Raw genomic sequence first — 72,089 nt, forward strand, 5'->3', positions numbered from 1 at the left:
ACTGTTGACCATCTTTGACCTAATTTCTGATGATTACTTCAACTGCAAGCAACAAGGTTAGACAGACAATATTTTTGTACTTTTTGGTTAGTAAACATATGAAAGCAAAGATATACAAATGCAAAGTATGCTTGGTGATCAAGAAACAAACCTACAAGGCAATCTACCCACTAGGAGGTAACAAAGGCATGCAATGATCCTTGAGGTTATGATATGATATGATATGGGCCATGAGGGATCTTAGGGCCCAAAATTGGGGTCTTACACGTATGAGAATGCCCGAATCTATAAAGAAAGAACAAAAAATGGCATGACAATCGCATATTAAGGAAAGAGTTTAAGGAAGCCGACAAAGTACTCCTGTTTAACTCCCGCCTCAGACTCTTTCCTGTAAAACTTTGTTCTAGATGGTCTGGTCCCTTCGAAATTACCAATATCTTTCTGAATGGAGCAATAGAGATAAAAGGAAAAATGAGCGAACCATTCATAATAAACGACCAACATTTGAAACATTACCACAACATTGATAACAATGATTTCATTACAAATCTTAAGCTTGCAGAGCCTCGCGCTCATTCAAAAGAATAACGCCTATCCTATTTCTGTCGAGCTTATAACAATAAATAAAGCGCTTGGTGGGAGACAACCCACACTCTGTCTTTAGCTAATTAATTTCATCACAAATTTATAATTATTACTATTGCTTAATTTTCATTTCTTTGTTTTATTCTTTATTTATTTCTCATAAAGTTAATCGGTACATTTCTGTATTATTGACCATTACTAACTTAATGCTATTATCTACTTGATTTTATCTAGCTACTGACTATCACAATACAACAAGTAGATTACATGGATATAGTCTTCAGAGGCAGAGCTCAAAGGAGACATTTTGAGGCTCTAGCTCAGAGAGAAATGACACTAACCTTGTACCCAGATGGACGCATCATGACCAAGTTAGGTATAAGAGACAATGTTATGTTCCTAATTAACCAACTAGGCTGGGACACCTTTGATATCAAGAGAAAATTTAGTTCCTACAGTAGGTTGACTTTAGAATTCCTAAGCTCCCTAGTGCACATGCCAAACCATGGTATTGGACTTAACAAATGCCTAATCACCTTTAGGTTGTTTGATATTGATGAAGGTGAGAAAAACAAGAAAGGGGGGTTTGAATTGTTTTTGGAAAATAAGCGCTTTTTCAAAATAAAAACCACACAAGGAATTTATACTAGTTCGCTTATAACACAAAGTTACTCCAGTCCACCCGGCCAAGGTGATTTCGCCTTCAACAAGGACTTAATCCACTAATCTTGAAAGATTGTTTACAACCAACGTCTAAGAGAAAGATCTCTTAGTCCTCTCAAGTATACAGACTGCGCAGAGTCACTTGAGGAAATAAAACAATAGATAAAAGACTATGTAATCTAGAGTGCTTCTAAGATAAGCAAATATTACAACAGTAAGAACAAAAGTGTTTCACGTTCTAAGCAAAAGCTTTGTGAAATATTGAGAGAGATAGAGGATGTTTCACTGTATGCTTGCTTCAATAATACTTTCTCAAAGTTGATTGCTGTCTTTTATATAGGAGTGAAAGATCCGTTGAAATTGATAGCAGATAATTTGTCTTGAATAAGAATTAATGCCATAACATTTGTTGTTTCTTGCCAAAACAACTTTTTCTCCTCGAAAAACTTCTTTCCAAATATAGTTCCTTTCCATTTGAATTTGAAGTTAACGTTACTCTTTCTGTATTAGGAAATCCATTACCACATTGAATTTGAAGTTAACGTTACTCTTTCTGTATTTGGAAATCCATTACCAAAGTCTGCGTGACTCTGGGAATCTTGCTGTGTTGATTCGGAGCTTCTGATGATGTCTTCAGATGACGCTGAGAGCTTCTGGAATGATATACCGTTGTTCAGAGTCAGAACTTCTAGAGTGTACTTCTTCTTCAGATGCTACTGATATTTTGCTGTTTTGCTCAGAGTTAGAACTTCTTGAGCGTGTTTCTACTTCAGATGCTTCTGATCTTCTGATAATTTGTATCTGATATGATTCTGTATCTGATGACGTCATCAGATCTCTTCCTTCTTTCCTTAGAACCCTGCACACTTAGAAACTTTTTGTTAGGGTGCCATTTTTGGTTTCATCCTTTGTTATCATCAAAATCATGGAATCTGTTGTAGAACAATTTTTGTTCTTACAATCTCCCCCTTTTTGATGATGACAAAACAAACTTAAATAGCAGATGAAACATAACAAATATCAGATCAGATAGAAGAGGGCTCCCCCTGAGATAGGTTAGGGAGTTCAGAAGTTCTTACCAGAGCTTCCAAGCAATGAAGTTTCTCTTATACCTTCTGCAATTTCTTAAGTCCAGTGTTAGATGAATTTATTTTTAAGAAATAATATGTTGCAGAGGCTTAAGGTATTAGGCAATTTTCATCAGAGCTATATTGATTTCTCCCCTTTTTTGTCAGAATCAAAAAGACTTAAACAAATGAATCAAAAAGATGTTATATTCAGATAAAAGAGCAACAGATATAATGGCAAGAAAAACAATTAAACATCAGAAACAAGGAAAGCAAAGCAACAAGCAAAAAAAAATCCTAAGTTCCTAAGGGTTTGGAGGAGGAGGCATTCTCTGAAGCAGTTGAGCCAGCATGTTCTGAATGTTGTCGTTGACGGAGTCCTGTTTGTCCATTCTGGCTCTGAGTTTCTTCTGGTCTCTCTTAAGTTCTTCAAGTGTCTGGAGAACCATAGGGACAACAGTGGAGGACTCCCCCTGAGTCAGAGAACTCTGTGCTTCAGCAGCGGCCTTCGCTTCAGCTTCAGCAGCAGCTTGTGCTTCAGCTTCAGCAGCAGCAACAGCATCGGCCAGAGCTTTGGCTTCAGCTTCCTTTGCCCTTTGGAGTTCTGCTAGTCGAGCTCTTTCTTCTTCTTGTCTTCTTGCTTCTTCTTCAGCTTCTCTGGCAAGTTTTTCCTGTAGTCTTGCCTCAGCACCTCTGATGAAGTCGTTTCTGACTTGCTCAGAGATGTGCTTCAGTTTGAAGGCTTCAGAAGTCATCCAGCCAATGACTCTGTTCCAGTGTGTCCTTACAGAGTTAGGATCATCACTGATGCCAGAGTTAATGGTCAGAGACTTGACCTTCTGTACTGAAGCCCCTGCGAACAACATTATGGCTTCCTCAAGGGTAGGCATGGAATGTTCAGGTTCAGGTTCAGATGTTTGGGGTGGAGAGTTTGGAGGGTTTAAGTTTAATGTTAGAGGTTCAGGTTCAGCGGGAGTGGTGTGGGGGGTGATGTCAGAGGGTTGAGCTTCAGAAGGGTCATTGGTTGTTTGTTCTGGGGGTGGTGAAGTGACTTCAGTTTCAGGTGGAGGTTGTTGTGGTTGTTGTGAGTTTTGGTTTAGAGAGTAGAGGTGAGCTAAAGTGGGAGAAGCGGGATCAGAAGGTTCTGGGTCAGAGGAGAGGATAAGGTAGGGGGTGATTCTGGGTTTGAAGATGAAGAGGTGGTTTGATTGAGTTCTTCAGCTTCGGATAGAGGTAGTGATGTATGGGCAAGATTAAATTTATGTGGAGGTTGTGAGGTTCTGGTTGTAGAAGGTGGGGTTTCAGAGGTGGTGTATATAGGTGCTGGGAGAGGATTAGAGGAAGCCACAGGAGGTTCAGAGGGAATAGAGGGAGCAGACTTACCAGTAGATACTTGCAGAGGCGCTGGAGATCTTGTTTCAGAAGTTTCTCCTAGCCTTGCTTTCTTTGCCTTTGAAGACTTCTTTTCAGAGGGACCTCTTTTGAACTTGACGAAGTCTTCTGCAGAATCTAGACAATCTTCCAGTCTGAAGTCAGAGATGTCAACTCCTTCATCCTTCGGGCGCTGCATATAATGGAGGATTGCTTCTCTGGGTTCATTCTTGAAGAACCTTGCAAGACCATGTGGTAGCTTCCTCTGATCTTTTAAAGCGTCCCAGGAAGTGTCCAGCGTAGGCTTGACTCGAATCTCCTTCAGAATTCCCATGCTTTTCAGATTTCTGGAGTTAAGAGGCTTTCCAGTATCTATCGCCAGATCTTCCATAAGCTTGTTCTTCTCTAGATGATCTACAAGCCCATTTTCGATGAAAACATCAGACAGAAGTCTTCCCAGAGGGATGTAGGATCTGAGTTTCATGTTGTTTCTGGTCTCCCGTACAGAGTCTCTGAGATACTTGAAGAGTAGTGCTGGGAGGCAGAGCTTCAAACCCTTGTGAACGCAATACAGAATGCACTTCTGATCTGTATTGATGTAGTCAGAGGAGTTTGATGCTGGGCGGTGATGAATGGTTCCCAGAATGATCTTGAGCCATACTCTGAGGTTCTGATGAAGTTCATTGTTCTTTGATGGATTGCCTTCAGTGTTTTGTTTGAAGATGGTGGGATTGATTTCTTGAGCAATGTACCTTGATCTAGGGTTGATATCGTAGATTCTTCTTCCTCCAGTTTTCTCCATGTTCAGTAAAGAAGCAATTGACTTTTCAATAATCACTATCTTGACCCCCAACACGTAGGAGACGATGAAATGGTCATCAGCGTCAGCAAATCTCTAGAATTCTTTGATGAGGTATGGGTAAACAGGACCATAAAGACGTTGAAAGTAGTTTTCCCAACCTTGTTTACGAAGTTCTTCAGTAAGATCTACTCCATTTCTTTTCATGTTGTTGAAGTCTACCAGTGATTCACACAAAACTTCCAGTCCCTCAAAGGGAGTTGCCAGGTTGATATGAGGTTCACGATCAAGAACATGGGGTTCCTTGTACACTGGAGTAATGGATACGCCTGTAACTGTTGGAGTGAGAATGCTTGAACTTTGGGCAGTAGTGCTGGATTCCATTTGTTGAGAAAAGTTGAAAACTTGTTGTTGTTGAGCATCCATAGTTGATGAAGATGAGTTGAAGATGAACTGCTTGCAGAAATGCTTCAGAGAATAGGTTTGAGAGTGAGTGAGAGTGAAAAGTGTGTGAAGTGTGAGAGGAGTGTTTAAATACCCTAAACAAAAACACATGCAAAACGACACACAATTCAGCGTTAGCACACAAATCAAGTTAGCACGCTTGGGGGAGAAATGATTAAGGCTCATTAATGAATGTCTAATCCCAACAGTATGCACACTGCTCGAGGAGATCTCAAACGTCTGGCCTTTGAATTTCTTCTGGACAGCTGTCTAGAAGTGCTCCACGTGTTTTGATGTATCTGATCTCCAGGAATACCAAAGGATTAGTTCCTGGAGATTTCTAACTCAGATATCTTCTTAACTTGGTAGAAGTATCAGAGCCAGAGACAGAATGCTCATTTGTTTATGTCAGAGTCTCATTTTACAACTTCAGAGGCACAATTTATTCAGGGCAATTTTGAATGTTCAGATTTTCTAAGATAAAAAGAAATCTATCTTCAGCTAAAGGCTTAGTAAATATATCTGCCCATTGATGATCTGTATCAATGAACTTCAATGTTACTATCCCTTTCTGAACATAGTCTCTGATAAAATGATGTTTTATTTCAATGTGCTTAGCTCTGGAGTGTAGAATGGGATTCTTACTTAGACAAATGGCAGCAGTGTTATCACAGAAGATAGGAATGTTACTCTCGAAGATTTGCAGATCTTCTAACTGATTCTTCATCCAGAGCATCTGAGTTGTGCACAGTGATGCTGAGATGTATTCTGCTTCTGCAGTAGATATAGCGATAGTTGATTGTCTCTTGCTGGCCCAGGATATCAGATTGTTTCCAAGGAGCTGGCAATTTCCAGATGTGCTTTTTCGTTCCAGTCTATCTCCTGCATAATCTGCATCACAGTAACCCGAAAGTCTATACTCTGATGTTTTCTCGTACATCAGGCCCAGATTAGGAGTTCCTTTCAGATATTTGAGAATTCTCTTAACTGCTGTTAAGTGAGTTTCTCTAGGATCTGATTGGAATCTGGCACAGAGACAGACACTAAAGAGAATATCAGGGCGAGTAGCAGTTAGATAGAGAAGAGAGCCTATCATACCTCGATAGAGCTTCTGACAAACCTTTTTGCTTACTTCTTCCTTTTCAAGAATGCATGTTGGATGCATGGGAGTTTTTGCAGAGTTGCAGTCAACCATGTCAAATTTCTTCAGAACATCTTTAATGTATTTGCTTTGATAAACGTATGTAACTTCTGAAGTTTGATTAATTTGAATTCCCAGAAAGAACTTTAGTTCTTGCATTAAGCTCATTTCAAATTCTGCCTGCATTAACTCAGAGAATTCTTGACAAACAGAGGCGTTAGCTGAACCAAAAATAATATCATCAACGTATATCTGGCATATCATGAGATCATTGTTAAGGTTCTTACAGAAGAGTGTGGAGTCAACTTTCCCTCTGATAAAATTGTGTTCCAGAAGAAAATTGCTTAAACATTCATACCAAGCTCTGGGAGCTTGTTTTAGTCCATATAAAGATTTTTTAAGTTTAAAAACATGTTCTGGAAAATTTGGATTTTCAAAACCTGGAGGTTGATTGACATATATTTCCTCTGATATATAACCATTAAGGAATGCGCTCTTGACATCCATTTGATATAATTTGATAGAGTGGTTTATAGCAAAAGATACAAGAAGACGAATAGATTCTAACCTTGCGACTGGAGCAAAGGTTTCATTATAGTCAATACCTTCTTGTTGACTGTAACCTTGAGCTACCAGTCGAGCTTTGTTTCTGACGATTTCTCCTTTCTCATTCAGCTTGTTTCTGAATACCCATCTGGTTCCAATAACGTGAGTGTTTCTGGGCTTAGGAACAAGATCCCAGACATCATTCTTTGTGAATTGATCTAGTTCTTCTTGCATGGCTGAAACCCATTCGTTATCTTGAAGTGCTTCATCACAGGACGTAGGCTCTATCAGAGACACTAGTTCCAGAGGAGTATCTTCAGAAGTCCTGAAGGTAGATTTGGTTCTGACAGGTTCGTCCTTGTTGCCCAGAATCAAATCTTCAGATACGTTGATACGACTTTTAACTTTCTTTGGGATTTCTGGGGATTTAATTTCCTCAGAGTTCTGAGTGACAGTTGCTTCTGGAGTTTTATCAGATCCTGCAAGAGTGATTTCTAAATCTGCAAAATTTTCAACTAGCTTTGACTTTTCAGGGTCAAGCTTATCATCAAATCTGACATGAATTGATTCTTCTACAATTTTGGTTTCTGTGTTGTATACTCTGTAGCCTTTAGAGCGTTCTGAGTATCCTAACATAATACCTTTCTGTGCTTTGGAATCAAACTTGTTCAGATGTTCTTTAGTGTTTAAGATAAAGCAAGAACATCCAAAAGGATGAAAGTATGAAATGTTTGGTTTCCTTCCTTTACACAGTTCATAGGGAGTCATTTCCAGAATAGGTCTTATTGAGATTCTATTCTGAATGTAACACGCTGTATTTACAGCTTCTGCCCAAAAGTGTTTTGCCACATTAGTTTCATTGATCATAGTTCTGGCCATCTCTTGGAGTGTCCTATTCTTCCTCTCTACAACTCCATTTTGTTGTGGAGTTCTAGGGAAGGAGAAATCATGGGATATTCCATTAGAGTCAAATAATTCCTCAAAGGATTTATTTTCAAATTCCCCACCATGATCACTTCTGACTCTGATAATCTTAGAGTCAAATTCTTTTTGCACTTTGGAGCAGAAACTAGTGAATACAGAGTGAGACTCACTCTTGTGCTTTAGGAATTTCACCCATGTCCAGCGGCTGTAATCATTAACAATGACTAGTCCATACTTCTTTCCATTGACTGATGCTGTTTTCACAGGACCAAATAAGTCAATGTGGAGAAGTTCCAGAGGCTTAGAGGTAGAAACAACATTTTTCTTTTTGAAAGACGTTTTTGAAAATTTTCCTTTCTGACATGCCTCACATAGAGCATCTGAAGAGAACTTTAGTTTAGGTAGGCCTCTGACTAACTCGAGTTTATTTAGCTGAGAAAGTTTCCTCATGCTAATGTGGTCCAAGCGTCTATGCCATACCCATTGCTCTTCGTGAACAGACATCAGACATTTAACATTTTGTTCTTTCAAATCAGAAAGATTAATTTTATAAATATTGTTTTTCCTCTTGCCTGTGAATAGGACTGAACCATTGTTTTGATTTATAGCTTTACATGTTTTTTGATTAAAAATCACATCATAACCGTTATCACTTAATTGACTTATGGATAACAAGTTATGCATTAATCCTTCTACGTAAAGAACATCAGATATGGAGGGAAGAGTACCATTACCAATAGTTCCGGAGCCTCTGATCCTTCCTTTCTGATCTCCTCCGAAGCCTACGAATCCAACATCTTTAAGTTCCAGGCTTTGGAACATAGACTTTCTTCCCGTCATGTGTCGCGAGCATCCAGAGTCCAGGTACCATGACTGGTGTCTGAACTTTGCTGCATAGGATATCTGCAACATAAACAATCTTATCTTTTGGTACCCAGAATCTCTTGGGTCCTCTTTGATTAGTTTTCCCAGAGTTTCTTATAACTTTGGGTTTTCTAGCATTTTCAAATTTTTGTTCTTGTGTGTGCGTATAGTGATATGAAAACGGAGATTTAAGTTGGTCACCAGTAGAAGTTTTATCTTCCTTAGGATCATACCCAATTCCCTTTTTATTGTTCTGACTGACTCCATAAATCATGGATGCCATGACACTCCTTCCTATCCCATTTTTCAGAAATTCTTGAAAGGCTTCTTCGTATTTATAAATTATTGTATTTGAAGTCTGTGGAGTTTGAGATAACACTTCTTCCAGTTCTAAACGTTTTTTATTCGCTGTATCTCTTTGTAATGTTAAGGATCTGATTTCATCCTCTCGTTTTAGAATTGTCATCTCAAGTTTGCCACATTCTTCAAATTTTGCTTCAAGACAGCCTTTTATATTTTTAAACTTTTGTTTTAATTTCTGATATGAGCTAAGAGTTTCTGACAAGCATGATTCTAGATCAGACCGAGAGAGTTCAGAAAATACCTCTTCAGATTCTTCATCTGAGCTGCTTCTGGATGTGGTAGCCATAAATGCCACATTGGCCTGTTCATCAGAGTCAGATTCTGATGAACCAGATTCACTATCATCCCAGGTAGCCATTAGTCCTTTCTTTGTCCTGAAGGTATTTTTCTTGAAACTTTCTTTTCTGGGATTATCTTTCTTTAGCTTGGGGCATTCATTCCTGTAGTGACCTGTTTCTTTACATTCATAACAAGTAATGTCTTTGTTAGTTTTACCTTTTGAGGTTGATTCTGATCGATCCCCTCTGGGTCTTGGTCTTCTGAAGTTGTTGTTCCTATTTTTCCAGAGTTGTTTAACTCTTCTGGTCAGGAGGGACAATTCTTCTTCATCATCAGAATCTTCTGGTTCAGAGTCATCAGCATCTTCAGTTTCTGCCTGGAAAGCTTTGGTTCTGTCAGATTTGCGTCTTTCAGATCTGGACTTTAATGCTACAGACTTGTTCTTTTTCTGAGGCTCATCTTCCTCTAGTTCTATCTCATGGATTCTGAGGGAACTAACAAGCTCTTCAAGACTGATATTGTTCAGATCCTTTGATAGCTTCAGGGCAGTGACCATGGGTCTCCACTTCTTTGGCAAACTTCTGACTATCTTTTTGACGTGGTCTGCAGTTGTGTATCCTTTGTCTAGAACCTTGAGACCTGCAATAAGAGTTTGGAATCTAGAGAACATTACTTCTATGGCTTCGTCATCTTCCATTTTGAAAGCTTCATATTTCTGAATAAGCGCTAGAGCCTTTGTCTCTTTGACTTGGGAGTTTCCTTCATGAGACATCTTCAGAGAGTCAAGTATGTCTTTGGCTGTTTCTCTGTTGGTGATCTTTTCATACTCGTTGTAAGATATAGCATTGAGAAGTATGGTTCTGGCCTTGTGGTGATTTTTAAAGACACGCTTCTGATCTTCTGACATCTTACTTCTGGGAACTTCAGCTCCATCCTCTGTGACAGGAGGTTTGTATCCATCTGTGACAATGTCCCAGAGATCAGCATCATAGCCTAGAAAGAAACTTTCAATTCTATCTTTCCAGTAATCGAATTTCTCTCCATCAAAGACAGGAGGCTTAGCATTGTAACTATCTCTTTCATTTGTGTGGGCCATAGTTTTTCTCGTTCTGGATCTCTCTATACTGTTAAGTGTTTGATTAGAAAATCAATAACAGAGCCGAAGCTCTGATACCAATTGAAGGTGAGAAAAACAAGAAAGGGGGGTTTGAATTGTTTTTGGAAAATAAGCGCTTTTTCAAAATAAAAACCACACAAGGAATTTATACTGGTTCGCTTATAACACAAAGCTACTCCAGTCCACCCGGTCAAGGTGATTTCGCCTTCAACAAGGACTTAATCCACTAATCTTGAAAGATTGTTTACAACCAACGTCTAAGAGAAAGATCTCTTAGTCCTCTCAAGTATACAGACTGCGCAGAGTCACTTGAGGAAATAAAACAATAGATAAAAGACTATGTAATCTAGAGTGCTTCTAAGATAAGCAAATATTACAACAGTAAGAACAAAAATGTTTCACGTTCTAAGCAAAAGCTTTGTGAAATATTGAGAGAGATAGAGGATGTTTCAGTGTATGCTTGCTTCAATAATACTTTCTCAAAGTTGATTGCTGTCTTTTATATAGGAGTGAAAGAGTCGTTGAAATTGATAGCAGATAATTTGTCTTGAATAAGAATTAATGCCATAACATTTGTTGTTTCTTGCCAAAACAACTTTTTCTCCTCGAAAAACTTCTTTCCAAATATAGTTTCTTTCCATTTGAATTTGAAGTTAACGTTACTCTTTCTGTATTAGGAAATCCATTACCACATTGAATTTGAAGTTAACGTTACTCTTTCTGTATTTGGAAATCCATTACCAAAGTCTGCGTGACTCTGGGAATCTTGCTGTGTTGATTCGGAGCTTCTGATGATGTCTTCAGATGACGCTGAGAGCTTCTGGAATGATATACCGTTGTTCAGAGTCAGAATTTCTAGAGTGTACTTCTTCTTCAGATGCTACTGATATTTTGCTGTTTTGCTCAGAGTTAGAACTTCTTGAGCGTGTTTCTACTTCAGATGCTTCTGATCTTCTGATAATTTGTATCTGATATGATTCTGTATCTGATGACATCATCAGATCTCTTCCTTCTTTCCTTAGAACCCTGCACACTTAGAAACTTTTCGTTAGGGTGCCATTTTTGGTTTCATCCTTTGTTATCATCAAAATCAAGGAATCTGTTGTAGAACAATTTTTGTTCTTACAATTGACTACCGCTACACCCACAGAGAAATGGCTGAACTCCTAGGATGTCCTAATGGCCCTGATACCTTTACCATTACCCATGAAGACAGGCTAGTAGACCATCAATTAGATCTCTTCTGGGGTAGCATCACAGGAAACAACCATCCCGAGTCAGACCTTATGCAATCAGAGAACATCCATAACGCTGTCATTCGTTACTTTCATAAGATCCTAGCTCACACCCTATTTGGAAAGGAAAAGAACAGAACCTTTGTGTCCAAAGACGAACTATTTATAATGTACTGCACATCACAGGCCCGACCTGTTAATGCTGCTACGTTTATGATAGCTAATCTGTACTGCATAGCACAGGAAGACTATGGACCAATCTAAGTGGGAGTCTTAGTGACCATGATAGCGCATGCCATGGGACTGCATTACCCACTCGTCAGGCTTATACGACTGTAGCGGTGTATTCGTCACTTTATGATTTATTGACTAAATCAAAAGCAAAGCATACAAAGATAGAGTCGCCACCGCACTTTTATTTATCCAAAGGAATGACTAAAAATCGAACAAAAGCCTAAGAAGTTTTACAAAGAAAACTAATAAAAAGGTACAGAGATCTGGGTAAGGGGGTAATTATGCAAAGGGAAGGTGTTAGGCACCCAATGCATCCTAGGTACTCCTAGGGAACCCTTTTCACAAATTGTTGTAAAAAGTTATTGTTTATGAAAATATTTATTGTGCAAACATTGATTGGGAGGATGAGAGAAGAATATACAATTTTTATTATTTTTGTATTTGGATGGAAAGATCCATTGCCTACGTACCTTTACAGGATCAAAACCTCGTAGTTCGGCTAAAAGATTTCCAAAAAGTAAGTGGATTGATTTTAAACAAAAGCCCTAAGGTCTTTCATTATCCACGGGAGAAAACTCAACCTATACAACCACAAGTCCACCATGTGAGAAAAGCTTCAACTTGCTAGTGAGGGACCATGCCCTATAATAAGCAAGGAAGTCTTACAATTCAATCACTAAGGACAAAAGGTGAGATTTACATCATCCACTAAGATAATTGAGATCTATGGCTAATGTATGAAAACTTATCAAGAAGTGGACAAAGCCACAAAACAATTGAGTGAGTGGAATTAACCAATTAGAGTATTCACAAAAATGGTCAAAGTTGACATTAGAGTTTATTCACAATGAGTATTAGTGAAAATGAAGTTTGAAAATCAAAGGCCTGAGGCCTAGGTTTCTAGTTTTGAAAACAGATGAAAATGTTTGCACAAAGTTTTCTGGTTTTGGGTTAACATGCAAATGGAGGTTGTAAGTAAACAAAAGGTGGGAGGTTAAGAGATGCAAAACTTCTTAGGAGCTCACCTCTTGTGATCATATGTAGATGATCCAAGTGATTCCTTTGGAATAGGCAACAAGCAAAGCAAGTACGCAGGTTCAAAGAGAACAAAACTGGAAATGGAATGCCAATAAATGGTCTTATATCCAACTCCGAAAACAAATGAAATAGGAAACAGATTGCCAATCAATGGTCTTATACCTGACTCCATAAAAAGAAATAAAATAGGAAACAAGTTGCCAATCAATGGTCTTATACCTGACTCCAAAAAAAAAGATCACAGGAAACAAATAGCCACTCAATGGTCTTACATCTGACTCCTCACAAGACAAAATAAAATAGGAAATGGAGTGCCAATCAATGGTCTTATGTCCACCTCCACAAAACAAAGATGGAAACCAGATGCCAATCAATGGACTTACACTAGCCTCACAAAGCAAAGAAAACAAATGCAATAAGCAAGAGGAAACAAGTTGCCAATAAATGGTCTTACACTCGACTCCTAGGAAATGGAATGACAATCAATGGTCTTAATTCCAACTCCTACCAGATCATAGGAAACAAATGCCAATAAATGGACTTACAATTGACTCCTCAATGGACAAAATAAAATGACACAAAGTATGAACAATGATCATGAAATGATATACAATTAATGCTCAAAGATGAGAACAATGCACAAAGGCACACACAAACAATTATGCACAGATGGACAAATAAGCACACACTATACACAACCAAGGGGCTCAAGCAAGGTTGGGCTTTAGTCAAGGGGTCATATCAACCTTGACAAACAATCCAAATACTGGAATGGGTAGTCAGGCTCTTAACCTCTAACATTGAGAGTTAGGGTGAACAGATGAAATGGAGATGAGGGTTATGCCTCATAGCTCTTATCCTTGGCCTGGGAGAGCTTGAATCAATAGAAGGTGTGGGAGTCCAGAATGAGGAACTCTATTCCACAATGACTGACTCTATATACAAGATTTTGGGTTTTTATTCAAATTGCATCAACACATGGTGTGAGCAAAATGAAAGACACAACTGAATAGCAGGGGATGGATTGCACATCCCTTCTATCTGCCAATTGCCTCTTAAGAGGACTTAACCTGCTTGGCACAAAATTAAACAAACAAAGACATGGCCTCTTAAGGAGGGCTTCAGACAGGTGCCTGCCAATAACAGCAGGTCTTCCAGACTACATGGAGATCAAGGAAAATACCTAAGTGGTATGCCAACCACAAGCAAAGCAAATCAACTCAAATAATGAGTTAAAGCTACTAAAGTACCTGTGCAAACAACCAAACAGTCAGTATAGTGTTTAGACAAACAGACAACAGTTAACAACAAACAGATAATCCCAATATACAACATGTAAGCCAAACAACTCAAGTGAGCTATCATCAAAGCCTACAAAACAACCAAATGTTAGCAATCAATAGCAAATATCAAGGTCACAAATGTACACATGTTCACATATTCTAACACAATTCAAAATCCAGCCATGCACAACTTCAGAATTTAACATCATAAAATAGAGGACATCTCAATGAACAAGTAGCAAAAAACCAGGGATTATTTGGAGCATTTTTCAAATTGTTATGGATTTTCAAAGTTGGATAACAAAAATTTGAAATGAAAATGGACATGTATATGAAATTTGGAGGGAAATGGAGAAAGTGGAAATAAGTTTGAAAATCTGATGCACGCTGGGATCGAACCATGTTGCATTTTAAAATGAGGCGCGCTGAACAAATAATACCAAAAACATCACAACATGGAATCGAAGTGAGGATCATGGATCAAACGCGTTCTGGCACATGTTCTTCATCAAGAACCCTAGCGTCATCCCAGATTTGAACCAGACGGACACAAAACGGACGCTACATCGTCTTCCTCGCGAAGACGATGATGAACAGTAGAAATGCTCAAGAAATTTTTCTAGAATTTGCTAAATTTTAAATCAAACGAAACCTTATGCCATGGAGATCACAGATCAAGCATCATCTAATCCTAATTCATCATGATCAAAGAGAATCGAGCAAAATAACATTGATGCATCAAACTTTAATTAAGCATATCTCACTCAATAATGCACCAAATCATGTGAAATTTAGCTCAGAATTATCAGCAAAGAGAGATCTACATGAACATGTTAATGAATTGCATAATTATGAGATTCGAAAATTGAACCTCTTGAAGAGCAGCTTCTTGAAATGCACGATCCAAGGCTTGGCAAGCTCCAAATATCCTCCAGAACACTTGCTATGATGTTTGATGAAGAAAACGAAGCTTGAAACCGTGTAGATCTAGCTTAACAATCCACTTCCATTCTTGAGTTCTTGAGCTCCAACTGCTTGATTATGCTCGAATTCTTCAAACAAAAACTGGATTCACACTCAATCCAACTCACTGATCATGAATCTTCACTAAAAACCAGTTGCTATGTTGAAGAAATTTGAATTGTGATTAGGAGAAAATTTTGGTGGGAGAGAGAATTTTGAGATCTAGATCTAGAATCCTCTCCAATTCTGTTATGGGTATCAATATATATGCTTCACTAATCACATACTAATTAAAATTAGGCATGGTTTAGTTGTGATTAATCAAGATAAGGTGTTATGACCAAAACTTGAAAAATGGAGGGTGCATGGCTATTTCCAACGTGAACAGTTACATGTGGCTGATTAATTTCACTCAAAATCATCTTCCAAACACAATGGCAATGGTAGAAAGTTCATGTAATGCACCATTTTTAAATTTTGCAATTTCCCTCCAAAATGGGCATGGATATGCAAATGATCATGGGATAACATTTTATGCAATGTGATGATTGATTTGGAAACTTCATGTCATGAGAAGAAAAATGCAAGAAGAGCCACTTAATTTGGAGTTATGAATCAAAAGTTATGGCCATTTGAAGTTCCATGCACACTTGGCAATGATTGGACCATATCTCCTCAACCATTCATCAGATGCTCATGATCTTGGACTTTTTGGAAATGGGAGAGAGAGATCTTCAACTTTCATGTTGGACAGAAATTCATTTGAAGCTTCTTTGATGTTGGAAAGTTGAGTTGAAGTTGAACCAAAAACTTTCCATTTTTGGAAACTTGAAATTATAGGTCACTTTCCATTTTTGGAAACTTTTGACTTGACCTCAAATTCTTCAACCTTGATCTTTGAAATGATGAATAAGCATGATTTGGACATGAATGAGATGAAGAAACTCAATTCTCACACTCAAAACCCACAGTTGACTTTTCAGTTGACTGCATTGGCCCTTAGATGACCTGAACATGTTCTGATGAATTTGAGGATCAACCACTTGGGGAGTTGGTTCCAAAATGAACCTATAGCTCACATAAGCTCCAAAATAATGATCACATGATCCATATCTCAATGGAAACTTTATCTCTTGCACAGAGGATTCACTTGACCTGCCTTGACCTGTTGACTGCTTAGGCTGCAAGTAACAAAGGTTAATGACATATTTTTGCACATTTTTGTTTAGTGATTAAAAGAAAAGCAATGATATACAAATGCAAGCAATGCTTGGTGATCAAGAACCACTCTTAAGAAAGATCCCACCCACAGGGAAGGAAACAAGGTGTCCAATGATCCTTGAGGCAATGCAATGTTATGTTATGATGCCATGAGGGATCTTAGGGACAAAATTGGGGTCTTATAGATGCCCCTATTTAAGGTCATTCTAGCCGGAGAAGTGAAGGTTAAAATCTTCATCTCGATGCGGTAGAATGGGCTTAAATAACAATAATGAGACATATTTTGGTCCCTAAGAGACCTCATGATGCAAATGTATGAATGCAAAATAAATAAATTCTGTGGGGAATATATGGGTCCACAAAGAAAGAAAGACGATCCATTGGAGTAATACACTCACCAGGAACAGAGACTCTAACAGGACTCTTATGGGGATAAGAAAAAGAAATGCGTGAGCAGGTCACGACTCTGAATTAGGGAAAAAACTGACACTGCGTGAGCAGGACACGACTCGACCGGAGACCTCACTGGGGAGTAAAGGACTCAAACTGGGGAAAATAAATTTCCAAAGGGAACAAATCCAATGGAAAGACTCAAGCTGACTCAAAGATGCATGTATTGGGGAAAACGCCAATACAACAAAACTATCCACAAAGGATACTTCGGATAAAAATCCGGACTCGGCCTGGGGAAAGATTCACACAGAACCTCCCTGCCGGGGAAAAATTGCACATATTGGGGAAAACGCCAATACAGCAAAAAGGTAAATCACAACAGAAAATCCGCCGGGAAATGTCTAACAAAGACTCTCCAGAGGAAGCAAAAGGGGTGAGGTGTTACCGGTTACTGGGTAACAAGCTCAAAGAGACATGTGATCTAAACACCGGTTACTGGGTGAAAGAACAACAAGCTCAGGAAGAATGAATATCTAAGACCGGTATAAGGGTGAGAGATGTAACACCCCGATAAAAAAAATAAGATAATTATTTAATTTAAGTTAATATTATATTTATTAATTTAATTAAATAATTGGAATTATTGGATTATTATTATTATTATTATTGGAATAATAATTATTGGAAAATATATATAAGTTGGAAATAAGAAAAAGAGTCCATTTGGTAAAGAAAGGGTTTTTACGTGAAAAACAGAGAAGCGGCTGAAAAGTGGAAAGTGGAGAAAGGGCAAAGAGGCAGAACAAGAGGAAGAAGGTTGAAGAAGGAAGAGCTTGAAGCTAAAAGATTCGCCGGATTAACTCAGGTAAGGGGGTTTATCGTCGTTTAATGGGTATTATGGATTAACATGTAATGGGTAGTGATAAACCGTTGAATTGACCCTAATTGGGATTGTGAATGCTGAAAATTACGTTGGATAAACTGTGTTAAAAACTGTAATTGAATCGATAGTCGTGTGAGTCGTAATTTGCTGGACGTATAGCTTGTTACGGAATTGGAATCGGAGGTCCGGAAGTCCTCCAACGGCGGAAAATGCGGAGAATTCTGCATTCTGCCTTGTGTTAGCGCAGGAACAGCTTTCTGTCTTGCGTTAACCGGTTAACCCAGGGTGTTAACCGGTTAACACTGTGTTGTATTGTGTAAAATTGCTGTTTTGTCTGCGTTAACCGGTTAACCCAGGGTGTTAACCGGTTAACACCGTTGCGATTGCTGAGATATTGCTGTTCTGTCTGCGTTAACCGGTTAACCCAGGGCGTTAACCGGTTAACACTGTTAAGTTTTGGGCAGGAAGCGTATTTGTGCTGCGTTAACCGGTTAACCCAGGGCGTTAACCGGTTAACACTGTTGCAGAGTGGAAAATTGGTGTTTTAGATGTTGTGTACTTAATTGATGGTTGGCATATGTTGGCGGATGATGTAATAGGGATTATTTCCTGTTGTTTTGAGTAGTAAGGGTATTAGTAGAGTGTGCTAATACTGTGATTAATTATTTGACATGATATGGTGTTTGATATATGTGTTGATGATGTATGATGATATGCATAATGTTGTGAATGTATATATTATGCCTGTATTTGTGAATGGACTGTTGTATGGCTTAGAGTGTGAGCATATGTCATTGTGGATTGTTGTTGATGTTGCATTGCTAGATGATTAGCGTGCATAGCATAGCCCTTGGGGTTGTAGCTAATTCCCATGGTGAGGAATTAGTGAGTGAACCATTGTGGATTCGTTGTTGATGTTTGCATGCTAGGTGATTAGTGTGCATAGCATAGCCTTTGGGGCTGTAGCTAATTCCCATGGTGAGGAATTAGTGAGTGAGTCACTAGATCTCAAATGAGTGGGACTAGTGAGCTTAGTAGCCGTATCTGGATTTGATCGGTGAGCTTGAACTATATGTTCAAGAATAGTCGGTACCGCATGTGTGGAGTCTCATTTCATAATGTATGTATGGCGTATAATATGAATGGAGGTATTCCAATATTATACGTGTGGTTGTGTTGACATTGAGTATGAGTATGAATTGTGTAGTATTGAGTATGATAATTGGGTTGATGTGCCGTTACTGAATGTGTGATATGATTAGGGTGATTAATGTGTTAAATTACTTAACATGACATGATATTTCATAATGCTTACTATATCGATTGAGGAACTCACCCTTACAACTATTTTTCAGGTAACGAGCAATGAGTTGAGTAGAAGCTAATGCTTGGAGTCTAGTGTAGTCTCCTTAGCGGGTCATGCTCTGATAGATGTAACATCGGGAGGGAACATTTTAATTGTGTTGTTGATGATTGTTGAACCAGTTTACATGCAGTATGTTGCATGTTTTGAATGATCGATTTGATCTCTATCCGCTGCGTATTATGCAACTGTTTTATTTGATAAATAAATGAGCATGACAAGCTACTTTGATGAATGGTGTGAAATATTGTGTGACACCCTTAATTGCATATTTACTCTGATAGATACATATTTGTTATTTTGATTAAATATTTGGGGTATTTTAGAAGGGTGTTACATTAGTGGTATCAGAGCATAGTCGGTCGAGTCGAGTCGCAATTATTCTGTTTCCCCTGTACGGAATAGGTGTTGTGTAACCCTATCAGTACTTATTGTTTTAGCTTGTTGGGTTTTCAGAATAGAGATGGCTGGAAGAGGTAGAGACGATGCTGCGATTGCTGAGGCTCTGGGTATGCTAGCTGGAGTACTTGGAGGGAATCCGAATGTTGTGGGAATGGGAGCTGCTCGTCAATTGAGTGAGTTCCAGAAGAACAATCCTCCAATGTTCAAGGGAGCATACGATCCAGATGGCGCTCAGAAGTGGTTGAAGGAGATAGAGAGAATCTTCCGAGTGACTGAGTGTGCCGATAACCAGAAGGTCAGGTTCGGTACGCATATGCTGTCAGAAGAGGCAGATGATTGGTGGGTTGCTACCCGCACTGAGTTGGAAACTGCTGGGAATGCTGAGATCACTTGGGCTGTATTCAGAGAGAGATTTCTGAGGAAGTACTTTCCAGAGGATGTCAGAGGAAAGAAAGAGATAGAATTCTTGGAATTGAAACAGGGTAACAGGTCTGTTACTGAGTATGCTGCTAAGTTCACAGAGCTGTCAAAGTATTATACTCCCTATAATGAGGCTGCTGGAGAATTTTCGAAATGTGTGAAGTTTGAGAACGGGTTACGTCCCGAGATCAAGCAGGCTATTGGATACCAACGGATCAGAGTGTTTTCTGACTTGGTTGACTGTTGCAGGATTTTTGAACAGGATTCCAAAGTCAGAGCAGAGAGCTATCAGCAAAGGGTTGATAGGAAAGGCAAGAATCAGAATGATCGTGGAAAACCGTATGCAGCTGGCAAAGGTTTTCAGAAGCAGAGTGGGATGAAGAGGCCTAGTGGGGGAGACTCTAGCGCCCCTGCTAAGTGTTATAGATGTGGTCGGGCTGGACATCGTGTCCATGAGTGTACCAGTGCTGAGATGAAGTGTTTCAAGTGTGGCAAAGGTGGTCATTTGGCTGCAGAGTGCCGGTTGAAGACTGTAACTTGTTTCAATTGTGGAGAGGTGGGTCATATCAGTCCACAGTGTCCTAAGCCGAAGAAAGAGAATCAGTCAGGAGGCAAGGTCTTTGCCTTATCGGGTTCTGAGACTTCTGCAGATGATCGTTTGATCAGAGGTACGTGTTATATTAATGGCTTTCCTCTTGTAGCTATTATCGACACAGGTGCTACTCATTCCTTTATATCTTTGGATTGTGCTGTGAAACTTAAGTTAGAGATATCTGAGATGCATGGTAGTATGGTGATTGATACTCCTGCGAAGGGTTCAGTGACTACTACTTCAGTTTGTTTAAATTGTCCTTTGAGTATTTTTGGTAGAGACTTTGGGATGGACCTTTGTCGCAACCTGAAAAATACGGAGGTGCGAAAAAACAACCGGCGAGAAAGAAATGACAGAAGAGTCGCCACCGTGCGTTATTTATCCCAAAGGAGGGAAAGGAAACGCTCGAAGTAAACCTGGAGAAAGGAAAGGAAAAGACAAGGTCTCGCAACCAAATCTTGGGTTCGGGAGTCAGTTATGCGAAGGGAAGGTATTAGCACCCCTACGCATCCGTAGTACTCTACGGGATCCACTTTTGTAGTTCTTGTCTAAAGGGTGTGAGTTTATCTAATGTACTATTTACTAAAAGGGTCAAGAGAAAAATGACTCGCACAGATATCGCATCCACTGCATACGTATCTCATCTGGAATGAGAATCAGAGTCTTCGTAGCTCGGCTACCTAGGGGTTAAGGATAAGTGTGCTCGCTAAGACATCGCGTCTTGTGCCTACGTATCTCATCGGGAATGAGAATCAGAGCAAAACGTAGTTCAAACTAACTACGGGATTAAGGGTCTCGATTGCAACTAGGGCAAGAGAAAAAGGATCGCAACAAGGGCGAAAGCAAACAAGGATTAATTGTTAGTCGTTAGTCAAACTCGGCAAGACATCGCATCTTGTGCCTACGTATCTCATCTGAACATGAGAATCAGAGTTGCCGTAGTTCGGCTACACGCACACAAACAAACACAGGCAAAGGCAAACGTGGAGCCTGACTGCCAATCACTGGACTTACATCAGCATCCGAACCAAACACACACAAAAGGGGCAAACGTGGAGTCCGACTGCCAATCACTGGACTTACATCAGCATCCGAACCCAACAAAACCACACTGGAACCCGAATGCCACTTGATGGACTTACATCAGCTTCCAAGCACACAACAACCAAACAAGTTAATAGGGAGTCGGGAACTCGAGCCTATAACTGTCAAGCACACATAAAAAGAAAAAAGAAAGGTGCCCGGAGTGGTCTCGCACGACCACCTGCCTACATACCTCGTCTGGAACAAGGATCAGGGCGATGTAGTTCCCCTAACTAGGGGTTGCCATCTGAATATGGACTTTACAAAAGGAGGACACCAGTTGTGTCAAAGGAGAGTGGGCAATGTGTTCACATCCTAGCAGTAGGTGTCGCAGCTCGCTGAATCGAGTCTTAGGCAGTTACCTCTTTGCAATAGAACGGACTACATGCCACGAGATCAGAGACGCTCGGAAAGGTCTAGAAGAAAATGGGGAAGCTCTGCCCTAAAGTTGTCATGCAATATGTACTTAAATGTTTAGGATTTACAAATGGGAACATCTACCTAATGTTATCATACAAAAGGATATGGGAATATCTACCTAATGTTATCATACAAAGGGTTTGGGAATCCTACCTATGTTATCATACAAAAGGTTCTACCTAATGGGTGCTACCTAATCGGAACAAGAATCGACGAATGGAGCAAGGAGAAGTGTTAGGGATAAGGGTAGATGGTGACGCATGGAGCAATCGACTTACAAGGTTGATGGCGATGCATAAAGCAATCGGCTTATAAGGTTGATGGCGATGCATAAAGCAATCGACTTACAAGGTTGATGGCGATGCATAAAGCAATCGACTTACAAAAGGGTGGATGAATACGTGCTAGTTCTGTTAGGTTTTGAAAAATGACTACTCGACGTTGGATCGAGGTTTTGGTCTTGTTTTGAAATGGTTATCGGGTGTTCATTTTATTTCTTGTATTAACAGATGAATAAAGAATGAAAGAATATTATACATTTCATGGGAGAGGGATACATTTGTTATGAATGGGGATTGACATGGCAATCAAACAATATAAGTATATGCCTCATACACCATACAAGTAGGCCACAGTTAATCAAACAAGTAAGGTATAAACAAATATATAATCGAATCAAATAATCAAAGAATGAAATAATAAAGCATTAAACAATGTATGAGTGTAAGTGCAAAGGAACCGGCTCATTGTAAGAAAGCCCAAGAGTAAGCTATGTGAGGTCGATGGCGATGCTTAAGAAGCAATCGACTTACAAGGGTGTGAAAAAAAGGGGCTCGATGTTAAATCGAGAAAAATATGATTTTTTTTTATAATTTTTTTTTTAAAAATGGTTTTTGAACTATGCATTACTAACAAATGAAATTATAATAAACATAAAAAAAGATATTAACAAAATACTAAAAGAATAAAAAATGCTAAAAGAAAAATAATATAACTAAAAGAGATAAAAATGCTAAAAAAACACCACTCATGAGTATTGAACCCACCCCACTCAAGAAAATGCACACTGCCCTTCTCCACCAGACCACTCAACAATATTTACTACTGAGATACTATCATAAATATATGAACTGGGCTAACAGATTTAAAACAAAATAAAAAAAATAAAAAAAAAACAAAATAAACATTTTTATGGTTTTTTATTATCTCTGTTAAAAACAAATTAAGCTAAATAAAAAATAATAATAATAAAAGAAAATAAGAACATATAAACATTTTCTGATTTTTTTATTAAAAAGAACAAAATAAATTAAATAGTACAAAAGAAATAATTAAAAATCAAGAAAAAGAAAAAAAAGAAAAAGAAATGGAAACAGCAGAAGCATCGTCTTCCTCACTCCCTCTCACCTTGCGAACTCAACCTTAGCTAGCAATGGCGAACTCGCACTTCTCGTCCCTCTTATGACATCAACCGAAACCCTCTCACGCTCTCCAACTCAGTGAATCGAACTCTACCAACTCTCACAAGTATTTCAGACAATAAGCATATGAGAAAGATAGGGAGAAAGAAACCTTACAAAATGTCGCAGTGGTGGCGGTGTAGGATGCGAAGAAACTGACCTCCGGGTAAACGACTTTGGGACTTTAGGTTTTCCTGCTTCAGATTTTTGCCTCCAGCCTTCCTGTGAACAGTGGCCGCCTCTCACCTTTTGAAATTAGGGTTTTTTTCTCCCCCCCTCATGAACAGTGGCCTCCTATTATATATCTCTCATCTCCTCTGCTCTCTGCTCTGTTTCCTGCTGTGTTGCTGAGCTTCCTCAGAGTAGTGGGAAGTGTCTGTACGGAGGGTGCTTGGAGGTTTTGTCTTTACTCCAGCTTGGTGGTCCCTCTCCCAATTCTCTTCATTTTGAAAATTTTACTGTTGGTAAGAAAGGTTTCAACCACTGTAAACTCACTTGAGTGAAATATGTGTTTTCACTTTTGGGAATTGAACTGATTTTTGGGTATTTGTGCTGTTATTGCATTGCTATTGCAGAATGATACAGTTTTGCTCTGTGAAAGTTGGATTTGAATTACGAACAGTGTCTTTAAGAGTTGCTTCAGAAGACTCCTTGGTGTTATCTCCAAGCATCAATATTCTGTCATGAATTTTCAGTAGCCCCTAAAAGTTAGTCACGCTGTTGTTGTGCTGAATGCTCCAAAAGCTTGAGGCTGCCGGGGCTTCCTGCAATGTAGCTGGACGCAAACTCCGTTCCTCCACATACTTCAATGATTGGATTATAATAAGATTTTGAAGCGAACCATAGCTGCCTCAGTGACTCGACGGTAATTGGTATCTATTGCATTCGTCACCAACATGATTTGTTGTCGAAGTTGTTTGCTGGTATCTTAATGTGTTGTTGTTTAGTTTCACAAACTCGGATGTTGCCGTTATCATTGCACTGCATTTGGAGTTCGGATTTTGGATTAACCTCAATCAACCAATCAATAAGAGTCGCTCTCATCTTAGCATTTATATCCGGCTGTGAAACCGTGTAATCATGTACACGACAGTCATCTTCACTGAGTTTGTAAAGCTTGCAAATATCATCAGTATACTCAGCTGCAGCCAATTCATTGTCTTTGTGAGGTGCATCCCTGTTCATTCGTCCTTCCATAGTTAAACTTTCAACGGTTGCTAACAAACTCCATAGATTTGTAAGTTGCACCGGCCACCAATATTTCACCAATAATCTGCAGAATTAAATCCTTTTCAGGCGAATAACTTGGCATTCCTCCATCCAATACAAATCTCAGAGTTGGAGGCATTTTGAGCAAAAGCTTCCCCGCTTCCAAAACAAAACCGGCATCAGTATTACTAATCCCTGTTGCAAATCGACCAAATGCTCCAGCAGTACAAGTGTGAGAATCAATGCCCAAGGGTTGAATGGAGGCCATAATTTCGATCGCCAGGTGTTCCTCTAAGACTGTCAAACCCAAGTTGATCTCCAAGCCATCTCATCCAAAGCTTGTAAGTGATTTGGAAGAAACATTATATCGTCGCAAGATGGCGCTTCTAGGTTTCCTCATCTGAGATGTTGCCAATTTGGCCAGCAGTTAAGGTAAATACCAAGTCTGGATTTTTAGCAGTCCTTGCCTTTCCGGAGACTGATGTTCGGTACCCTTCAAAAGTTTCTGGTGTAGAAAACCAGTGCAAGGCATCCTCAATGGTGTGAACAGCATCATGATGAATATCAAGATGAAGCGAGCGATATGGTTGAACAGTGGCAGGTCTATTTCCTTTAGTTCTAACCAAACTTTGGAATTGTCCTCCAAAAAAAGATCATTTAACTCTGAGGGAATAAAGCTTCGAGTCTTTGTAACAGCAGATTTATTCTTTGCCATAGCTGAACTTCCAAGCATGTTGTCTGGAGAAATTACGAGAACTTGTATATATCCCTTTGTGAATCCATCTGGCTGTTAACAATCCATCAACTCCTACCGGACCTCGTGCGTGAATCCGACTTGTACTTATTCCAACCTCTGCGTCTAATCCAAATCATGCTTCGTCGCTGAATTTTGCGCTAGCATTGTGAAACAACAGCAACATTGCCGACTTGACAAAGAAATACGTTAGCTACTTCATGATCTTTGCTTTTGAACAGACTTGGTCATATCAGAATTACTGGCATCAAAGTTTCTAAAAACAGATGATCCACCAGTACCTTCTACTAAGAATTGGGCAAAGAAATGCAGAACATTTTTCATGACTGCCAAATGACCAGCTAATTTTCTCTTAGGAGTCACAAGAACACATGGAATTGACACAAGCACCTCACTGGCTTTTGTCTCAGGTGGAGAGGGAGTGTCTTTTCGTTCAAGCACAATATCCTTTCTGTCACTGTTATCCTTTAGTAAGTCAGAAGATTGGCAGTCTGAATGATCAGAGGGAATTGATGTATTAGGTCCACTGACTTCAGCATTTGTTTCATTGGTGTCAAAGGATCCCTCGTCAGTTATTTTTCTTATCCCTTTCAGCAAGAGCTGCTTCATTTGTTCAGGTATATTACCCACAAAACCAGGATTACTTTCGTTAACAGGACTAGCAAATCCGCTAGCAGTAGCAGAAACAGGATTACAGAGATTTTCATCAAAATGATAATGTTGCCTTAGTTTTGGCCTCCTTCGCTGTGTGTCTTCTGTCTTGTCAAGTTTCCAGTATGTCACCAAATTTAATCCTGGTATGCAACCAGCAGGCAAGGCTGACAATTGGCACATAGTTTCCTCTCCTGAGAAGACATAGGTCTGAAGTACATGCTCATCAAGCTCGTGAATGTACTTAATGGATTCAACTAAGTGCTTTGAGATGCCACTTGCATCAAAGTTATTATTATTTGATATACTAGAAAGAGCTTCTTCAAGTCCTGAAGCCAGCCATAGGCTATTACACTCGTTCAAAAGGGCAAATAAACTCGTACAATCTATGGAACCTGATAATATCCATGGCTTGTGAAGTTTGGCCGAAGCTCCAACAATTTCTGCCACTCTATAAATTTCTCCAAGTGCATGGACATACTGAACACCTTTTGGGATGGATATTAACCGGTCATGGACGTTCTTTTGTACAGCTTGCTTCCAGGTATAAGCACCATGTTGCAGCTCTTGAGAACAAACAAAGGCAATCTTGGACCATATTGTAAGATAATTAGATTGTTCCTCTCCTGACCCCAACTTGAGAATTCTTAATGTTGATACTGATTCTTTCAAGAGTTCCATAGCAGATTTTATATCCGTCTTGGCCACAGACAACCTTGATGCTAGCTGGTATTCTGATTCAAGAGGTAGGAACTTTGGCTCTAGTTCTGAATTCAACTTTTGAAAATTTGGGTGTCCGAAACTCTTGGGAAATTTAATGAATGGCTTTGGTATTGCAGGGTGCTGCTATGCCGACACGAATTGGCGGCTGACTTCAACTTTTACCTCACCGTTCCGCTTCTGTTTCGATAGGTAATGACCGTAACCTTCAGCTCATGCACCGTAAATCTTACTCGGCTGTTTTCCTGCTATTGATGTAGATTGATAATTGGCCATAGTTCGACTCCGGCATGTTTTCATTTTTCACTTAACCTGCGTTTTGTTGTGTGCATTATTGTAGGAGCAGCTGTTGGTTTTTCTCCAGTCACCAGTTCAAGCAAGATGACACCGAAATTGTAGACATCGCCTCTTGTTGTTGATCTTCCACTCTGTCCATATTTCGGTGGAATATAGCCGAATGTTCCAGCAATATCCGTAGAGATATGAGTTTCACAAGCAATGATCAATCTTGCAAGGCCAAAGTCAACAATTGGTCACAGTTCATTTTTTGTATTTTTTCTTGTAAATGGAATTCAATGGACAATTATGGATGAACTTTAGGGTTTAATGGATTTGGGTTGACTTTGGTCAACGTTGACCAAAAAGTCAACTGTTGACCAAAGTTAACAATTGGTCAAAAGTGTCAATTTTTTTTGTATTTTTCTTGTATGGAATCATATGTACTGGTTTAAACATGAAATAAATTGAAATGGATTAACAAATGGTTTGAAGTTATTGGAAATTGGTTTCACAATTGGCTTAAATGTTTGACTCTTGAGAAGAAAATAACTTGACTGATAATGTGTATGAACAAAACCATGAAATAAGACCATAAGGTTATAGTATCCATGAACCAATAACATGACTGGCAAGTGGTTAGAAACACAAGAAACTTGGTTGTTCAGATGACCCAGACCATAAAGGTATCCACAATCACAACACCATGACTTTGGATCAAAACCAATCCTCATGTAAAACCAGAGTTAGGTTAGGCCAAGCATGCCAAACAAACATAAAAAATTCAGGAGCAAAATCGGGGTATGACAGTTGCCCCTATTTAAGCGTCTTCAACTAGAGAATATGAAGCAGGATGTTCTTCACATGATCGTAGTGGGAGATGGTTAAATACTAAGAAGACCCGGATTTTGATCATGAATCCCTATGAAACAATGCCTGTCAGCATCGTCAAAGAAGCAATCTCAAAAGAAGAATCCATCTGGTACGGTGAAAATCGGTCTGAGTACCGAAACAGGAAGTTGACCTGAATACCAAAATAAATGGTAACACAGGAATACCCATGGCCTGAACGCCGCACTAAGCATCGGAATATGAGAGTATCAATGTTGGTCTGATCACTGGAAATCTGGTCTGAACACCACTTTGATCTGGATATCGAAAAAAAAACTGGCCTGAATGCCACTTCGGTCTGGATACCGGGAACTGGCCTGGATGCCACTTCGGTCTGGATACCGGGAACTGGCCTGGAATGCCACTTCGGTCTGGATAACGGGAAAACTGGCCTGAATGCCACTTCGGTCTGGATACCGGGAAAACTGGCCTGAATGCCACTTCGGTCTGGATACCGGGAAAACTGGCCTGAATGCCACTTCGGTCTGGATACCGGGAACTCTGGCCTGAACGCCACTTCGGTCTGGATACCGGAAAAACTGGCCTGAATGCCACTTCGGTCTGGATACCGGGAAAACTGGCCTGAATGCCACTTCGGTCTGGATACCGGGAACTGGCCTGGACGCCACTTCAGTCTGGATACCGGGAAAACTGGCCTGAATGCCACTTCGGTCTGGATACCGGGAACTCTGGCCTGAACGCCACTTCGGTCTGGATACCGGAAAAACTGGCCTGAATGCCACTTCGGTCTGGATACCGGGAAAACTGGCCTGAATGCCACTTCGGTCTGGATACCGGGAACTGGCCTGGACGCCACTTCGGTCTGGATACCGGGAAAACTGGTCTGAATGCCACTTCGGTCTGGATACCGGGAAAACTGGCCTGAATGCCACTTCGGTCTGGATACCGGGAACTGGCCTGGACGCCACTTCGGTCTGGATACCGGGAAAACTGGTCTGAACACCACAAGTTCTTCGTCCTGATTGTTGAGAACTTCTTCGATCTGGAAATCGGAAACTTGCCAGAATGCCACTTCGGTCTGGATACCGGGAAAACTGGTCTGAATACCATAAGTTCTTCGTCCTGATTGTTGAGAACTTCTTCGATCTGGAAATCGGAAACTGGCCTGAATGCCACTTCGGTCTGGATACCGGGAACTCTGGCCTGAACACCACAAGTTCTTCGTCCTGATTGTTGAGAACTTCTTCGATCTGGAAATCGGAAACTGGCCAGAATGCCACTTCGGTCTGGATACCGGGAAAACTGGTCTGAATACCATAAGTTCTTCGTCCTGATTGTTGAGAACTTCTTCGATCTGGAAATCGGAAACTGGCCTGAATGCCACTTCGGTCTGGATACCGGGAACTCTGGCCTGAACGCCACTTCGGTCTGGATACCGGGAAAACTGGTCTGAACACCACAAGTTCTTCGTCCTGATTGTTGAGAACTTCTTCGATCTGGAAATCGGAAACTGGCCAGAATGCCACTTCGGTCTGGATACCGGGAAAACTGGTCTGAATACCATAAGTTCTTCGTCCTGATTGTTGAGAACTTCTTCGATCTGGAAATCGGAAACTGGCCTGAATGCCACTTCGGTCTGGATACCGGGAAAACTGGTCTGAATACCATAAGTTCTTCGTCCTGATTGTTGAGAACTTCTTCGATCTGGAAATCGGAAACTGGCCTGAATGCCACTTCGGTCTGGATACCGGGAACTTCTTCATGTCTATCATCATCGGCGAAGATAACAAAACAGTGATACGTGAGCCGGCACGCATGCCAAAGACCCATGCTGGGGATAACAATCGAAAGATTGACCAAAGAGTGCATGAGATATATTATCTATAGCCGTCAAAACGTAGATAATACACTCGCATGGAAGATTATCCATAACCGGGTTGTAGGTTGTTAAATGGATAAACGACCGAAAAGAAAGGCAACGGGGTACCAGACTAGGTATGCAAAAGATGACCAATCAAAAGAGGATAAAGTTGCTTACTCGGAGCAAGTATCCAAGAAGAAGGGGAAGACCCAATGGGGACAATACTGCTTGATCAAGGCAAGTATCCAAAGGGGACAAGACTATCAATACCACAAAGAGGGGATTACATCTACCGGTTAGTAGGCAGAAAACCACGGAAAAGTAACCAGTCATCGATAGGATGAGCACACAGGGTTAACTCCACCAAGGGGATGAAAGTGGGATTTTACAGCTACCAGTTAGTAGGTAGAAAACCACAAAGATAGGACTTACAACTACCGGTTTGTTGGTAGAAGCCACAAACAGTCTGCTGAGAGACCGAGCGAGAAAAAAGGATTTACAACTACCGGGTAGTAGGTAGAAGACCGTAAAATCCGCCAACAATCAGAATGAACCACAACGGTTACCTCTGCTAGGGGATGAAAGTGGGATTTTACAACTACCAGTTCGTTGGTAGAAGCCACAAACTCTGCCGAGGATAAGATGAATGAGTGCCGGTTAATGAGTGACTATTCATTTATGCCCCAGGGAAGCACGGGCGACAGCCAACAGGAAGCCAGTTTATGATCGATCCAAAAAGGCAGACTGAATCAGGACTCATCCTAATGAGGAAAGAACTCAATAGGGAAAACCCATCCCATTAGGGAGGGAACGGAAACAACCGTCATCCACGAGGATGTAACTCAGTGGGGAGCGCAGAAGGAAATGGTAGACACTTTCTTCTTAAGGGGTAGACTCTACATGGAGAGATCAGACACACCCACTTCTGCTAAGGGAATGGACCCAAGCTTGCAAGATGCTGCCAACTTCGGGGAGTAACACTGCTGGGGATACCCACTCAACTAAGGAGTCACTTGTTGGGAAAACACCAACTTCTCAACCATGCTGATGAACCCAATTCTGAAGCCGATCCAATGGCGCGATGCTAAACTCTTTCCAACAACCCAAACTCGGTTGGTCACCACGGCCTAGGGCTAATGGATATGTTTGCAATGTTGATGCATGAGTTTTTTTGTTTTACACAATGCCCCATGATGCTGGAAATGCTATGCTTATCTAAATGATGAATGCATAAACACACGTCTCCTCCAGAGACAACACCGGGGAACTCCAGGAACTGTGCTGAGGATCCTATAACCACGTCAACTTCCATCCTGCTGGGGAAAGACAAACCTTGCTGGGGATGCACTCCATCGAACCCGAACTGCTTGGAGATTGCCCTACTAGGGGAGGCAACCCATTCTTATCTCTACTGGGGATGATTTTCTCCGAACTCGATCCGCTTGGGGATCTCACTGAGGGAAAACCATCAACACAAACCCTACTGGGAAGGCAGTAACCTTCAGGCTCGCTGAGGAGACACTGATCTCAAATCTGTTAGGGAGGATCTACTGGAGAGATCTGTATCAACAAATAGCAGGAGACAACCATCAACAGATACACGGCAACAGCTGCATCATGAGTATCTGAATGCTATGATTATGCATGTATGCATGATACCTAAAAATGTATGATGAATGCTGACAAACAGACGTGCTCAACACACAGGTCCGGGAATCAACCATCCGGTACCACTCTTCCGGAGGGAAAACCAAAGTCACCAGAGAGACGAGAAAATCCACTGGAGACTGGGATATCAGGGAGCAACACCATCCTGCAGGGGAGGAAGGCCACCAGAGGCTTCCGGAGGGATCGTCAGTCATAACCGGAGAAAAGAGTTCAACATACTGGCGGACGCGCCACAACAACTCGTGCTGGAAATCAGAGATACTCAGAAGCAACCAGATCTCTGATGAAGATAGATAGGCCTTAATAAAGCTCCTCATGCTAACAACTCCGCTGGGGATCTATCTGAGGACATGATGGAGTACTGGATGTCAATCCACCAAATACTGAATCTTCCAAGAATAGCACCCATGCTGGGGGAGGGAGGAAGACTGCTCTGCTGGAGAGAGGAAAGTTGAAGTCTTCAATAAATGCTCTGCCTAGGACTGCCCCACAAAAAGCTTCCAAACAGCAAACTTGCTAGGGATGCCCCACAATGGGGCTCAAACAGCACTCTACTGGGGATGCCCCACTATAGGTGCTAATAGGGACTTGGAAGAAAAAAACTGCACTGCCGGGGACATGAAGATGAACAACTTCAACCAACACTACACTGGGCAATCTCGCTGAGGAGAAACCATGAGAGGTTCTACAGGGAAAAGATACAGTCATGCTCGAGATACGAACAATTGTCTTACCTGTTGGTAATCATACCGCCCTTGGGAGAGCACTGTGGGTCTCCTAAGTATCCTTCCATCATTGTGAATATTCACTTAGTTTGAGAACAATTTTGAAAAATTTATTTATTTTGAAAAACAATGATACTTTATCAATTAAAACATGCAAAACGTTTGTTGAGTTGAAACAAATAAGAGTGCAAATAATTGGATAAAAGCTCAAATTGATGTGACGGAATGGTAGTCTGCAAAGGGCGAGACTCCATAGATCTGTACAAATTTGAAATCGGTGATATATATTGGAGAGGGCTACATTGAACATAATGACCCTTACTCTACCATTCTGAATTTCGATGTATTCAGAGCTTCAGTCGACGACGCATCGAGGATTCCTGACGGATGACAGATATAGAACACAGTCTTGTCAAGATGCAGTTACTTGCCAAGTCCCTAATTTTTGCCTAGATTGCCCCAGTGTGAGGTGCTCAATCTAGCGGGATACGAATTCTTTTTTTTTCAATGTCTCTAACTTTTGCCTGGATCGCCCTTTCGGGTTTTCAATCCACCGAGACGCTCCTTTTTGCCTAAGTTGCCCTTTGGGGTGTTCGACTTAGCGAGCTTTTTGTTCTTTTTTGTTTTTTTTTTTTGCGAAGTATTTCTTGACTGCATCGGGAATTCACAGGACGAGTGAACTTCTTCATCCATTGCTGTAAGTCTCAGAGCACCGCCTGAAAAGACTCTCTTGACAACCTATGGGCGTTCATAGCTTAGGGTTCACTTGCCCCTGGAATCGGGTACGAAAGACAAGACTTTCTTGAGCACAGGGTCCCTCGGAACACACGAGGCTTGACCTTCTTGTTGAATGCTTTTTCACTCTCTGCTGATATGACTGACCATGACACATGGCAATTGATCTCTTCCTTTCAATCGGATTCACTTGGTCGTAGTGACTTTGAATCCATTCAGCATCAGTCAACTTGGGACTTTGAGGGTGCTATTTCTCTTTTGTTTCTTTCTTTCTTTTTCTTTCTTTTGATTTGGATTTCTTTTGATTTTGCACCCTCATCCATTTTTTTTTATGTGCCCCAGTTGGCTGTTCTGCTGATTCTCGAGATGCAGCTGAGTGATCTTCTTTTCTTGCTCAAGAAGCCGGGAAATCTCGTCAGGAATCCTTTCAACATCATCTTCTTCCGCTTCAAATACAGGGAATTCAAAATTTGGGAGATAACGTCCGATCATTAGGTTCAATGGGTTTAAGAAACAACCTGCATAATGATTTAGAGATGAAAAGCTTTTTGAAAAACAAACAAGACAATCGTTATGCAGATGAAAAGATTGCTTTTATTCTTGTTTTTAAGGTTTTTTGTGATCACCAATTTCATGCAAAAAGCGAAAAGGGAAAACAAATGGAAAAACAAATGTTTTAACAATGAATTTATTTGAATGAAAATATCATTGCACAAAATGTTGCCAACAATGTCATCACTTCTCCTTTTGGCATGGGAGAAGGGTTTTTAAACAAAGTGATTATTACTCTGACTTATGAACGACTGTAGGAACGCCCACAGTGACCCAATTGCGATAGATCCCACCAGGGATGACAAATGTCAGAATCCTTTGCATCAACAGCTTCTGCTTTTGAACAACCCTCTTTGTTAAAGATCTTAGAAGAAAAGCCACCGCCGGCCCGGGGCTTGTTGTCTTCAAGCTTGATTAACACTGGGACCTAAGTCCTCGAAGCTCAGAATCCCTGATCTGACAAGGTCCTGAACCTTCATCTTCAGCTGGAAACAACTATCCACATCATGACCAGGAGCACCCGAATGATACACACAATGCTGTTCAGGCCTATACCACCACCGAGGGTTGACGGGGATAGTCGGCGGGTCTCTGGGAGTAATCAAGTTCCGCTCTACCAAAGAGGGATACAGCTCTGCATAGGACATAGGGATCGGATCAAAAATGATCTTCTTCCTCTCATTACTCGTACTGACTTGATTACCATTGGGAGGCCGGTAAGCCTGCTGCTGAGGACGATGTTGTTGATGCCGGTACTGCTGAGTTGGTCTTCTCTGTTGTTGTTGAGTTTGAGTGGCTGGAATAGTCACAGCAGCAACTTGCCGATACTGTCCTTTGTTCACACTCCTCCGACGGTGCACAACGTTTGTTTCACCTTCTCCCCTTCTGGGTGCCCCAGAGGATGGCTTTTTAGAACTTGAAGGATTTGAAGAGCCAGGATGGCGAACCGGAGCAAGAGTTGCTCTGACATTAACAGTCTCTGTAGCAAGGGGCTGTCCACTGATTATAATACCCCTCAAATCTTCACCCACGGCATAGTTGTTGACGGGAATAGTGACAACAGTAATTTGATAATTGACAGGGACCCTCTCTGGTGAAGCACGACTGGGCGGCAGAATCACAGCTTCCTGTCTCTGGGCTAAGGCACGCAGCTCCTCTTGCCCCTGAACAACTCCTTGCATCATGGTCATGAACTGGGCCATGTTCTGCCCTCATCTCAGTCAACTCAGCTTGGACTTGATCCATACTCCTCTGATGATTCAATCTGGTTGCGGTGCGGGCGATGATCAACAATCCCGTCTCAGTCAAAACCCAGAGTGAGAAGTCTCTCCCAAGCATGTCTGCAATGCAAGGATGATATGTGCATGATATGCATATGATGCGGATGCTATTTTATCATGAATGATCCTGAAAAGGATATGCACATGCGAGTTAACTTTTTTCATGCATTATTATTTTTTGGAAAATAAACATGCTATGATGCAAATGATGGAGCCAAGACTGGCAGGCTGTGCATCTCGACACACAGGATCCGAAGCTTCGGCTTGAACTCTGATCACAACCATCTGAAACCCAAAGTCAATCTGATCAACTGGCATCTGAACCCATGTCTGGAGAACTGAGTCACCATCTGAGTGAGCACCCACAGATTCAGCCCAGGGATCCGAAATAAACGGAACCCGCTGATAAACCACGGACAAAACTCCGGCGTCCCAGAAATAAACGTCCATAAATTTGGCTGAACCAAAGTCACCATCACAGCACCACTGGCAGAAACCGTATCTGTAGAGATCAAACCCTCCCCTCACATGTAGGTTCTAAGAACAGAAGTTTGTCAGCTTCAGCCCTTCAGTCGAGAATAATACGTTTACCACTGAAGGTTTGGCATTATTTCGGGATAAAAGACCTCCACTGACTCCTCTCAACAGGACATCCTAAAGCAAGTTCCCAGTCTCGGGGTCCTCGGATTGAGCAGCGAGAATGCGCCCACCAGAGCTAACATAATCACGTCTCGGAGGAGAGGCCTCGACTGAGTTCTCGGGAAATGGTCACCAGAGTCGACGATTTCTAGAGGAATATCTGTCGTTATGGAACACCCATAGGACAAAATATATCCAACAGAAACCTCGTCTGGAATGTGGGTCTCATGAACGACTTAACGTAGCAACATACCACGCAAGCCTCATGACTATCCACTCTAGCACCTATGTGTACACTCGAGCCTGGGTAGTGGGCTTATCTCTCATAGAACATCCCCCCTCAACAAACAAACAACCCACGGAACCCACAGATACAACAAACATATGTACATGAATGCAATAAGATAAAGCAGGTAAATGCGGAAAATAAATAACTGTACAAAAGAATAAACACCCAACAAACAAGAAACCTACAAAAGCTAGGAGGGACTCGCTTAGGGAAACCAGTTCCCCAGCAGAGTCGCCAGCTGTCGCAACCTGAAAAATACGGAGGTGCGAAAAAACAACCGGCGAGAAAGAAATGACAGAAGAGTCGCCACCGTGCGTTATTTATCCCAAAGGAGGGAAAGGAAACGCTCGAAGTAAACCTGGAGAAAGGAAAGGAAAAGACAAGGTCTCGCAACCAAATCTTGGGTTCGGGAGTCAGTTATGCGAAGGGAAGGTATTAGCACCCCTACGCATCCGTAGTACTCTACGGGATCCACTTTTGTAGTTCTTGTCTAAAGGGTGTGAGTTTATCTAATGTACTATTTACTAAAAGGGTCAAGAGAAAAATGACTCGCACAGATATCGCATCCACTGCATACGTATCTCATCTGGAATGAGAATCAGAGTCTTCGTAGCTCGGCTACCTAGGGGTTAAGGATAAGTGTGCTCGCTAAGACATCGCGTCTTGTGCCTACGTATCTCATCGGGAATGAGAATCAGAGCAAAACGTAGTTCAAACTAACTACGGGATTAAGGGTCTCGATTGCAACTAGGGCAAGAGAAAAAGGATCGCAACAAGGGCGAAAGCAAACAAGGATTAATTGTTAGTCGTTAGTCAAACTCGGCAAGACATCGCATCTTGTGCCTACGTATCTCATCTGAACATGAGAATCAGAGTTGCCGTAGTTCGGCTACACGCACACAAACAAACACAGGCAAAGGCAAACGTGGAGCCTGACTGCCAATCACTGGACTTACATCAGCATCCGAACCAAACACACACAAAAGGGGCAAACGTGGAGTCCGACTGCCAATCACTGGACTTACATCAGCATCCGAACCCAACAAAACCACACTGGAACCCGAATGCCACTTGATGGACTTACATCAGCTTCCAAGCACACAACAACCAAACAAGTTAATAGGGAGTCGGGAACTCGAGCCTATAACTGTCAAGCACACATAAAAAGAAAAAAGAAAGGTGCCCGGAGTGGTCTCGCACGACCACCTGCCTACATACCTCGTCTGGAACAAGGATCAGGGCGATGTAGTTCCCCTAACTAGGGGTTGCCATCTGAATATGGACTTTACAAAAGGAGGACACCAGTTGTGTCAAAGGAGAGTGGGCAATGTGTTCACATCCTAGCAGTAGGTGTCGCAGCTCGCTGAATCGAGTCTTAGGCAGTTACCTCTTTGCAATAGAACGGACTACATGCCACGAGATCAGAGACGCTCGGAAAGGTCTAGAAGAAAATGGGGAAGCTCTGCCCTAAAGTTGTCATGCAATATGTACTTAAATGTTTAGGATTTACAAATGGGAACATCTACCTAATGTTATCATACAAAAGGATATGGGAATATCTACCTAATGTTATCATACAAAGGGTTTGGGAATCCTACCTATGTTATCATACAAAAGGTTCTACCTAATGGGTGCTACCTAATCGGAACAAGAATCGACGAATGGAGCAAGGAGAAGTGTTAGGGATAAGGGTAGATGGTGACGCATGGAGCAATCGACTTACAAGGTTGATGGCGATGCATAAAGCAATCGGCTTACAAGGTTGATGGCGATGCATAAAGCAATCGACTTACAAGGTTGATGGCGATGCATAAAGCAATCGACTTACAAAAGGGTGGATGAATACGTGCTAGTTCTGTTAGGTTTTGAAAAATGACTACTCGACGTTGGATCGAGGTTTTGGTCTTGTTTTGAAATGGTTATCGGGTGTTCATTTTATTTCTTGTATTAACAGATGAATAAAGAATGAAAGAATATTATACATTTCATGGGAGAGGGATACATTTGTTATGAATGGGGATTGACATGGCAATCAAACAATATAAGTATATGCCTCATACACCATACAAGTAGGCCACAGTTAATCAAACAAGTAAGGTATAAACAAATATATAATCGAATCAAATAATCAAAGAATGAAATAATAAAGCATTAAACAATGTATGAGTGTAAGTGCAAAGGAACCGGCTCATTGTAAGAAAGCCCAAGAGTAAGCTATGTGAGGTCGATGGCGATGTTTAAGAAGCAATCGACTTACAAGGGTGTGAAAAAAAGGGGCTCGATGTTAAATCGAGAAAAATATGATTTTTTTTATAATTTTTTTTTAAAAATGGTTTTTGAACTATGCATTACTAACAAATGAAATTATAATAAACATAAAAAAAGATATTAACAAAATACTAAAAGAATAAAAAATGCTAAAAGAAAAATAATATAACTAAAAGAGATAAAAATGCTAAAAAAACACCACTCATGAGTATTAAACCCACCCCACTCAAGAAAATGCACACTGCCCTTCTCCACCAGACCACTCAACAATATTTACTACTGAGATACTATCATAAATATATGAACTGGGCTAACAGATTTAAAACAAAATTAAAAAAAAAAAAAAAAAAAACAAAAAAAACATTTTTATGGTTTTTTATTATCTCTGTTAAAAACAAATTAAGCTAAATAAAAAATAATAATAATAAAAGAAAATAAGAACATATAAACATTTTCTGATTTTTTTATTAAAAAGAACAAAATAAATTAAATAGTACAAAAGAAATAATTAAAAATCAAGAAAAAGAAAAAAAAGAAAAAGAAATGGAAACAGCAGAAGCATCGTCTTCCTCACTCCCTCTCACCTTGCGAACTCAACCTTAGCTAGCAATGGCGAACTCGCACTTCTCGTCCCTCTTATGACATCAACCGAAACCCTCTCACGCTCTCCAACTCAGTGAATCGAACTCTACCAACTCTCACAAGTATTTCAGACAATAAGCATATGAGAAAGATAGGGAGAAAGAAACCTTACAAAATGTCGCAGTGGTGGCGGTGTAGGATGCGAAGAAACTGACCTCCGGGTAAACGACTTTGGGACTTTAGGTTTTCCTGCTTCAGATTTTTGCCTCCAGCCTTCCTGTGAACAGTGGCCGCCTCTCACCTTTTGAAATTAGGGTTTTTTTCTCCCCCCCTCATGAACAGTGGCCTCCTATTATATATCTCTCATCTCCTCTGCTCTCTGCTCTGTTTCCTGCTGTGTTGCTGAGCTTCCTCAGAGTAGTGGGAAGTGTCTGTACGGAGGGTGCTTGGAGGTTTTGTCTTTACTCCAGCTTGGTGGTCCCTCTCCCAATTCTCTTCATTTTGAAAATTTTACTGTTGGTAAGAAAGGTTTCAACCACTGTAAACTCACTTGAGTGAAATATGTGTTTTCACTTTTGGGAATTGAACTGATTTTTGGGTATTTGTGCTGTTATTGCATTGCTATTGCAGAATGATACAGTTTTGCTCTGTGAAAGTTGGATTTGAATTACGAACAGTGTCTTTAAGAGTTGCTTCAGAAGACTCCTTGGTGTTATCTCCAAGCATCAATATTCTGTCATGAATTTTCAGTAGCCCCTAAAAGTTAGTCACGCTGTTGTTGTGCTGAATGCTCCAAAAGCTTGAGGCTGCCGGGGCTTCCTGCAATGTAGCTGGACGCAAACTCCGTTCCTCCACATACTTCAATGATTGGATTATAATAAGATTTTGAAGCGAACCATAGCTGCCTCAGTGACTCGACGGTAATTGGTATCTATTGCATTCGTCACCAACATGATTTGTTGTCGAAGTTGTTTGCTGGTATCTCAATGTGTTGTTGTTTAGTTTCACAAACTCGGATGTTGCCGTTATCATTGCACTGCATTTGGAGTTCGGATTTTGGATTAACCTCAATCAACCAATCAATAAGAGTCGCTCTCATCTTAGCATTTATATCCGGCTGTGAAACCGTGTAATCATGTACAGGACAGTCATCTTCACTGAGTTTGTAAAGCTTGCAAATATCATCAGTATACTCAGCTGCAGCCAATTCATTGTCTTTGTGAGGTGCATCCCTGTTCATTCGTCCTTCCATAGTTAAACTTTCAACGGTTGCTAACAAACTCCATAGATTTGTAAGTTGCACCGGCCACCAATATTTCACCAATAATCTGCAGAATTAAATCCTTTTCAGGCGAATAACTTGGCATTCCTCCATCCAATACAAATCTCAGAGTTGGAGGCATTTTGAGCAAAAGCTTCCCCGCTTCCAAAACAAAACCGGCATCAGTATTACTAATCCCTGTTGCAAATCGACCAAATGCTCCAGCAGTACAAGTGTGAGAATCAATGCCCAAGGGTTGAATGGAGGCCATAATTTCGATCGCCAGGTGTTCCTCTAAGACTGTCAAACCCAAGTTGATCTCCAAGCCATCTTATCCAAAGCTTGTAAGTGATTTGGAAGAAACATTATATCGTCGCAAGATGGCGCTTCTAGGTTTCCTCATCTGAGATGTTGCCAATTTGGCCAGCAGTTAAGGTAAATACCAAGTCTGGATTTTTAGCAGTCCTTGCCTTTCCGGAGACTGATGTTCGGTACCCTTCAAAAGTTTCTGGTGTAGAAAACCAGTGCAAGGCATCCTCAATGGTGTGAACAGCATCATGATGAATATCAAGATGAAGCGAGCGATATGGTTGAACAGTGGCAGGTCTATTTCCTTTAGTTCTAACCAAACTTTGGAATTGTCCTCCAAAAAAAGATCATTTAACTCTGAGGGAATAAAGCTTCGAGTCTTTGTAACAGCAGATTTATTCTTTGCCATAGCTGAACTTCCAAGCATGTTGTCTGGAGCAATTACGAGAACTTGTATATATCCCTTTGTGAATCCATCTGGCTGTTAACAATCCATCAACTCCTACCGGACCTCGTGCGTGAATCCGACTTGTACTTATTCCAACCTCTGCGTCTAATCCAAATCATGCTTCGTCGCTGAATTTTGCGCTAGCATTGTGAAACAACAGCAACATTGCCGACTTGACAAAGAAATACGTTAGCTACTTCATGATCTTTGCTTTTGAACAGACTTGGTCATATCAGAATTACTGGCATCAAAGTTTCTAAAAACAGATGATCCACCAGTACCTTCTACTAAGAATTGGGCAAAGAAATGCAGAACATTTTTCATGACTGCCAAATGACCAGCTAATTTTCTCTTAGGAGTCACAAGAACACATGGAATTGACACAAGCACCTCACTGGCTTTTGTCTCAGGTGGAGAGGGAGTGTCTTTTCGTTCAAGCACAATATCCTTTCTGTCACTGTTATCCTTTAGTAAGTCAGAAGATTGGCAGTCTGAATGATCAGAGGGAATTGATGTATTAGGTCCACTGACTTCAGCATTTGTTTCATTGGTGTCAAAGGATCCCTCGTCAGTTATTTTTCTTATCCCTTTCAGCAAGAGCTGCTTCATTTGTTCAGGTATATTACCCACAAAACCAGGATTACTTTCGTTAACAGGACTAGCAAATCCGCTAGCAGTAGCAGAAACAGGATTACAGAGATTTTCATCAAAATGATAATGTTGCCTTAGTTTTGGCCTCCTTCGCTGTGTGTCTTCTGTCTTGTCAAGTTTCCAGTATGTCACCAAATTTAATCCTGGTATGCAACCAGCAGGCAAGGCTGACAATTGGCACATAGTTTCCTCTCCTGAGAAGACATAGGTCTGAAGTACATGCTCATCAAGCTCGTGAATGTACTTAATGGATTCAACTAAGTGCTTTGAGATGCCACTTGCATCAAAGTTATTATTATTTGATATACTAGAAAGAGCTTCTTCAAGTCCTGAAGCCAGCCATAGGCTATTACACTCGTTCAAAAGGGCAAATAAACTCGTACAATCTATGGAACCTGATAATATCCATGGCTTGTGAAGTTTGGCCGAAGCTCCAACAATTTCTGCCACTCTATAAATTTCTCCAAGTGCATGGACATACTGAACACCTTTTGGGATGGATATTAACCGGTCATGGACGTTCTTTTGTACAGCTTGCTTCCAGGTATAAGCACCATGTTGCAGCTCTTGAGAACAAACAAAGGCAATCTTGGACCATATTGTAAGATAATTAGATTGTTCCTCTCCTGACCCCAACTTGAGAATTCTTAATGTGGATACTGATTCTTTCAAGAGTTCCATAGCAGATTTTATATCCGTCTTGGCCACAGACAACCTTGATGCTAGCTGGTATTCTGATTCAAGAGGTAGGAACTTTGGCTCTAGTTCTGAATTCAACTTTTGAAAATTTGGGTGTCCGAAACTCTTGGGAAATTTAATGAATGGCTTTGGTATTGCAGGGTGCTGCTATGCCGACACGAATTGGCGGCTGACTTCAACTTTTACCTCACCGTTCCGCTTCTGTTTCGATAGGTAATGACCGTAACCTTCAGCTCATGCACCGTAAATCTTACTCGGCTGTTTTCCTGCTATTGATGTAGATTGATAATTGGCCATAGTTCGACTCCGGCATGTTTTCATTTTTCACTTAACCTACATTTTGTTGTGTGCATTATTGTAGGAGCAGCTGTTGGTTTTTCTCCAGTCACCAGTTCAAGCAAGATGACACCGAAATTGTAGACATCGCCTCTTGTTGTTGATCTTCCACTCTGTCCATATTTCGGTGGAATATAGCCGAATGTTCCAGCAATATCCGTAGAGATATGAGTTTCACAAGCAATGATCAATCTTGCAAGGCCAAAGTCAACAATTGGTCACAGTTCATTTTTTGTATTTTTTCTTGTAAATGGAATTCAATGGACAATTATGGATGAACTTTAGGGTTTAATGGATTTGGGTTGACTTTGGTCAACGTTGACCAAAAAGTCAACTGTTGACCAAAGTTAACAATTGGTCAAAAGTGTCAATTTTTTTTGTATTTTTCTTGTATGGAATCATATGTACTGGTTTAAACATGAAATAAATTGAAATGGATTAACAAATGGTTTGAAGTTATTGGAAATTGGTTTCACAATTGGCTTAAATGTTTGACTCTTGAGAAGAAAATAACTTGACTGATAATGTGTATGAACAAAACCATGAAATAAGACCATAAGGTTATAGTATCCATGAACCAATAACATGACTGGCAAGTGGTTAGAAACACAAGAAACTTGGTTGTTCAGATGACCCAGACCATAAAGGTATCCACAATCACAACACCATGACTTTGGATCAAAACCAATCCTCATGTAAAACCAGAGTTAGGTTAGGCCAAGCATGCCAAACAAACATAAAAAATTCAGGAGCAAAATCGGGGTATGACAACCTTGTGTGTCTTCCACTAGTGCAGATTGACGTTATCTTGGGTATGAACTGGTTGGTGTCTAACCGGGTTTCTATCAACTGTTTTGATAAGACTGTGATCTTTCCTGAGATTGAGGAAGGAGAGAGTTTGGTTCTATCAGCGAGGCAGGTGAATGAGGCAGTAGCAGATGGGGCAGAGTTGTTTATGCTGTTAGCGACTTTGGAGGCTAAAGATAAACTGGCGATTTGTGATCTAGCAGTGGTGTGTGATTTTCCTGATGTGTTTCCAGAAGAAGTGAATGAATTACCGCCAGAGCGTGAAGTTGAGTTCTCGATTGATTTGGTACCTGGTACTAGGCCGATATCGATGGCTCCGTACCGTATGTCTGCTGTTGAGTTAACTGAATTGAAGAGTCAGCTGGAAGATCTGTTGGATAAGAAATTTATTCGTCCGAGTGTGTCACCGTGGGGTGCACCAGTGTTATTGGTTAAGAAGAAAGAAGGTACTATGAGGTTGTGTGTGGACTACAGGCAACTGAATAAAGTGACGATCAAGAATCGGTATCCTTTGCCGAGGATTGATGATTTGATGGATCAATTGGTTGGTGCGAGTGTGTTCAGCAAGATAGATTTGAGATCTGGGTATCATCAGATACGTGTGAAAACTGAGGATATTCAGAAGACTGCTTTCAGAACAAGGTATGGACATTATGAGTATTCTGTAATGCCTTTTGGTGTGACTAATGCGCCTGGAGTATTTATGGAGTATATGAATAGGATTTTCCATCCGTACCTAGATAAGTTTGTTGTGGTGTTTATTGACGATATTTTGGTGTATTCGAAATCTGAAGAAGAGCATGCTGAACATTTGAAAGTGGTTTTAGAAGTTCTCCGAGAAAAGAAGTTATTTGCTAAACTGTCTAAGTGTGAATTTTGGTTAGAAGAGGTTAGTTTTCTTGGTCATGTAATTTCAAGAGGTGGTGTTGCTGTTGATCCTTCTAAGATAGAAGCGGTGTCTAAGTGGGAAGCTCCGAAGTCAGTTTCTGAGATAAGGAGTTTTCTTGGTTTGGCTGGTTATTATAGGAAGTTCATTGAGGGATTTTCTAAGTTGGCGTTACCGTTGACGTTGTTGACTAGAAAGGGGCAAGCGTTTGTTTGGGACTCAAAATGTGAAGAAGGTTTCCAAGAGTTAAAGAGAAGGTTAACTACTGCTCCTATTCTGATATTACCGAGTCCGTCGGAACCATTTAAGGTTTACTGTGATGCTTCATTGTTGGGTTTGGGTGGTGTGTTGATGCAGAATAAGCAGGTTATAGCTTATGCTTCGAGACAACTGAGGGTTCATGAGAGGAACTATCCGACACACGATTTAGAGTTGGCAGTTGTGGTATTTGTTCTGAAGTTATGGAGGCATTACTTGTATGGATCAAGATTTGAGGTTTTCAGTGACCATAAAAGTTTAAAGTATTTGTTTGATCAGAAAGAGTTGAATATGAGACAGCGGAGATGGTTAGAATTTCTGAAGGATTATGACTTTGGTTTGAATTACCATCCGAGTAAAGCAAACGTAGTGGCTGATGCATTGAGTCGGAAATCATTGCATATGTCTATGTTAATGGTTAGGGAATTGGATTTAATTGAGCAGTTTAGAGACTTGAGTTTGGTGTGTGAGAGTACTCACAATAGTGTTAAATTGGGAATGTTGAAATTAACGAGTGGTATTCTGGATGAGATTAGAGAGGGTCAGAAATCCGATGTGCTTTTGGTTGATAAGCTGACTCTAGTGAATCAAGGTCAAGGTGGTGAATTCAGAGTTGATGAGAATGGTGTTTTGAAATTTGGTAATCGGGTGTGTATTCCGGATGTTACCGAACTTAAGAAGAGTATTCTGGAGGAAGGACATCGTAGTGGCCTGAGTATTCATCCTGGAGCTACGAAGATGTATCATGATTTGAAAAAGTTATTTTGGTGGCCGGGAATGAAAAGAGAAATTGCGAGTTTTGTTTATTCTTGTTTGACTTGTCAGAAGTCAAAGATTGAGCATCAGAAGCCGTCTGGGCTAATGCAACCGTTGGCTATTCCAGAGTGGAAGTGGGATAGTATCAGTATGGATTTTGTTTCTGGTTTACCGAGGACAAGTAAGAATTTTGAAGCTATTTGGGTGATTGTTGATAGATTGACGAAATCGGCTCATTTCATTCCGATCAGAATGGATTATCCGTTAGAGAGATTAGCCGAGTTGTATATTGAGAAGATTGTAAGTTTGCATGGTATTCCGTCGAGTATTGTTTCAGACAGAGATCCTAGATTTACATCGAAGTTCTGGGAGGGTTTGCAGAGGGCTTTGGGAACTAAGCTGAGATTGAGTTCTGCATATCATCCGCAGACTGATGGTCAGACTGAGAGGACGATTCAGTCACTAGAGGATCTTTTGAGGGCTTGTGTTTTGGAAAAGGGAGGTGCTTGGGATTGTTATTTGCCTTTGATTGAGTTTACCTACAACAATAGTTTTCATTCGAGCATTGGTATGGCACCGTTTGAAGCTTTATATGGTAGGAGATGTCGGACACCTTTATGTTGGTATGAGTCCGGTGAGAGTGCTATGGTTGGACCGGAGATTGTTCAACAAACTACGGAAAATATTAAGATGATTCAGGAGAAGATGAGAATTGCTCAGAGTCGTCAGAAGAGTTATCATGACAAGAGGAGGAAGTCACTTGAGTTCCAAGAGGGAGATCATGTGTTTCTTCGTGTTACTCCGATAACTGGGGTTGGTCGAGCTTTGAAGTCGAGGAAGTTGACACCTCGATTTATTGGTCCTTATCAGATTTTGGAGAGGATAGGGGAGGTAGCCTATCGTATCGCTTTACCGTCGTCACTTGCGAATTTGCATGAGGTTTTTCATGTGTCTCAGTTGAGGAGGTACATTCCTGATCCGTCGCATGTGGTCCAAGTAGATGATGTACAGGTGAGAGATAACCTGACTGTTGAAACATCACCTATGAAGATAGAGGATCGAGAGTTGAAGCAGTTGCGGGGTAAAGAGATTGCCTTGGTGAAGGTAGCTTGGGGAGGACCAGCAGGTGGCAATGTGACTTGGGAACTTGAGAGTCAGATGAAGGAGTCTTATCCGGAGTTATTCGCTTGAGGTATGTTTTCGAGGCCGAAAACTCTTTTAGTGGGGGAGAGTTGTAACACCCCGATAAAAAAAATAAGATAATTATTTAATTTAAGTTAATATTATATTTATTAATTTAATTAAATAATTGGAATTATTGGATTATTATTATTATTATTATTGGAATAATAATTATTGGAAAATATATATAAGTTGGAAATAAGAAAAAGAGTCCATTTGGTAAAGAAAGGGTTTTTACGTGAAAAACAGAGAAGCGGCTGAAAAGTGGAAAGTGGAGAAAGGGCAAAGAGGCAGAACAAGAGGAAGAAGGTTGAAGAAGGAAGAGCTTGAAGCTAAAAGATTCGCCGGATTAACTCAGGTAAGGGGGGTTTATCGTCGTTTAATGGGTATTATGGATTAGCATGTAATGGGTAGTGATAAACCGTTGAATTGACCCTAATTGGGATTGTGAATGCTGAAAATTACGTTGGATAAACTGTGTTAAAAACTGTAATTGAATCAATAGTCGTGTGAGTCGTAATTTGCTGGACGTATAGCTTGTTACGGAATTGGAATCGGAGGTCCGGAAGTCCTCCAACGGCGGAAAATGCGGAGAATTCTGCATTCTGCCTTGTGTTAGCGCAGGAACAACTTTCTGTCTTGCGTTAACCGGTTAACCCAGGGTGTTAACCGGTTAACACTGTGTTGTATTGTGTAAAATTGCTGTTTTGTCTGCGTTAACCGGTTAACCCAGGGTGTTAACCGGTTAACACTGTTGCGATTGCTGAGATATTGCTGTTCTGTCTGCGTTAACCGGTTAACCCAGGGCGTTAACCGGTTAACACTGTTAAGTTTTGGGCAGGAAGCGTGTTTGTGCTGCGTTAACCGGTTAACCCAGGGCGTTAACCGGTTAACACTGTTGCAGAGTGGAAAATTGGTGTTTTAGATGTTGTGTACTTAATTGATGGTTGGCATATGTTGGCGGATGATGTAATAGGGATTATTTCCTGTTGTTTTGAGTAGTAAGGGTATTAGTAGAGTGTGCTAATACTGTGATTAATTATTTGACATGATATGGTGTTTGATATATGTGTTGATGATGTATGATGATATGCATAATGTTGTGAATGTATATATTATGCCTGTATTTGTGAATGGACTGTTGTATGGCTTAGAGTGTGAGCATATGTCCATTGTGGATTGTTGTTGATGTTGCATTGCTAGATGATTAGCGTGCATAGCATAGCCCTTGGGGTTGTAGCTAATTCCCATGGTGAGGAATTAGTGAGTGAACCATTGTGGATTCGTTGTTGATGTTTGCATGCTAGGTGATTAGTGTGCATAGCATAGCCTTTGGGGCTGTAGCTAATTCCCATGGTGAGGAATTAGTGAGTGAGTCACTAGATCTCAAATGAGTCGGACTAGTGAGCTTAGTAGCCGTATCTGGATTTGATCGGTGAGCTTGAACTATATGTTCAAGAATAGTCGGTACCGCATGTGTGGAGTCTCATTTCATAATGTATGTATGGCGTATAATATGAATGGAGGTATTCCAATATTATACGTGTGGTTGTGTTGACATTGAGTATGAGTATGAATTGTGTAGTATTAAGTATGATAATTGGGTTGATGTGCCGTTACTGAATGTGTGATATGATTAGGGTGATTAATGTGTTAAATTACTTAACATGACATGATATTTCATAATGCTTACTATATCGATTGAGGAACTCACCCTTACAACTATTTTTCAGGTAACGAGCAATGAGTTGAGTAGAAGCTAATGCTTGGAGTCTAGTGTAGTCTCCTTAGCGGGTCATGCTCTGATAGATGTAACATCGGGAGGGAACATTTTAATTGTGTTGTTGATGATTGTTGAACCAGTTTACATGCAGTATGTTGCATGTTTTGAATGATCGATTTGATCTCTATCCGCTGCGTATTATGCAACTGTTTTATTTGATAAATAAATGAGCATGACAAGCTACTTTGATGAATGGTGTGAAATATTGTGTGACACCCTTAATTGCATATTTACTCTGATAGATACATATTTGTTATTTTGATTAAATATTTGGGGTATTTTAGAAGGGTGTTACAAGAGATGCTCATCAGCCAAAACATCTGAGGAAGACCTGAAAAAGGTATATCAACTCAGGAAAATCTGACTCCGCAGGGGACCAAGGTCATAATAGGGAGCAGAAAGGAAGGAACACCAGGGATACCGGTTACTAGGTATATAATAGGTGACCAACCCAAGCGTGAATTGGTTTTTATTGCCAAAACACTCATCATCCGAAAGGAGGGCTTGAAAAAGAAAATCGACTTACAGGATGGACATTCGACTCCACAACGGGAAAACGAATCTTACTCAAATGGGGAAGGACAAAAGGCTTCAACCAAAGAGTGCATGAGATATATTATCCATTACCGTCAGAACGTGGATAGTATACTCGCATGAGATATATTATCTATTACCGACAGAACATAGATAATATACTCGCATGGAAGGAACACCAGGGATACCGGTTACTGGGCATATAATAGGTGACCGACCGAAAAGAGAAACAATCGTTACCAACAACAACAGGGTAGACGAAAGATAACTCACTGAGGATAAATTATAAGCATACGACAATTATCCATGATACATATCATCGGTTACTGGGAGATACGCTCAAAAAGAGGGGAAGAAATGAACATTCGATTCCACCAATGAAATACGAATCTTACTCGACTGGGGAAACACAACAGGTTTCGACTGAAGAGTGCATGAGATATATTATCCATTACCGTCAGAACATGGATAGTATACTCGCATGGAAGATTATCCACAACCAGTTACTGGGTTAATAAAGAATAAATCGACCGAAAAGAAAGGCATCGGGATACCAAAACTAGGTATATAATGATGACCGATCAAAGGGAGCAACAAACATTACCAACAAAAGGGTAAATGAAAGAGGACTCACTGGGGATGCATTGATAAAAAATCAATGATCCGGGGAACATATCACTGGCATACGGTGAAAAGACCCGCTGAGGATAAAATTGCTAGCATACGACAATTATCCACAAAAAGACTTGATGGGAATACGATTGCTTACTCAGAGCAATTACCCAGAAAAGAGAGGGAATATCATCATCGAATACTGGATGAAGACAACCACAAAGAGGGGATTACATCTACCGTATACTGGGTAGAAAACTACGGACGAGTAACCGTCATCGGTTAGGATGAACACCAAAGTTAACTCTGCAAAGGGGAGAACAAAGGATTTACAACTACCGAATACTAGGTAGAAGACCAAAGACTCAGCTGAGGATAAGGTGAAACGATTGCCGGTTACTGAGCAATTATCCATCTATCCCACAGGAAGCACAGACTCCGCTAGGGAGACAACAACAACATAGGATTTACAGCTACCGAATACTGGGTAGAAAACCACAAAATCCGCCACCAACCAGAATGAACCACAAAGGTTACCTCTGTTAGGGGAAAAGAGATAGGACTTACAACTACCGGTTACTGGGTAGAGGGCCACAACTCTGATGAGGATAAAAAGAGTAGGGTTTATGACTTCCGAATACAGGGTAGAAAACCAAAGTCTCTGCGTGGGGAGTGAAAGGATCACAACTCCGCACGGGGAAAACAAACTAGGGTTTATAACTACCAGTTACTGGGTAGAAAACCACAAACTCTGCTGGAGAGCAAGAAAAATAGGATTTACAACTACCGAATACTGGGTAGAAAACCACCGACTCTTGCTGAGGAACAAGAAGTTCACAAATACCAATCTCTGGGTACACAACCACAGATTCCGCAAAGAGGGAAAAAAGGTACATAGGATTTACAACTACCGGATACTGGGTAGAAAACCAAAAAGATAGGACTCCTAACTACCGGTTACTAGGTAGAAGGCCCACAAACTCTCTGTGTGGGGATAAGATGAACTATTGCCGGTTACTGGGCAATTTATTCATTTATTCCACAGGGAATCACAAAAGACAGTTGAAAAAAGGCCAATTCAGGATCAAACCAAAAAGGCAAACTGAATCAAGACTCGTCCTAATGAGGATATAACTCAATAGGGAAAAACCATCCCAATATATATATGTTGGGAGGAAACGGAAACAACCGTCATCCACGAGGATATATCTCAGTGGGGAACTGCAGAAGGGATGACAGACACTTTCTGCTTATGGGGCTGACCCTATATTGAGAGATTAAACACCCGACATCTGCTTGGGAAGATCTACTGGAGAGATCTATATTACCATTAGCAGGAGACAACAAACAAAAGATATATGGCAAAAAATGCAACATGAATATCTGAATGTTGAAAGTATGCATGAATATGCGTGATTTATGTTTGATGAATGCTGACAAAACAGACATTTCTAACACAAACAGGTCCAGGAATCAAAACGCCCGGTACTACACCACTGGAGAGAAAGTCAGAAACTCTAATGGAGAGTATCTAATCTGCTGGAGATATGAGATATCACAGGAATCACACAAAATCTCTGAGTGATGGATCATCAGTCTCAACTGAGAAAGGGAGTTTACTGCATAAGCAGAAACTGCTGAAGAGGACAGAACACACAAGTAGAATCTGGCCGCACAAGCAACTCTACCGGGGATACTGTCAGCAACTCCAATGGGGATGAACCCATTGAGGGAGGATAGATCACACAAGTAGATTCTGCACACAAGCCACTCTACTGGGAATCAAAAGCATCAGGAAATCACCAAATCTCTGCAGGGGAGAAACTCATCACAGATACAATCCACCACCACAAATCTTCTGGGGATTTATCTGAGGCAAAGAAGGAGAACTGGGGATCAACCACCAAAACTGAACCTTCCAAAAGGAAATCATAACTGCTGAGGAGGAAAGAATCACTGCTCTGCTGAAGGGAGGAGAGGTGAAAACCTCAACAAGCACTCTGATGGGGAGAGGTAGCATAGACGAAGTACATCATACCAACAACTCCGCTGGCGACTTCACTGAGGAGAGAATATTATTGGAGAGGAAAATTGAAGTCTTCAACAAACACTCTGAGTGAGGAGGAGTCATAATAAAGGCTCTGTTCAACAAAATCTGTTCGGGAGAAATCCCAACAAACACCCTACTCAGGGAACAAAATCTCAACAGAAGCTCTGCTCGGGGAGAAACCCCAACAACAATCTGGAGAAAGAGGATACAGCCATGCCAGGAATATGAACAAATGTCTTACCCTGTTGGAAATCATGCCACCCTTGGGAGAGCACTGAGAAATTCTTAAGTATCCTTTTATCCTTGTGAATGTTCACTTTGTTTAAAAACAATTTTTATGAACAAAAATTTTGTTTGTTTAAAACAATGACATTTTATCAATTAGAACATGCAAAACATTTGTTGAATTAAAACAAATAAGAGTGCAAATAATTGGATAAAAGCTCAAATTTATTTGATGGAATGGTAGCCTGCAAATGGCAAGACTCCATAGATCTGTACAAATTTGAAATCGATGATATATATTGGAAGAGGGCTACATTGAACATAATGACCATTTCTCTACCAATTTGAATCCGATGTATTTGAAGCTTCAGTTGACTATGACTGAGCGAGAATCCCCGACGAAAAGACAATTGTGAAACAGAAAGTCTTGTCAGGATGCAGTTACTTGCCAAATCCCTAATTTTTGCCTAGATTGCCCCAGAGTGAGGTACTCAATCTAGCGGGATGCAAATACATTTTTTTTTATGTCTCTAACTTTTGCCTGGATCGCCCTTTCGGGTTTTCCACCGAGACACTCATTTTTGCCTAAGCCGCCCTTTCGGGTTTTCAACTTAGCGAGCTATTCTGTTTTTCTTTTTAGGCGAAGTATTTCTTGACTGCATCTGAATTCACAGGACGAGTGAAATCCTCCCCATCCATTGTTGTAAGCATCAGAGCACCGCCTGAAAAGGCTCTCTTGACAACATATGGACCTTCATAGTTTGGAGTCCACTTGCCCCTGGAATCGGGCACGAAAGACAAGACTTTATTGAGCACGAGGTCACCTTCTCGGAACACACGAGGCTTGACCTTCTTATCGAATGCTTTCTTCATTCTCTGCTGATATAACTGACCATGGCACATGGCAGTCAATCGCTTCTCCTCAATCAAATTCAGTTGGTCATAACGACTCTGAATCCATTCATCATCAGTCAACTTGGCTTCCATCAAGACTCTCATTGATGGGATCTCCACCTCTACTGGGAGCACAACCTCCATGCCGTAAACAAGAGAGAAAGGGGTTGCCCCTGTTGAAGTGCAGACAGATGTACGATATCCATGCAAAGCAAATGGCAGCATTTCATGCCAATCTTTGTACGTGATTGTCATCTTCTGGATAATCTTCTTGATATTCTTATTAGCAGCTTCAACAGCCCCATTCATCTTGGGTCTGTAAGGAGAGGAGTTATGGTGTGCAATCTTGAACTCAGCGCACAACTCTTCCATCATCTTGTTGTTCAAGTTAGATCCATTATCAGTAATAATCTTATCAGGCACACCATAACGGCAAATCAACTGATTCTTGATAAACTTCACGACCACCTGCCTGGTCACATTAGCATATGATGTCGCTTCAACCCATTTGGTGAAGTAGTAAATTGCTATGAGAATAAACCTGTGCCCGTTGGACGCTTTCGGTTCAATCATGCCGATCATGTCGATTCCCCACATAGAGAAAGGCCATGGTGATGAAATCACATTCAGAAGTGTCGGAGCAATATGAATCTTATCTGCGTATATCTGACACTTGTGGCATTTCTTCACATATTTGCAGCAGTCAGACTCCATTGTCAGCCAATAGTAGCCTGCTCTCAGCATCTTTCTAGCCATGGCATGTCTATTGGAATGAGTACCAAATGAACCCTCATGGACCTCAGTCATCAACAGGTCTGCTTCGTGTCTATCCACGCATCTGTGCAGAACCATGTCAAAATTTCTCTTATACAGCACTTCACCACTGAGGTAGAAACTGTCTGACAACCTTCTCAAAGTTTTCCTATCTTTCACAAATGCCCCAGGCGGGTAGACCTGGTTCTGGAGGAAATTCTTGATATCATAATACCAAGGCTTGTCATCATTCACTTCTTCAACTGCAAACATGTGAGCTGGTCTATCCAAGCGCATCACGGTGATGTTGGGAACTTCATTCCAATATTTGACTACAATCATTGAAGAAAGCGTAGCAAGAGCATCTGCCATTCGATTATCTTCTCGAGGAATATGACGAAAGTCAACATCTGTAAAGAACGTTGAAATCCTCCTCGCATAATCTCTATACGGAATGAGACTGGGCTGATTCGTCTCCCATTCACCCTTGATCTGATTGACAACCAGGGCCGAATCACCATACACATCAAGATGCTTGATCCTTAGATCAATGCACTCTTCTAATCCCATAATACAGGCTTCGTACTCAGCCATATTATTCGTGCATTTGAAAGTTAGCCTTGCTGTAAATGGAATATGTGTGCCCTGAGGAGTAATGATTACTGCCCCAATACCATTTCCATACTGATTTACAACGCCATCAAACACCATCGTCCACCCGGAACCAGGTTCTGGACCTTCATCAAGTGTAGGCTCATCACAATCTTTCATTTTCAAATACAGAATCTTCTCGTCTGGGAAGTCGTACAGAACAGACTGATGATCTTCAATCGGCTGGTGTGCCAAGTGGTCAGCCAAAATACTACCTTTGATAGCTTTCTGAGCTCGATACTCGATATCATACTCAGATAACAACATCTGCCAACGGGAAATCCTCCCGGTTAAAGCAGGCTTCTCGAAGATATACTTGATTGGATCCATTCTGGATATCAACCAAGTTGTATGATTTATCATGTACTGGCGTAGACGCTTAGCAGCCCAAGCCAAAGCACATCACGTCTTCTCAAGCATAGAGTATCGAGACTCACAATCAGTGAACTTCTTACTCAGGTAGTAGATAGCAGATTCTTTCTTCCCTGATTCGTCTTGCTGACCGAGTACACAACCCATTGAGTCTTCAAGAACAGTCAGATACATGATCAGAGGTCTTCCTTCTACAGGCGGAGACAAGATTGGAGGTTCAGACAGATACTCTTTGATACTGTCGAAAGCTTTCTGGCAATCCTCAGTCCAATCATGAGAATGATCTTTCCGGAGGAGCTTGAATATCGGCGCACATGTGGCAGTCATGTGGGATATAAATCTGGAAATATAATTCAAGCGGCCAAGAAAACCTCGGACTTGCTTTTCAATTTTGGGCGCAAGCATCTCTTGTATTGCTTTGACCTTTGCAGGATCAACCTCAATACCTCTCTCGCTGACAACAAATCCCAATAACTTGCCAGAACGGACTCCAAATGTACATTTGTTAGGATTCAGACGAAGCCTGAACTTCCTCAGACGCTGAAAAAGCTTCAACAAATGCTCAACATGTTCAACTTCCGTTCTCGACTTAGCAATCATGTCATCGACATAAACCTCTATCTCCTTGTGCATCATATCATGAAACAAGGTAGTCATAGCTCGTTGATACGTGGCTCCGGCGTTCTTCAAACCGAAGCGCATCACTCGATAACAGAATGTTCCCCAAGGTGTGATGAATGTTGTCTTCTCCATATCCTCGGGTGCCATTTTGATTTGGTTATATCCGGAAAATCCGTCCATAAACAAAAAGACTTTGAATTTGGCTGTATTGTCTACCAACATATCAATGTGTGGTAGAGGGAAATCATCTTTCGGACTAGCCTTATTCAAATCTCTATAATCAACACACATACGGACTTTTCTGTCTTTCTTAGGCACAGGCACAATATTGGCCACCCATTGAGGATATGTGGAAGTCACCAGAAACCCCGCATCAATTTGCTTCTGAACCTCCTCTTTGATCTTCACTGCCATATCTGGATGAGTTCTTCTGAGCTTCTGCTTCACAGGCACGCACTCAGGCTTCAAAGGCAGGAAATGTTGCACAATATCTGTATCTAGACCCGACATGTCTTCATACGACCAAGCAAATATATCGGAATATTCTCGTAGCAAACTGATCAACCCCTTCTTGACAGACTCTTCAAGAAGTGCCCCAATCTTCACCATCCGAACACAATCTTCAGACCCCAAGTTGACTGTTTCCAGATTCTCAAGGTGCGACTGAATGATCTTCTCTTCATGCTCAAGAAGACGGGAAATCTCATCAGGAATCCCTTCAACATCATCTTCCTCTGCTTCGAATACAGGGAATTCAAAATTGGGAGATGGCGTTGGATCATTATGTTCAATGGGTTTTAGAATCAACCTGCATAATGATTTTGGATAATAAAAAACTTTAGAATTTAAACAAACAAATCATTATGCAGATGAAAAGATTGCTTTTATTCTTGTTTTTAGGGTTTTTTGTGATCACCGATTTCATGCAAAAAGCAAAAAGTGAAAACAAACTGGAAAAACAAATGTTTAACATGAATTCATTGAATGAAATATCATTGTATATATGATGCCAACAATGTCATCACTTCTCCTTTTGGCATGGGAGAAGGGTTTTTAAACAAAGCAAACATATTACGCTATTCTATGAATGACTGTAGGAACATCCACAGCGACCCAATTGTGACAGATCCCGCCAGGGATGATAAAATTGCCAGTATCCTCTGCCTCCTCTTCCAGAATAGCAGCAGTTTCCTCAGCTTGATCGGCGTGGATGAAACCTCCGCTCTTGAACAGCCCTTTGTCGTTGAAGACCCCAGAAGAATAGCCAATGCCATCCCGGGATTTGTTCTCTTCAAGCTCAATCATTTTTCCTAAACCAGCAACTGCACCACATTCAATGGCCAGTTTCGCATCTCGATAGGAAGCAAATGAAGGAGACTTCTTCTCAATTGGCTCAGCTATAGATAAAGCTTGGAAAGGAGTTCCAACTTCATCCTCAGCATCAATATATGAGAAAGAAGACAAGTGGCTAACCAGGAGAGCCTTTTCCCCCTACCACAACCAGTTTCTTATTCTTGACGAATTTCAGCTTCTGGTGTAGGGTGGATGTCACGGCGCCAACCTCGTGAATCCATGGTCTACCAAGGAGACAACTATAAGATGGGTGGATATCCATAACCTGAAAGGTAACCTGGAAATCACTTGGTCCAATCTTGATTGGGAGATCAACTTCCCCAATCACGGTCTTACGTGACCCATCAAAAGCTTTCACAACAACACCACTCTGCCTCATGGGAGGCCCTTGATATGACAATCTAGAAAGAGTGGATTTCGGCAATACATTCAAAGATGACCCAGTGTCTACCAGTACGTTGGACATGGCGTCGTTCTTGCAATTCATGGATATATGTAAAGCCATGTTGTGGTCTCTTCCCTCCTCAGGGAGATCAGCGTCACAGAAACTCAAAGTGTTGCAAGCAGTAACGTTTGCAACAATACTGTCAAATTGTTCTATGGTGACATCGTGATCAACATAAGACAAGTCCAATACTTTCTGCAGAGCCTCCCTATGAGGTTCTGAATTCAGAAGTAATGATAACATGGAGATTTTGGACGGCGTTTGTAGAAGCTGGTCTACAACATTGTACTCACTCTTCTTGATGAGCCTCAGCATCTCATCACAGTCTTCATTCACAGTGCCACTAGGGCCAACAGAAGAAGTAGGAGTCTTTTGTACAGAGGAGGGTTTAACAACAAGTGCCGGGTTCGGAGGATCAACCGCATTCCCAACCGGACGCACAACAGAATCAGTCCTAGCCTGAGGCTTCAGAGGTGCAGAAAACACACGACCGCTACGGGTCATCCCGCTCACATCTGCTATGTTCACAACAGAGGATGAAGGCAACAGAACTTCTTTCCCATCTTCAACAGCGACTGGATTATAGCGGAATGGAACTGCTTTATCAGACGAATAAGGCACATGACCTGCAGGCTTGATAATCAGCGCAGGAGAAACCTTCTGCTTGCTACCATCATATCGGATGACAACAGGCTCAGGTGTCTTGAACACCGGAGAAATCATATTCACCTCTGGTTCATCTTCATCAACATTTCTGTTTTGAAGAATCTCAATAGTCCCATCATCTAGCAACTCTTGCAGCTCTCTACGCACTTGGCGACAACCCAGACGATTGACAGAGCAGATACGGCATTTGTCATGGTCGTGCTCCATATGACTGTAATCACACAGTAGACGATGCAACTCAACCAATGACTGTCGAATATGGCTTACATATTTGACCTTGTATTTGCCAGGGCAACCCTGGACCATGTTAACCGACTTCCCATGCTCGGGCAATGGGTTCTTCGCAACATTAGGGCCTGAGTCCTCAAAGCTCAGAATGCCACATCTCATAAGGTCCTGAACCTTAGTCTTCAAAGGAAAGCAGTTTTTCACATTATGACCCAGAGCACCGGAGTGGTAAACACAATGCTGATCAGGCTTATACCACCACTGCGGGTTAGCCGGTACAGTTGGAGGATCCCTTGGAGTAATCAATTTCCGCTCTATCAAAGAGGGATACAGCTCTGCATATGATACTGGAATCGGATCGAAGGTGATCTTCTTCCTTTCATAACTCGGACCAGCTAGATTACTGTTGCGAGGCTGGTAAGCCTGTTGCTGAGGGCGATGCTGTTGTTGATACTGTTGAGGTTGTTGCTGATTATTGTGCTGATATTGCTGATTATCACGGAAGACAGGTGCTATGTGAGCCACCTGGTGCTGATTACTGATATGACGCACAGGCTTCCTCTTGGCAGAGGGTCTTCTGGATTTGACATGGGATTGCACAGCATGTGCCTCCCCATCTTTCTTCTTCGCAAGCGCCCCATATCGTTTGCTTGAAGAGCCTTCATCCTTAGATAACCGTCCTTCACGGACTCCTTCCTCCAATCACATCCCCATGTTTACCATTTCGGTGAAATCAGAGGGAGCACTAGCGATCATCCGCTCATAATAAAATGAACTCAAAGTCTTCAGAAAGATTTTGGTCATTACCTTCTCTTCTAGCGGAGGAGTAATCTGAGCTGCCAGCTCTCGCCACCTCTGGGCGTACTCTTTAAATGTCTCTTTGTCCTTCTGGGACATGGCTCTGAGCTGATCACGATCGGGAGCCATATCCACGTTGTACTTGTATTGCTTGACGAAGGCTTCACCAAGATCATTGAAGGAACGGATGTTTGCACTATCCAGACTCATATACCATCTTAGTGCAGCACCGGACAAGCTGTCCTGGAAATAATGAATCAGCAGTTGATCATTATCCGTTTGAGTAGACATTTTCCTGGCATACATAACCAGGTGGCTGAGCGGGCAGGTGTTCCCCTTATACTTCTCAAAGTCAGGGACTTTGAATTTGACGGGTATCTTCACACCGGGAACCAAGCAGAGCTCGGCGGCAGACTTGCCGAACAAATCCTTTCCTCGGAGGGTCTTCAATTCCTTGCGGAGTTCAAGGAACTGGTCATTCATTGCGTCCATCTTCTCATTAACATCTGGGCCCTCAGACGGCTCAGAATGATAGATGGTGTCGCCTACCCTAGGAGTGGTATGCACGACAGGAGGAGGCATTGCAAGGACCGAGCTAGATGCCGACATAGAAGCAAATGTCGGAGCTGGAATATCAGGCATATAACCATGAGGCATCTGTCGCATCCGCGAAAAACAACCGACGGGAAAAACAAAATAAACAGAGCCGCCACCGTGTGTTATTTATCCCAAAGAGGGAAAGGAAACGCTCGAAGTAAACCTGGAAAAGACATAGTCTCGCGACCAAAGAGAGATGGGATCGGGAGTCGGTTATGCGAAGGGAAGGTATTAGCACCCCTACGCATCCGTCGTACTCGACAGGATCCACGCTCAAAAGAATAGAAGAAAGGTTGCTAAACACTGCTCAAAAGAATGCACACACACACTGGAATAAGACACAGGTGGGAGAAGAGGGGAATGGGCTCGCTAGGATATCGCATCCTATGCCTACGTATCTCATCTGGAATGAGAATCAGAGCTACCGTAGTTTGGCTCACGCACGCCGAAACAAAACACACACAAGAAACCGACTGCCAATCGCTGGACTTACGTCAGACTCCACACAAACAGGCAAACGTGGAAACCGAATGCCAATCGCTGGACTTACATCAGACTCCGAACCAACAAACACACACAGGAAACCAACTGCCAATCACTGGACTTACGTCAGACTCCACACAAACAAACACCAATAGGATACGGACTGCCAATCGCTGGTCTTACATCCATCTCCTAACACACACAAGAAGGTTAACAAACAGACAAGTTAATAGGGAGTCTGGCACTCGAGCCTAATAACTGTCAAGCAAACACACACCAAAAGGAAAAAAAAAAGGGTGCCCGGAGAGATCTCGGACGATCTCCTGCCTACGTACCTCATCTGGTAGGAGGATCAGGGCAACGTAGTTCCCCTTAACAGGGGAGAAACTTTCTCCTAACCAGAGACTGGGAAATGACGAACTAGAAGGGAGCCTGACTCGAGCCTAATAGTTATCATGCAATCCACAATGGTCCTAGGTTGAGGTTTCTATCTAACTTGCACAGGGAGCAAGCTATCCTAAATAACACAAGTAAACACATACAAGCACAAAAGGCAAGCACACACACTATATGCACACAATTGGGCTCATACAAGGTTAGGCTGTGAGACACAAGCCAACTGGAATCAGGTGTAGTTAGCTCTTAACCCTAACATTGAGAGTTAGGGTGAAGCAGATGAAATGGGAAGTGAGGATAAGACCTCACAGCTCTTATCCCTGGCCTGGGAGAGCTTCAAACAAATGAAAGTGGGAGTTTAGAAAGTTGGAACTCTTCTCCAGATATGACTGACACAACAAAGATCTTGGGTTAATATCCACAATGCATCAACACATGGTGTGAGCAAAGTGGATGACACACTGACTAGCAGGAGATGGATTGCACATCTCTTTTATCTGCCAATTGCCTCATAAGAGGACTTTTCCTGCTTGGCACAAAAATAAATATTCACAAGCATTGCCTCTTAAGGAGGGCTTCAGACAGGTGCCTGCCCACATAACAGGACAGGTCTTCCAGACTACATGAAGTCATAGAGTTATACCTCAATGGTTAAGCAACCAAGCAAAGCAAAGTTCAAAGTGAACTTAAAGCAACTAATGTACTTGTGGAAACATCAAACAAATCAGCATACAATTCAAACAATCAAACAGACAGTTAATCACACAATCAGACAGATAAGCAAGCAACAATGTGCAAGCCATAAGCCAATGGGCACAACACAAATAACTTGGCATCAACCTACAAAACAACATAAGGTTAGCCAACATCCATCAACTAATCAATCCAAATGAGTGAACCACTTCATCATGGTAATGCTTCTTAACCTGAAATTCACAACCCAAACAGTGAGTCCAAACCACTAGGTCAAAGCCTAGGGTCAAAAGAGGGTCAAACATTCAAAATAGAACATGAAATTTAACATGGATCAACTTCATTCAATTAAGAACACAATCCAAAAGGTCCCATATCAATATCCTTAACCAAAAGCATTTCATGAACCAAACATGGCAAGGTATGCAAATTGTGACCACATTGTGACATTAGAAGGAACAAATTCACATTAAATAAAAAATGGTTCAAATAATCTTGGCAAAATTCATGAGTAAACAGGACATACAACATGATCATCACACAAAAAATTAGAGGCATTGGACATCCTTAGGCATGGCAATCACAAAGCATAAGTCAAGGCAAGCACAACAAGCACATGTGTGACACAAATTGTCACACCAAGTTAGCATAGGCATAAAACAGAAATGGTAATTGGTAAAAACCTCAAACCAAAGCCAAAACAACACTAAACATGTCTAGAAATATTGTGCCAAATTTCACATTCATTGGATAAAGAACAAGCATTTCAAAATCAAATGAAGTTCAAGGCAATTTAAAAGCTCAAATGTGACTATCCAGAATGAAAAATCTCAATTAAATCAGAAATGATCCCAAAAATTCCACCAAAAATCATGAGCAATCGTAACATCCATATCAAATATCATACAAAAAATCAGGACAATTGGAGATCATTTGGCATGGCAAACTCATCAATCAAGTTGAACATCACAAGGTGTGACATAAATTGTCACACTTTCCTTAACATGATCATAAAACATAAATGGTACATGATAAAAATACCAACACAACACCAAAATATCAAGCAAAGAGTCTAGTTATAGCATGCAAAATTTCATGAGCATTGGATAAAATCTCAGCATTTCACAAATGATATGGCAAGGCAAGGTACAAAGAGCATACATGTTCACAAACCCTAGCAAAATATATTTTCCAGCCATGCACAATTTATGGAAAAATGATCATAAAATACTAGACAAAAAATGCAACACACTGCAAAAAACCACATATTTTTTGGACGATTTTTCAATTATATATGAATTTTTAAAGATGGAAAAAAATAAAAAATGCATGTGAAACAAGTATGGCAATGCATGGAGGGAAATGAGAAAATAGGCAAGGCATTTGAAATATTGGTTGCAAGCCGGAATCGAACCGGGAGGCTTTTCAAAATGGATTGGCGCGCTGATGAAACTCAGCGTTTTACTTATGCGCTGGCAAGTCAAACTTGCATGGTCAAAGCGAAGGACCAATGGGAAGCGCACATGGCAATTGTTCTAACCAATCAGAATCCAGCCCTAAACTAACGCATGAGCAACGCTTTTCTGGGGAAAATGAGATCAAAACCGTTGCCTAAAGCCAAGTTCATCCTCTTCCTCACGCGTTCAACATGAACAGTAGCAGCCTCATGAACACCAAGAACATTTGTTCCAGAATTGGAAATTAAATACATCAACACGTAGATCCTTCATCATACATCAAAGATACATGCATGGTTTAGCCTAAATCAACACACATCAAGAGAATCGAGCAATGGAACATTTTCACATGAAACTTTAAACAGCCATAACTCATTCAATATTGCACTAAAATTCATGATTCGAAGCTCAGTGTAACCAGCATCACAAGATCTACAACTATAACACAAGAATTTTGAGAAATAAAGAGATCGATTTTGTGACCTCTTGAAGTGCAGAATTGGAATTGGATGAATTCAGGCCTTGCAATGCTTCAAAAGTCTTCTAGAATGCTTGTACAGGTGATTGGATGAAGGATCAAAGCTCAATTGCACACGACTTCACCAGAATTTTGCATCACCATTGTTGCTTCCAAGCTTTGAGTATGCTTCCATGTGCCACGATTTGCTTTGGTTTCACATGCAAAATTGCTTAAGAACACTTCAAGACAATGAATCAAGCACTGGAAATGGATTAGATGTGAATAAATTTGGAGAAATTTTGAGAGAGAATTTTGAGAGATTTTTCTAGATCTGAAAAATGAATTGTTAATCTCAAAAACAGTTAGGGTTATGGTATATATATGTCATGCTAATCAAGCTTTAATCATGTTTAGCTAAATGGTAATGGAATTAGTGAGTTATGAAGTGTAAATGCAAATTTGATTTTTCACCCTATGCATGAAATGCATGGTGAATAGTGCACGGATTCTGATTGAATTTCACTTAAAATGCATTTCTAAAATCATTGGTAATGGCTAAAAGTTCAAATAATTCACCAAATTTAAATATTGAAATTTCCCTCCAAAAATCCAAAAATTTGCAAATGAACATGTGATGATAATTGATGTAATGTGATGCAAGATTTTGAAATTAGAGGTCATGATGAGAATGTAGCAAAAAGAACCACTTGAATTGGAGTTTTTGTTGAGAAGTTATGCCCATTTGAATCTTCAAGTACACTTTGCCATGTTTTGATCATATCTCCTTAACCACACATGAGAAATTGATGATCTTGGACTTTTTGGAAATGGGAGAGAAGGATATACAACTTTCATGTTCAACAAAATTTCATTTGAAGCTTTCTTGATGATGTAATCTTGAGTTGAAAACCTTTCCATTTTTGGCAAATTCAAATTACAGGTCACTTTCTATTTTTGGAAAGTTTTGACCTGACTTTAAATTCTTCAACATTGATGTTTGAAATGTCAAATGAGACTTGTTTGAACATGAATGAAGTATTTCTAATCACTTCCCACCTCCAAATCCAACAATTGACTTGGCAGTTGACTTTTGCAGTTGATAGATGACTTGGACATGCACAGATGATTCTGAGCCTCAACCACTTGATGAAATAACTCCAAAATGAAACCCTAGCTTATACAAGCTCAATAAAATCATATGATGATCCCCATCTTAATAAAGACCTCATCTTCTCGAAGAACCCTGATTGGTATAATGCAACTGATTAGGGTTGACCAGAGGTCAAAACCCTAATCCCAAGGAGCTTGATCAGAAATAATGAACCATGATGATGATGATGTACTATTTCAACCAAGACAATACCCAACCTCCTTGAGGAACCAAAAACCCTAATTGAAGCACAAACCTCAGATGATTAGTGATCAATTCATGAGACCCTCAAGCTTGAAGCTTTTAACCTCTCTATCCTCTGATAAAGACCTAGGAGGATGACTTGCTTATTGCTTCACATGATATGCAAAGATGTAATGCCTAATGTCCTAAAAATGAGATGCAATATGTTAATCTAGTCCCAAGAGAGGAGGGCAAATTTTGAAGTGTTACAGCTGCCCCTATTCAATCCACTATGAACCTGTCGATATGAACAACCTCGGCTTTCAGATGATCAGGATGAAGAGTGATTGAATACCAAGAACAGACGAACAATTTGCACTTTGACGGGAAAATAATTAACAATGCCTGTCAAAATCGGCAAAGAAGCAATTCTCAAAAGAAGAATTTGTCTGGCACGGAAAAAATTCGGCCTGAATACCGAACAGAAATTTGACCTGCACACCAAAATAAATGGTAACACAGGGATAACCATGGCCTGAACGCCGCTCATCAGTCTGAATACTGAGCATCGGAACACGAGAGTATTAATATCGGTCTAAACACCGAGAGATTGGCTTGAATGCCCAACAACCGGCCTGAATGCCGCTTCGGTCTGAATACCGGAAAGCTGGCCTGAGTGCCGCAAGCTACATCGATCTGAACTTCGGAAGCTTCTTCGATCTGAAAATCGGAAACTGGCCTGAGTGCCATAAGTACTTCGACCTGATCGTCGGAAACTTCTTCGATCTGAAAATCGGAAACTCTAGTCTGAATACCCACCTCGGTCTGAACCCCGAAAAACTGGCATGAACGCCATAACGGTCTGAATACCGGAAAAACTTTCATGCCTGTCAGCATCGGCAAAAAGGAATAATGATAAATGAGGCGGCACGCGTGCCAACGACCCATGCTGGGGATGACAAGCCATGAGCCGACTATTCTCTATTCAACCCTAGCCAACGAACACTTTGCGCTTAGCTGGGGATTATCTCCTTCTCTTTTCTTTACTTTTTGGACCCCGAAACTCCTTGGATTATCTTTACTTTTCCATCCCCGCCCGACAGAAACCCTTCCTCCAATATCGCACTACTGGGGAACACTGTTGATTAAAATCATGATGCCAAACTCCTCGGAATAACATCTTCACCTTCTGGCGAAACCACCTCTCAAACAATAACAACGGTCTGAGACTAGCTTATGCTTGCAATGCTGATGCATGATATTTTTTAGCGTAATGCTCCACAATCATGGAAATTCTACGCAATTAATTATGCAATATGCTATGCTTATCTATATGATGAATGCATAAAAAGTATCCCCCTCAAGGGACTCTCCTGGGGAGCTCAAGGCACTCCGCTGAGGAACTCGTCAACACTCTAATCTCCACCCTGCTGGGGAATAGCACTGCTGCTGGGAAATAGGCCACCCTTACCAGGGATGACCTCCACGGAACCCGGTCCACTTGGGGACTTCGCTGGGGAAAAAACCATCAACGCACTCTGTGGGGAAAACAATAATCTCCGACTCGCTGGGGAATTTACAAGCTCCACCATGCCAGGGGAAATAGCTACCCACAAACACTTATGCTGGGAAATAGCAACCTTCAGGCCTGGTTGCTGGGGAAACACCGATCTAAAACCTGCTGGGGAGATAACCATCCCGACCCTGCTAGGGAAGACTCAGACCTTGAATCTGCTGGGGAGATAACAACTCCGCCACTGCTTGGGGAAACAAGGAAATTCTGGCACAGAACACTCGTCGACTCGTCGAGCCTTAGTATTCAACATCCAAATCCAGTGTCAGCTTTCCACTTTTGAGAGCTCCCAGACTCGTCTAGACTTTTCTGATTCATCACCTTGTATTCCCGACTTCTCCGTACTCCACGGTGATCGAACTCCTGGGATTCATACAGACTTTCCAATCTCAGACTTTGAAGAGTCTTCTTGATTAATTCTCCAGGATCGTCGTACGCCTTTCGTCGTCTTTTCACCATTCCTCAATTCATTCGTCCCTAATTGGACTCCACGGGGATCTTTTTGTTAAAAAGGCTTCACATCACAACCTGCAAGTGAGTGAAAATATCTAACAGCACCTGCAACAGAGATCGTTAGATACAAACGTGCCCCAAGTATGCCAAAATTTCAACACTTGGGTCACTCAACCTTCCGAATAAGATTTCAAGTTTTCAATCTTATAAACATGCATTGAAAGGGATCTCCATGTTTCGAAATGCAAAGATTCTTTATCACAAACAATTGGATGTTTTTTCAATCAAAGCGGTAATGAAAACAGAAAACCAAAATTATTTGACTGAATATGCATTTTATTGATTGAAAAAGTGTGGCTCGAACTGAGCAATACAAAGGAAGCAATTCCTGAAAAGAGGTAATCACGCGCAAAAGGAAAAATCTATCCTAATGGCAATGTGAAACCGTGATCTCATCGAGTTCCAACTCAGTTACACCCCATATGTCCTCAGACTCTCCGTGCTGTCTGCCTTCTGAACAAGACGTTTCCGACCGATCCCTGTCGGGGATTATCCATGTGCCTTAACCAAAGCGCAAACGATCATGCCAGACGCAGTTGTTCGTTTCAATCCCTCTTTTTCCTGGACCGCCCTTTCGGGTTTTCAATCCACCGGGATACCCTTTTTTGCCCAAGCCGCCCTTGTGGGGTTTTCGACTTGCCGGGTGTACAGTTTTTTTCTCTTTTTATCCCTAATTTTTGCCCGAACCTTTTCCATTTTTTTTTTCGGTTCGCCGGGATGCCCATTTTTGCCTGGACTATTTTATTCTTTTCGTCCAGCGGGTCTCTTATACGAAGTATTTTTTAACTGCGTCCGCATTCACAGGGGATGGAAAATCTTCGCCATCCATGGTCGTTAACAACAAGGCTCCGCCAGAGAAAACCTTCTTAACCACGAATGGACCTTCATAATTGGGTGTCCATTTTCCCCTTCGATCATTTTGAGGAGGAAGGATCCTTTTCAATACCATATCGCCTACGTGATATACCCGAGGTCGCACCTTTCGGTCAAAAGCACGCTTCATCCGCTGCTGGTACAACTGCCCATGACAAATGGCCGCCAGCCTCTTTTCCTCAATCAGGCTCAACTCTTCATACCGGGTCCTTACCCATTCAGCCTCTTGCAACTTCACGTCCATCAGGACTCTTAAAGAGGGAATCTGAACCTCATCCGGTAGCACCGCTTCGATTCCATATACCAACGAGAAAGGCGTTGCGCCAGTAGATGTATGCACCGAAGTTCGATACCCATGCAATGCAAACGGCAACATCTCATGCCAATCCTTATAGGTCACAACCATCTTCTGCACAATCTTCTTTATATTCTTATTGGCTGCCTCAACCGCCCCATTCATCTTCGGACGATAAGGAGAAGAATTATGATGCTCGATCTTGAATTCCCGGCACAAGTCCGCCATCATCTTATTGTTCAAATTAGAACCATTATCAGTAATGATTCTCTCAGGAACCCCATATCTGCAAATGATGTCTCTTTTCAGGAATCTAGCAACGACCTATTTCGTCACATTTCCGTAAGAGGCTGCTTCCACCCACTTGGTGAAGTAGTCAATAGCCACTAATATGAACCGGTGTCCATTCGAAGTCGTAGGCTCAATCTTCCCAATCATATCAATGCCCCACATAGCGAACGGCCACGGAGATGACATCAAGCTCAACGGATTTGGAGGCACGTGCACCTTGTCAGCATAAATCTGGCATTTATGACACTTCCGCACAAAATTGAAACATTGGGCCTCCATTGTCATCCAATAATAACCTGCCCTCAGCAGCTTCTTCACCATTGCATTCCCACTGGCATGGGTACCGAACGACCCCTCGTGAACCTCTTTCATCAACTGGCTTGCTTCTTTATCATTAACACATCTGAGCAAGACCCAATCGAAATTTCTCTTGTACAAAACCCCATCCTTATTCAGATAGAACACCATAGCCAACCTCCGTAGAGTCTTTCGGTCCTTCTTGGATGCTCCCTCAGGATATTCTTGGGTCTCCAGATAGCGCTTGATATCGTAATACCACGGCTTCTCCTCATCAGGCACTGTCTCAACAGCAAACACATAAGCCGGTCTATCCAGACGTCCCACCTCAACACTGGGGAACTGATTCCACCACTACACCTTAATCAAGGCAGCCAGAGTAGCCAAAGCATCCGCCAACGAATTCTCTTCTCTAGGCACATGATGTAATACTACCTTGGTGAAAAACGTCAACAATCTCCTCGTATAATCCCGGTATGGAACTAAATGAGATTGATGCGTATACCATTTTCCGTTAACTTGGTTCATAACCAAAGCTGAATCTCCATATATAACAAGGTTCTTGATCCGTAAATCAATCGCCTCTTCAATCCCCAGGATACAAGCTTCGTATTCAGCCACGTCGTTGGTGCATTCAAATGTTAGCCGGGCAGCAAAAGGAATATGGGATCCTTTCGGCGTAACCAAAACAACACCAACTCCGCTACCATTCACGTTAACGGCCCCATCAAACATCAGAATCCATTCGGATTCAGGGTCAGGCCCGTCCTCCGAGATTGGTTCCTCACAATCTTTCGATTTGAGAAACATGATGTCCTCATCAGGGAACTCAAATTTCATCGGTTGATAATCCTCAATGGGTTGCTGGGCGAGATAATCAGACAATACACTCCCCTTGGTTGCTTTCTGAGAGGTATACTGGATATCATATTCAGTCAAAATCATTTGCCATCTCGCCACCCGTCCGGTCAATGCTGGCTTTTCAAAAATATACTTGATTGGATCCATCTTGGAAATCAATAAAGTGGTATGAACCAACATATACTGCCTCAGTCGGCGAGCAGCCCAGACCAAAGCACAACAAGTTTTCTCGAGCAGTGAATATCTTGTTTCACAGTCGGTAAACTTTTTGCTAAGGTAGTATATGGCATGCTCTTTTCGACCAGACTCGTCATGCTGCCCCAATACACACCCCATAGACCCCTCGAGGACCGTCAAGTACAGAATTAACGGTCGTCCCTCCACAGGAGGCATCAGAATCGGAGGCTCCTGCAAATACTCTTTTATCTTTTCAAATGCCGCTTGGCAATCATTATTCCACCTGACCGTTTGATCTTTTCTCAACAACTTGAATATTGGTTCGCATGTGGCTGTTATATGAGATATGAACCGTGAAATGTAGTTCAATCTACCTAAGAAACCACGAACCTCTTTCTCCGTTCTCGGTTCAGGCATTTCCCTTATTGCTTTTACCTTAGCAGGATCAACCTCGATTCCTTTTTCACTTACAATAAACCCCAGCAATTTACCGGACCGCACTCCGAAAGTGCACTTGTTCGGATTCAACCTCAGTCTGAACTGTCTCAGCCGGTCAAACAACTTGGCCAGATCTACCAAATGCCCCTCTTCTATTTGGGACTTTGCTATCATGTCATCAACATAACATTCGATTTCATGATGAATCATATCATGAAACAAAGTCACCATGGCTCTCTGATAAGTAGCACCGACGTTCTTGAGACCAAATGGCATCACCTTATAACAGAAAGTGCCCCACGGTGTGATGAACGTTGTTTTCTCCATATCATCTGGCGACATTTTGATTTGATTATAGCTAGAAAAGCCATTCATGAAGGAAAACACCGAGAATTGAGTTGTATTATCCACCAACACATCAATGTGAGGTAATGGGAAATCATCCTTCGGGCTAGCTCTGTTCAAATCCCGGTAGTCCACACACATTCTCACCTTCCCATCCTTCTTCGGGACCGGCACAATATTCGCGACCCAAGGCGGATAGTTAGTGACAGCTAGGAAACCAGCATCCCACTGTTTCTGCACTTCCTCTTTAATTTTCATGGCCATCTCAGGTCGAGTTCTGCGCAACTTCTGCTTCACTGGAGGACAATCTGCTCTCAACGGTAGCTTGTGCACAACGATATCGGTATCCAACCCTGGCATATCTTGATAAGACCAGGCAAAGATGCCGACATACTCTTTCAACAATGCTACCATTCTGCTCTTGACACTCGCCTCCAAAGCGGCCCCGATTTTCACTTCCTTTCTGACCTCGTCGGTACCCAGATTCACTATCTCAACTTGCTCCTCGTGCGGCTGAATCACCTTCTCCTCTTGTTTCAACAACCTGGCTAATTCCCCTGGCAGTTCACAATATTCTTCGCCTTCTTCTTCGGCATGATAGATCGGATTGTCGAAGTCATATGAGGGTGTAACAGGATTGTTATCAATGAGGTCCGGCGAATGATCGCATCTGCATGAATGTTGATTCATGCATTGCTTTAGAACCGTAGTGAGACAAATTGACAAAAGAAAATGAAAACATTGCCATTTTTATTTTTGTTTTTATTAAACTGCAAAAATAACTGAAAAACAGGGAACACCGCTTTTAATTGAAAAACATCCTTTTATTTATGATGCAAATTTTGCAAAACAAAACATGAGGTGGCCCTTACAATGAACCATTACGTTTCGGGCAAAACGTATGACTTCCATGCAAATAAAATTGAAAAACAGAAAATATTACTCTTCAAGTAGAGTGACAGTGATGATCTGTTCGGCCTTCCAGTTCTGGACTTCCATCCCTGGTACGCACGGCTTTATCCATTGATCCATCTCACAGTCACTGTCAACTTCTTCACTCACCATACAGATGTGATCTGGATCCAGCATTCCAGCACTGGTGAATGTGAATGACAGACGACGTCCTCTACCTTGTCCAGACGAGCCTCGGCCCGACTGATAACCCACTCCAAATCTGTCCTTTCTTGGCGGCGATGTCCATCATCTTTCCCCAACCAGGAGCTTCACCACCTCAGCAGCCTACTTATACGAAGAAATGGAAGGTTTCTCCTCTTCTTTGGCAAAAAGAGCATTCTCTACCCTGACGGTTTCGAATGCTTGACTTGGCGTTTCCCATATCTCACCGTCCATTTCCACGTATTTGAATGATGATAAGTGGCTGACGAAGATATCCTCCTCTCCGCAGACTGTGACGACCTGCCCATCCCAGATATACTTCAATTTCTGGTGCAAAGTCGAAGTCACTGCCCCTGCAGCATGAATCCATGGGCGACCCAACAGGCAACTGTATGCTGGCTGAATATCCATGACATAAAATACCAACTTGAACACCTCGGGCCCGATCTTTACCGGAAGCTCCACTTCACCGAACACTGCCCTCTTCGAACCGTCAAAAGCTCTCACTATCAGGTTAGTGGGTGTTAAAATCAACCCTTCATAGTCCAGCTTCGCCAGGGCTTTCTTTGGCAACACATTTAAAGAGGAGCCGGTATCAACCAACACGTGCGAGAGCACGGCTCCTTTACACTCCATAGCAATGTGTAATGCCGTATTATGATTCCTCCCATCCACAGTTAGATCCAAATCGGTTAAACCCAGCCCATGACTGGCATTGACATTTGACACCACCGTCTCTAACTGATTAATTGTTATCTCCTGGGGAACATAGGCTCTCTTCAGAATTTTCAATAAAGCCTCTCTATGCCCCTCGGAGCCCAACAACAATGACAAGATTGAGATCTTGGATGGGGTCTGCTGCAGATGGTCAACAAGCTTGTACTCTGACTTCTTGATGATTCTCAGGAATTCTTCAGCTTCATCATCCAGTTCTTTCTCCGACCCAACAGGCGCCGGTGTCACCACAGGAGTACCTTCATTTATCACTTGTTTTCCTCTTGCCCTGGCTAAAGCCTCAGCCTTATCTTTCTTTTCTTTTTCTCCATCCCCACTCCTCAAAGCGTCCGGTGCGAACAACCTTCCACTGCGAGTGAAACTACTGGGTCCGGCATTATCCACCTTTGAAACGGTGGTTTCATCTGCAGTCTGATCCTCTAACCTCTCCCCATTACAGTATACTTCTCCACCATAATGCCACGGCACGGCGTCATCTTTATCATAAGGAATTGGCCCAGGTACCGTGATAGTAACTGGATCCGCATCGGACAATGTTGACAAATCAACCGGGTCGAAATAGATGGTTATGGTGGAGACATCCTCCTTCACCAAATCAACCTTCTGAAATCTGAGGCTTCCCTCATCCATCAGCCTCTGGACAACCTCCCTCAACAATACACACCCATTGGGAACAACAGTGCACGCAGCACAATAATCATCACAGCCCGGAAAGACCCCATTCTTCAACAACTGCCTCTTGACCTCAGCCAACGGAGTCTTCAACTGATCCACATTCAACAACCCAATTCTGCCTTCTTCAGAAATTGCATTCACCCCCATTTGACCATGCGCGGGCATGGGATTAGCATTCACATTTGGAGATGGTGCAAAGTTGATGGCCTTAGAATCCACCAAGTCCTGGACCACATGCTTAAAAGCTTTGCAATTTTCGTTGTGTCCAGGGGCACCTGAGTGAAATTCACATTTGGCGTTCTCATCAAAACTGGCTGGCCTCTGATCAGGTCTCAACGGAGCCAACGTCCTGAACTGGACCAACCCCAAGTCCTTCAACTTTTTCAACAAGAACGAGTAGGTCACAGGTGGTCTATCGAATTGACGATCATTCATTCGTCCTCGCACCTGATACCCGGCCCTCTGCGCTCTCTGTTGAAATGGTTGTCATTGTTGTTGCGGTTGTTGATGCTGTTGTTGTGCAGGCTGATTATCAGCAGGAATGGTTACCGCAGCAGTGTGCTGGTAGTAACGATCCCTACTCTGTCCTCTTTGGGTATATACGGCACTAGTATCACCCTCCTTCTTCCTCTGACCATTTCCAAAGGGCTTCTTCGATCCAGATGACGAAGCACTACCCTGGATTTTCC

The sequence above is a fragment of the Lathyrus oleraceus genome, chromosome 7 (assembly GCF_024323335.1).
Source record: "Lathyrus oleraceus cultivar Zhongwan6 chromosome 7, CAAS_Psat_ZW6_1.0, whole genome shotgun sequence".
Taxonomy (NCBI): Eukaryota; Viridiplantae; Streptophyta; class Magnoliopsida; order Fabales; family Fabaceae; genus Lathyrus; species Lathyrus oleraceus.